The 72,089-nt window shown below is 35.9% G+C and overlaps 1 non-coding gene across 1 annotated transcript; it reads left to right on the top strand.

Annotated features, from left to right (window-relative positions):
• Nucleotides 1-27,546: 27,546 nt before the first annotated feature.
• Nucleotides 27,547-27,650, top strand: LOC147524457 (small nucleolar RNA R71). Its single transcript, XR_015206642.1, has one exon. It is a non-coding gene; the product is annotated as a small nucleolar RNA R71 (small nucleolar RNA).
• The last annotated feature ends 44,439 nt before the right edge of the window (nucleotides 27,651-72,089 follow it).

Raw genomic sequence — 72,089 nt, 5'->3', positions numbered from 1 at the left:
AGATTTTTGTGCTTATTAGTCTTAGGTAAGATATATACTTTCCAGGTGGGGTCCTTTAAATCTTTGAAAATGACACCAAAATTAAAACCCAGATTCTTAAATTGAAATTATTTATATTGTCCAGGGCACATGCCGAAACCAGGTTTTGTTTGAAGGCATATCAATATATGTAAAATTTGTTTGTGTAAATTTAATTAGGATTGCCTTCAACACACAGCCTATTGGATTTCCGCTATCATAATATTTGTTTGTATGAATGTAAATGTGTTCATTTGTGTTCCATTTAATTTTATGTAATTGCATTTATGCATGCATGTGTTAACTGTATTATATGTGTACAAGTGTATTCACTCAAAGGTCTATTGCTAATTTTCTGTTTTTACTGTTTATTTGTTTTTTCTTTGTAGCCCACAGACTTTGGTCTGTGTTTTGAGGTGTGAGCTACTAGGGTATGCCCGTGCTGTATGACACTGATATAGAGTCGCTTGCGGCACTAACTATGTAGAAGCAACCTAAACTTGACACCCCCTTTTGATTGTATTATACTGGCTATTGTTCCATTCATATATGGTCAAGAATGATTATTAGGTTGAGAAACTCGACATGACACTAACTTGAACCACCTGAGGGGTAATTTGGACAGAACCTTCCCATTATTTGACAACTTTTCAATGTTTTTTATCCTGTTAAAAGGCTAACTGTCATTCAATAAATCCGATAGTGATTTGCACAGAACCTCTAGACTCATTAATCTAAATGGACTTAAACATAGAAAAACACCAATTAAAGCAAATGAAATAATAACAATATGAGAAACAGATACATAATCAGACTTCCACTAGTGGTTTGAATGAGGACATCAAAACAGTACCAAAAAGAGCACCACAAAAGTATGCTAAGTACAAAAAAAAAGTAGCGAAAGTACAAATAACATTGTTGACAATCATAACTCTTCCATAAACCCCATCCTCATTCTCTAATGTCAAGGTCATTATCGTAAATCCTGAGCCTTGAGGAAACTTCATCAAAGAAGTATGTAATTGTCTGTTTCAATTTCATTAAATAGAGTGAGTAGGAAAGACTATATACTGAAGGGAAGAAGAAATTGACAATTTAGAAGTGAAACAATGAATGATTGTATTCACCTCTAGACTCTCCTCATTGAAATCTTATTCTCGTGGGTCCAAATGTGCAGCAATGTCTTCTAATAGAGACGAACGCAATACATAGAAGATGTGAAGTAAAAAATATTCATTGCACTCTTGCAAGATGTATCACAAAAGTTTTAACGAAGTGGCAACCAAATGTTTTGTGGACTGAGTCCAAGATGATGACTATGGTCATGTCTACAAATACTTAATTTTTCTCAACTGTACCTTTATTAGCAAACTCATATCCTAACTTCCTTTGAGTGTAATGTTGGACAAATAACCACCAAACACAATACAAAATGAGGATAAAACTGAGGATATACAATTGATACAGATGCTGAAAATACCTTACTGCCAAAATAGGTCATTGGGGTAGTTCCATAAACGCGACTTTCTGTAACAACACTAATAAATCAAAAAACAAACAATAGCCACCAAAATGCTACCTACACTAAAATACTTGTAAAAGCACTGATAAACATAAAAATGATATTTCTACCTACGAATAAATGATGAAATTCAAACGCAAGTAAAACTAAAACTTTACGAAGACTAATTTATCAAAGATTATTATACTCTCGAATCTACCGAAATAGAGTGGAGTAAAAGATTCGTTCCACTCCTAGTTTTTTAGCAGTCAATGTTTTCTAATATTATCAGTCCTAGCCAAAGTTAATGAGAGTATTACGAAGGGAATTTATACTACGATGTGAATTCAACTAACAATATACGAATAATGAAATGACGGAAAATATTAAGGTTTGAATCTAGATAAAGAATTAGGGGGGATTGAATTCACCTTGAATCCAACTTAATAAACTAGCATAGATTGTTGTAATCTAATTCTTAAGTTCTTACGATAAGAATTGGTTGTTCTAATCCCTAATCATTCATGACAATCTCTACCAACTAATGACTAGCATGTGAGAAAGTTCTACCCATTTTCATGGCGAATCAACTACCTTCTAGAGTGGAATAGACTCTTACAACGATTCTATACTACACAATCAAGTTTTCATCAAGGCTTCATCAAACCCCTCTAATGGAGATTTAGCCTTGATTTATTAAACTATCATTTCCATATGAATTTAAACTAGACATCATATAAAGATTCTAACTTTACTAATATAAACTTTCAATTCAATAATTCAAAACTAAACTAATAACTATAAAATGATTAACAACTAAAATTGAAATTAATTCTAATGAATTTAATAATTAAACTAGATTATGATTAACTAATTATTAAATAAAGACAACTAATTTATGAATTTAACAATACTAAAACTAAACAAGAATTTAGTTGATAAACTAAATTAAGATGAAAATGAATACTTTATTATGAAACTAAATATGATTCTCAAATTAATAATCTACTTGTTTTAACACTAATTAATTGAAAGGTAAACTAGATCTAAAACAATAATTGAAAACTAATTAATGGAAAAAAAACTCAAAACTAGATCTAGATTATCCTCTAATGGCTACCTTTTACCCTCGCTAATTCCTGCTTAAGAGTTACGTTTTGTGTGTGGAAATGGAGGAAACCAGATCCACATTTTTGTGCATGGGCAGAGGAGCCATGTTTTGGACCGGAAAATCGAGCCCAAAGCCCAATTTCTTTAGTCCACAGAGCCCTTTTCAGCTGGATTTGACTTCAGTAGACTTTTTGTTCACTTCTGCTCCTCTAATTGGGCCAAGGCTTAGACCATTGGAAAGCTCTTTCCAAGCCAGTCATTTTGACATAAGGTAGGCCCAATTCTGAGATCTGAGTCCAAAGATATGGCTTTTGGAAGTTTTGCTGACTTTTGTGCGCTGTTTCTGCCCGCGTTGACTTTGACTTTTCACCTTTGACCGGGCTTTTTAAAGGCTTTTTCTCCTTGAATCTTGGCCTTTAATCACAGAACTTCTTAGCAACCAACCCTTGCTCCTTTATCTCGCCAAAGTGACACATTTCTGCACATAATTGACTTCAATGCCTGAAATACATAAAAGCACGTAGTCAGCATTAACTCTTATTTTTACTCGCATAATTGGTCTAAAAGTATTATTATTAAGGGTTTAAAACTACAGTTTTGGGCTCTTATCAAACCACCCCCAAACAGTATTTTGCTTGTCCTCAAGCAAATATGAGAAATTAGAATAAGTGACCAAAAATAGAGTGCTAACTACTCTCGTTTTGCCGAGTGCGATTGCATTGACCATATGCAACAAGGTCTTAAACCACTAGGAATTCCCTAGTGGACGAGTTATAGCCTCGTGAGAGTTTTCTAGTGAAGTTACTCACAAACTTCATCTATACTACAACGACTAAGAAATAAAACTATTGTTTCCTTATTTATGTCTCAATTATCTATACATCTCACTAGCAATGAATACAGAATAATCAAGTCAAAACCTAAACTAATATATACATAATAATCAATCCTCTATGAATAAACATATATACAATGAGTAATACTATGAAATGCACTAGCAGGTCCGTTTCTGAAAACCGGAATAGCGTCCTAAGTAGGTTCTCACAAGGAATATGTCAAAACACATAACACTCTGATTTTTCCACTCAAGTTTGCTAACTTCAGTGTGCAGTGGGCACACGTTTCCTCACAATCTTAATGACAATCCAAGGAAGCCGAGGTCAAACAAACACATCTACCACTTACTATCACACCAACCTATTCCTAATTGAGCTAGAGGTCTTTATTAGGTGCTACGGGGCGTAGGTATTGGTTAAAGAATGAAGGAAATGGATATTCAAAAAGAAAAGTATGAGAAAATAGGGTCTTCATATTATGTAACTAGAGAAAACCTTGTTCTTTTGCTTCTACGCTTTGTTTCCATCCTTAGCCTTTTTATTTTGGCTTTTTGACTCATTTTATTCTATTTTTGGAGTTTTTATTCTATTTCTATTTTTCTTTTTCTTTTTCTTTTCTTTTCTTTGGATGGAAACTTCTTTTTTGAAGCAACTAACTAATTTTTGTTTACACAAGTTTTTCTCTTTTCTTTTCTTCACTCATCCTATTTCTCATACTTATCTAGATAGGCAGGCTGATTTTATTTTTTATTTTGTTTTATTGGGTAAAGGATTTGTGGTTTGTGAAAAAGGCTAATAAAAGGCTCAGAGGGGCGACTAGCGGAAAATAATTTCATAAGGTTTGAATTTCTAGCTATATCGATCCAAAGAGGGCCTAAATTCTCGCTTAGGATATAGTATAGTGATCAAACAAGTGGACGTGTGATTTCTCTATCCGGATTTTACTTCTCCCTTGTGTCATTTCTCAAATGTTTCACTCATATAAGGCTTTAGGCTATATTCTCACAGGATTTGTAGAATAAGTACTCTAGCCTAGATTTTAGAAACTTAGTGCCAAACAATCAAAGATACTCATGTAATATATTTATAGATAGATGCAAAGATTATTACCTACATATTAACCTAAGTTTCTAAAAATTATTCTAATGCAAAAGCTACATGAGACTTCTAAATTATTTAGAGCATGGAGAAAGAAAACAATACCAATATTCCTAAGTGTATAACATAACTCTTTATTTATATTTTTGAAATTTTTGAATTTTTACTAGAAAACAAGTGCATATTATACATATCTAATCCTAACAGATGCTTTAATTACACGTGTTTCTATGCCCCCCCCCCCCCAAACAAGAAGCATGCTTTGTCCTCAAAGTATTTAAATAAAAAGGGTAGAAAAATACCATAGAAACACGTGAAATTCTAGAACATTTGCAAAACAAGGTTAAAACATACTAATATAGAAAAAGAAAAATAGATGCAACTCTATATGAGTTTCACCCGTTATGGGGTTAACAAGAATCAAATTGCTTGGGACATAAGCACACACTAACTGAAACTAAAACTTACCTCCTCTCCCGCGTTTACTCGCCATCCTCCTCCTCATCCTCTTTAAAGAGATGAGGTTCCTTCGTGTCCTGCCATGCCATGATAACTTGCCAAGCCCGTCGCCGGGTGTCATCAACTGTAGCTCACCAAACTACTCTCCAAAACAGCTGCACCCCGCGCCCTGACCTCCTTAGGTACGAAAAATTCCGATTTTTTATGGGTTATTCCAGGCTCGTTATTTGATAACCGTAAAAACTCAATTAGATTACTCTAACCTCATTCTTACGGTATCAATTATTTTATTTCCTATTCTCACATATAGATTTATGCAATATATAGAGTACGGAATCGTTCCACTCTTAACTCTCTAGACTTAAACGAATTCAACTAATCAAACACAAAGAACAATGGTGAGAGTAATGTGTAAAGTGATTTATTTAAACTAAAACTAATTATAAATTAAACTAATTTAACTAAGCAATTAAAAGGTGAATTTAATGAATTGGAAGAACATAGAGGGGGGAATTTTCACCATGCAATTCGATTGGCTATTAGTTAGTCATCGAATCGAATATTGATCCCTAGTGAATACCAAGTCCTTTCGAATCAAGGCTCTACTAGCATGGGAGTTTAACTCCACCACAAATCTCTTTGATGGTGGCTCTAAACTCTAGTTCATCATTATGAGGTTTATCTCTAAACCCTCATAATAATGAACTTGACATTCTATTCTAAATAACAACTAATCTAACTAGTAATCATCTTCACATGGCTTCTTTAACCTCCTCTAATGGAGTTTTTAGCCTAGTTTCATTGGGTGAACAATATCAAAACAATAAGATGAAGACATTAAATTAAAGAGACAAGAATTGAATATTAAACTAAGGGTTTTTATTGAAGGATTTAATAGAGGCTACAAACTAAATTATTCTAACCTAAACTAAACTACAAAAGGAGAGAGAGAGAGAGAGAACCCTAAACTATATTAAACTAAAGTGGGAGTAGCCTCACTTTGTTTTAGCTTTAACCCTCTTTATATAGGAGAGGGTTAGGTTACAATTTCGTGCATGGGCTTTTAGGTTAGGTTATGGACCCATAAATTAACTCCATAACCCAATTGGTTAAATCTAAGACTTTCAATTTTGGTCGTATTACTGTAGCACGTGATTTCACCAATTTATACTGCTTTTATCGAGTCAAGGCCTAGAACATTGGAAAGAGCTTTTTGAACTAGTCATTTTGATATAAAATGGGCCTAATTCCGAGGCCTGAGTCCGAAGATATGGCCTTTTGAAGTTCTGTTGACGTTTCTTCAACTCTCTAATCTGGTTTGACTTTCACTTAACAATGTTGACTTGGGCTTTTTAAGGGCTTTTTCTCCATGAAACTTGGGCTTTCTTCATAGAACTTTCATACCAATCACTTTAGCTCATTTTAGCGCCTAGTTAGTAACGAATTGACATTTATTCAACTTTAAAGCCTGAAATATACAAAAACACGATAACAATACTAACTCTTACTTATTAATCACATAATTGGTCTAAAACAATATTGTTAAAGGGGTTAAAACTACAGTTTTGGGCTCTTATCAAGTACTATAACCAAATGAAAGCTCAAATCAATCAAAATTGATACTTTTCAATAAACCCAAAATTAAAATATAGAACCCTTAATAAATAAGCAAATAAATACCTATAACAACACCAGAAGAAGCTCAGACTAAACCTTTACATAGAAGAAAACAAATAATTCATGTTTAAGATAATGCAAATAATTCATATCAGGTGACCACCCAAGCTCTCCATAAGGAAACATTAGCACATAATGCAAAGGCAAGTAAGCTAGATGACATTCACTGATCTGCATGAATAATTCTTACCCTCCTTTAAGATAAATAACAATATCCCTCATACTATCCCGCTCGCTGCCATCTTACATGAGAACCGGATGGCGCGAGAAGTTCTTGATGATTGTTAGCTTGAAGTGGAGTTTGTAGAAGTGAAGGAGAGCCATTCAATGTTGAACCCATCAGTTGGTGGTTAATGACATGATGTGTGAGTACTTGTGCACCTTGGATAGGGAAGTTTGAGCTGCCAATTAGTTTAGTGCTCCTTTCTTTTTCCCTTCGAGCACGCTATCCTAGCATTCTATTTGTTATCTCCACCTAATTATAAGTATAATCAACTGAATATATTGGGAGAAAGAGGAATACATGGATAGAAAATATGACAATTAGTATTAAAATTAGAAAATATGGAATGTAAAGAAAACATGGGTAAATATTATACATATAAGCAGGCATTAAATGGCAGTGAATTTACTACAATTATAGTGTACAAAAACACCTTTTGGACAATGCATGAGCAATTATAGTATTATATTTTAATTAAAGCTCATCTTACATGAGAACCGGATGGCAGGAGATGAGATAGAGGAACACTATCCGATGGGAGCTGTACATTTATAAAGCAAAAGAAGAAATAAGACAATGCAATATACATAAGCAACAATGTAGAAAAATAATTCTCAAGTGGGGAAATGGCAGTGAAACACCTTATGGACACGATACATTAGGCCATTACAATTTTTTTTTTAATTAAACCTCATCTAACATGGGAACCGGATGGCGGGAGATTAGATAGAGGAACCCTATCTGATGGGCGCTGCACATTTATAAAGCAAAAGAATAAATAAGGCAATGCAACTTAGCATGAGACAATGCAAGCAAGAAATACTTGGAATTCAAGAGGTGGTTGAAGATTGAGCCTATCTTGGGGGGCAACAAAGACATGTTTGTTTTGGTTTGAAGGTTCCTTAGAGGAGTCCATAGGGCGTTTTCCTTTGTCAAGAATTGGTCGCGTAGGAAGCTATAAATATTTGAAAGAGAGTTCAAAAATTATTGGTCGCGTAGGAAGCTATAAATATTTGAAAGAGAGTTCAAAAATTATTGGTCGCATAGGAAGCTATAAATATTTGAAAGAGAGTTCAAAAACGTGATGTGAAACCAATAAGAGTGTTAGGACAATTTGGCATGGGTAACTCAAAGTATGTTAATAGAAGTTATCAGTAACTTATATTGATGATAGTAATACCTGGGAGCGAGCAGGTCATTGAGGAGTAGGTGGCTGAAGGAAGAGTCCATCTTGGACCGGAACATAAATATTGTTTTTCTTGTTCGAAGGATCCTTATAAGGGTCCATTGGACGTTTACCCTTATCTATTGGATCCTGTAGAAATAAATAGAAATAGATACAAATAAAACATGTAGAAACAAACATAAAAAGATAGGTGGGGATAAAGAAACGTTTCCTTCTTGCACGTACCATTGAAAGTCATATCTGCAACGAAAAAGAGCACCTAAAAAAAGACAAAGTAGCTGTGATTATTTCGCATGTAAAGGTTGTAGTAATTTGGCGTAAAACACAAATAAAAATTAGGTGGTAGTAAATAAAACAAAGGGGATTAAAAAATTTAGACGGTAGTAAACCACGCTGAAGCAAAAAAAAAACAAATGGGAAATAAAAATTAGACGATAGCAAGCGGAAGTAAATCAGACGGTAGCCGTAAATAAAAATCAGATGGAAGTAGTGGCAGGCGGAAAGGACCATCCTTTTTCGCAGTAAATAAAAATGAAGATAGTGGGGGTAGTGGAGCACATATATATAATAGTAAAAGAAAGGAAAAAAAAGCAAGTTATTTTTTGGAGTTAGGTAGACATTGACTTCGATTAGTGAAGGATTAGTAACATCTTACTACCTCTTCTTTTAAGTATATACTCACGCATTTGAATAAATTGAATGCAGAATATCTTACAATACCTAGGTGTTAACCATAACCATTTCTGAGTCTTTACTTGCAGCACTATGACCAATCTTATTCATCTTTTGCCCAAAGGGCACATGACTTCGTGAATGTTAAAAATAAGAGTCAGAAGTATTCTCTAGCTTCTACTATCACAATACATCAAGACTAAAGATATGAAATACAAAAATGCTCGAGACAGTCTCTGCTGCATTATTATGACATTTAGATTTTGCATCCAATATTGAAGCAATGACAGGAATATGAATAATAGCAAATAAATTATAGTGATAAACATTGAGAATGGCACTAACAGTAGGAAGATACATGCTAATTTAACGTAAGGGCACCGTGAGAGTAAATGCATGCAGAGGATGACATAAAATGAGAAATAAAACTTACCAGAAGCAGCAACACCACACGCCACTCCCCAAATTAAAGATACAGAACACGTTTAATCTTTATGCCATGTAAATGATATAAAACACGAATAAAAATATGAATGCTTATAGGGATCAAAATCTTTGACTACCGAGTGGGGATTTTTATTCACCTCAGGACATCATCTTAGTTCTTAATATGCTGCCCCGACCAGCCAACACACAAAGTATTGGGAATGACTATTGTGAAAAGTCAGTGACATAGTGCCTAGATGGTGAACTTGTTCAAATAAATAATTTCTTATGTTTATGCAGGATGAATTTTGTTAAACTTGTTGATGAATTTGATGAAGGGAAGATCACTTGGAAAAAATTTAGTTTGAAAGTGAAGAAACTTCATGAAGACAGAACTGGAGGTCCTGCTCCAAGGGAGCCTGGAGAGTTTCCAAAGTTGGAGGAGAGTTTCTACGCTAATCCGTATCCAGGATGTATATGTGAAACAACACAAGAAATTAAATAAAGACTGCAATTACACGATCTCTAATTTTTAGTGATGGCTTAGACCTTGTTAAAAGTCGAGGATTACACCAGTTCTCACGTTGCTGCAAAGCTCGTCTGACGATATACTTCAAGATTAATAGCCAAAGAAACATCAATCATTTCCATCCGATAATACCCTCAAGCAAGAATAAAATTATAGGTTCTAGTCGAGAAACGGTATTTCGAGATTCTTGTGATCACGCTGCTGCGTTCCTGGTTGGACTGTAGCTTTGTAAAGTTCACAAACGATTTGCAGTTGCAACATACTTTGTCATTAACCTTCCATAATGATGTCTAACTCTTAAAAAATGTGGGAGTGACGGCGGCAGGAAGAATAGGGCATAGATGTTTTGTTTGAAGATATAAGGAAATAAGATCCAGTAGATTTGAGTGTTAGGGCGTAAGGAAGCATACTCTTTGGGATTGGCTTATTTTGCCATGTCACAACTTGCCAAAAGATATATGAGCCGCAGGATGGAGGCCCTACGGGCCCCACACCATTGCTTTTTATTAGATAGATTCTCCATTTTCCTTTTGTCTACTATACTCGCAAACGCACGAGGTCTATTGTGGTAGACAGGCAAGAACGAGGTCAATCCCACAGAGATTGCTTTTTAGGGATAATGAAGATGTAAATTCTATTTAACCTAATCTGAATAATTATGTTTTTGGTTTGAAGGTTGTTTTAATACTAATTAAAACAATTTAATTTAACTATACTATGAAGACAATCAAACTTGAATTAACTATTACGGATGGAAACACTAAGGCACTCGAATCAACCCTAAACCGTTGTAGGTTATTTTAGTTTATGAATTTAAAGTTCTCGTTTGAATTAAGAGTAGCATGAGGGAAATGTAACCCTAACTTGGTCAAAAATGTGATTGTTAAGCCCTAATATGCATTTATGTATGAGATTCATTGTATTTTAAGCATGCAAATGTATAAACTCCTAGCAAAACCTGTCTTCTTACACTACAACTTCTCATAAACTTATGTTAACAATAGAACCGATGTTTTGACAATAATGGAAATCTAATCTAACTATTGACTAGTCAAGACATGAAATCACATGCAAGATATAATCTAGTGAAAGTAATTCTACTAAAATCAGTGTGAAATCAATCAATTAATCATTATATAATTTGAGAACAATAAACAGTAAACATAGAAAATCCTACGCAAGTCTAGGGCTTCATCTAAGCTTTAACTTGGTGTTTGACTCATGAATATGGTGATAAAAGAAAAAGAGTAAAGAAGAGAAGTCATGGACAAAACCTGTCGTCATATGTGGCTTCTTCTTCTCCAATAGCTCACAGGTATTGGTTTTATGATTTTATGTGGTAGGGTGAGAGAGCTCTCTCTCTAGCTCCTGTTTAGTTTATATAGGGTTCCCTTAGGGTGTGTCCCAGAGTTGGAATGGATGTGGAGATGTCCTGTCGGTGTTCTACTGGAATCCGGATTATGATTTTGGACTGCACGCGAAATCTGGAAAAAGAAATGTTTCTCGGATATAAAGAAGAGGGGGTGCGCCCTCCAACTTTGACTGCAAGAATCCAAACTTTCAGCAGTGCTTCAAGAAGTCCTTATCATGTCAATTCCAGACTTGTATCGAGCATTCTTCCTGTAATCAAACCATGAGGAGTTTACAATCCTTTTAAAACCTCAGGTCTCAGCCCGTTTCGTTGCGTTCGTATTGATTCCCGTAAAACCAATGAAATAAACTAATCAAAGGAACTTATATCAATTAACTAGACAACTTAATATAAATATGGGCCTAAATGTGTAGCAATTATGTGCTTATCAAACTCCCAAACTTACATTTTGCTAGTCCTCGAGCAAAACTAAATCTAAACTAAAAACAAAAAAATCCTAACTTAATTTCATAGGAATCATGATTACACTTAGCATGTGTAACAAGCCTTTTAAACCCCTAGGTTTACCCTAGTGGATGAGTTAAGTCTCGTGAGAGTTTTCAGAGAAGTTACTCACAAACTTCATTTATAATACAACGACTAAGTAATAACAATAATGTTTCCTTAATTTAATCTTAGATATATATACATCTCACTAGTAATAAATAAAGAATAGTGAGTTCAAAACCTAAGTTAATATATGCATAATAATCAAATCCTCTAAAAATAAACATACATGCAATGAACAATACAATGAAATGCAATGGCAGGTCTATTTCTAAACTTTTGGAATAACGTCCTTAAGTAGGTTTTCACAAGGAATGTGTCAAGACACAAGTCACTTTGATTTTTCCACTCAAGTTTCGCTCACTCCAATATGTAGTGGGCACACTTTTCCTCACAATCTCAATGACATCCAAAGGAGCTGAGGTTTATCATACACAACTACCATTTACTATCACACAAACCTATTCCTAATTGAGCTAGAGGTCTTTATTAGGTGTTATGGAGCTTAGGCGATAATTTAAGAATAAATGGAATGGATAAACTAAATAGACAAGTTTGAGAAAATAGGGTCTTCAAATTGCATTACTAGAGAATACCTTTGTTCTTGCTTTGCTTCTAGACTTTTGTTTTATACTTAGCCTTTTTGTTTTGGCTTTTGACTCCTTTTGATTCTATTTTTGGGGTTCTAACTTTGATTTTATTATTTTGGAAACTTTATTTTCTTTTATATTTCTTTTGAAGCAACTAACCAATATATGTTTCTGCACATGTTTTTCTCTTCTCTTTTCTTCACTTCATCCTATTTCTCAAACTTGTCAAGATGGGTAGGCTATTTTTATTCTTTTATTTTTATTTTATATAGGGTATGAAATTTGTTGTTTATGAAAATGCTAAAGAAAGGCTCAGTGTGGAAACTAGCAGAAAAACTATTCTTTAGGTTGAAATTTCTGGCTATTTCGATCCAAAGAGGGCCTAAATTCTCGCTTAGGATATGGTCTGGTGATGAAGCAAGTGGATGTGTGATTTCTCTACTCGGAGTTTACTACTCCCTTGTATCATCACTCAGATATTTCACTCAGATGAGGCTTTTGGCTAGATTCTCACAAGATATATAAAATTAAGTAGTCTAACCTAGGTCTCAGAAAAATACTACCAAATACAATCATGAAGTTCATGTAAGACATTTATGAAAGGATGCAATGACTATTACCTACATATTAACCTAATTTTATAAAAACTACTCTTAATTCTAATGCTAAAGTAATACTTCTAGACTATTATCATCACAGAAAAGGAAACAATACCATTATCACTAAGTGCTTAGTATAAATAAATTTTATATTTCGCTAAACAAAACATTTTGTTCTCACCCCTAAACTTATCATAAACATTGTCCTCAATGTCGACATATATGCTCAATTTAAAAAGATAACAACATGGACAAGTCAAGAAGAAGGAAAGAGATTACCAATGGCTCCATGAAAGAAAAATAAAGCTCGATCACTTGTAGAAATTAGTACCTTAGAAAAGATATCAGAGTAACAATATATATAAGGAACCAAATTACTACACGACTAAAATATGTCACGTATCTCAATCCATAGAGTTATACATCTCCAAAAAGGCAGAGAAAAGGTGCGAGAATGAAATGCATGAGATATGTGCACAAAAGACTCAACAAAACTAAAAACATGGGTTGCCTCCCATAAGCGCTACAATTAACCTCTAGCAAATGTTTGCTTCTCACACCTAATCCTTCGATTAGCGCTATGTCTAGCTAGTACATATTAGGGCTGGGATGGAATATATGGGAACAATGCAAAGCGACTCTAACAAAAGAAAACTCAAAACCTAAAAAGAAACGAAAAACAACAAAACATAAACTACTAAAGTATAACAAGCATAATCAGTCAGTCATGATAAACAGGGTTAATAACATCCACTTCCTCCATCACCTGATCAACCAAACCTTCAAGGTATGGTTTCAAGTGCTGGCCATTGACTTTAAACATACGACCATCCCTAGGATCTGCTATCTCAACAACACCGCGAGGAAAAACAATTTTAACAATGAAAGGACCAGTCCACCTAGAACGTAACTTACAAGGAAAAAGACGCAAATGAGAATTAAACAATAAGACTTTTTGATTAAGGTTAAAGGACTTCCGAAGAATAGACTTTTCATGAAAAATCTTAGTTCGCTCTTTGTAAATCTTGGCATTCTCCTATGCTTCATTCCTTAACTCAGCTAACTCATTCAACTGAAATTTACAATGTGAACCTGCCATACGCACATCAAATTTAAAAGTTTTACTGGCCCAAAAGGCATGATGTTCCAATTCCACAAGTAAATGACATGCCTTCCCAAACACAAGCCGATAAGGGGACATACCAATGGGAGTCTTATAAGCAATTTTGTAAGCCCAAAGAGAAACATTATGACATTGAGACCAATCTTTATGGTCAGGTCGTACCGTCTTTTCTAAAATCCGCTTAATTTCCCTATTAGATACTTCAACTTGGCCACTAGTTTGGGGATGGTAAGGGGTAGCAAGTTTATGCGTATTGGATTACTTTTTCATTAAAGTCTCGAATGCTCGATGTATAAAATGAGTACCATTATCACTTATAATTGCACGAGGAGTACCAAAACGAGAAAATATACTATATTTCAAAAATTTAACAACAACCTTATGATCATTCATTTTACACAGCACCGCCTCAACTTACTTGGAAACATAATCCCTGGGAACGACACCAAAAACTTGATAGGTATTTAGTCAGCCTAAATAATTAAGCTAATTAAATCCTAAATTTATTATACTCGCAAGCGCATGAGGTCTACTGTGGTAGACAGGCAAGAACGAGGTCGATCCCACAAAGATTGTTTTTTAGGGATAATTAAGATGTAAATTCTATTTAACCTAATCCGAATAATTATGTTTTTGGTTTGAAAGTTGTTTTAATACTAATTAAAACTATTTAATTTAACTATACTATGAAGACAATACAACTTGAATTAACTATTAAGGATGGAAACACTAAGGCACTCGAATCCACCCTAGACCGTTGTAGGTTATTTTAGGTTACTAATTCAAAGTTCTCGTTTGAATTACGAGTAGCATGAGGGAAAAGTAACCCTAGCTTGCTTGAATATGTGATTCTTAAGTCCTAATATGCATCTATGTATGAGGTTGATTGTATTTTCAGCATGCAAGTGTCTAAACTCCTAGCAAAAGCTGTCTTCTTACATCACAACTTCTCACAAACTTATATTAACATTAGAACTGATGTTTTGACAATAATAGAAATCTAATCTAACTATTGACTAGTCAAGACATGAAATCACATGCAAGATATAATCAGTGAAAGTTGTTCTACTCAAATCAGTGTGAAATCAAACAATTAATCATTATATAATTTGAGAATAATAAGCAGTAAACATAGAAAATCCTATGCAAGTCTAGGGCTTCATCTAAGCCTTAGCTTGGAGTTTAGCTACTCATGAACATGGTGATAGAAGCAAAAGAGTAAGGAAGAGAAGTCATGGACAAACCCCGTCGTCTTGTGTGGCTTCTTTTTCTCTTGCAACTTTTGCTTCTTCTTCTCCAGCAACTCTCGGGTACTGGTTTTATGATTTTCTGTGATAGGGTGAGGGCTCTCTCTCTAGTTGGAATGGATTCCCTTAGGGCGTACCCAATAGTTGAAATGGATATTAATTATAGAACATTGGAATCCAAATTCTGATTTTGGACAGTGCGCGAAATCTGGAAAAAGAACTGTTTCTCGGATATTAATTATAGAGCGTGCGCCCTCCAACTTTGATTGCAGGAATCCAAACTTTCAGCAGTGTTTCAGGAAGTCTTTATCATGTTATTTCCAGACTCGTATCGAGCATTCTTCCTGTAATCAAGCCATGAGGAGTTTACAATCCTTTTAAAACCTCATGTCTCAGCTCATTTCGTTGCGTTCGTGTTGATTCCTGTAAAACCAATGAAATAAACTAATCAAATGAACTTATATAAATTAACTCGGCAACTTAATATAAATATGGGCATAAATGTGTAGCAATTATGTGCTTATCAGTACCCAATCTTAAGTAAACCCAATGATACTTAATTTCAACCTCCAAATACTCAATTTCTCTGACTATTAGTCCAAAATAAATTGGATAGAGTGAGTTTTGATTAAAAATTAAAATCTTCCGTTCTAAGAGAGCTCACATCTATTTTTGTTCATTAAAGCTTTCCCACCAACTTTTTGAATAGATTCTCCATTTAAATACTTAAATTCAATAATCACATATTTTGAATTCCTCCTCACCCCACCAATTATTCTTTCTCACTCTTAACCCCATTTCCAACTTCTTTAAACCCATTTCTATCAAAATTGGCCTTCTTAATGGCTTTAAAGGCTAATATTAGTACATATATATATTCTCATATTTTTTTTTAATTATATAAGTTAAATTTAAGTCCTAACGATGTGGAGTTGTTTTGAATTGGAAGAGAGATAATGCAAGAAGTTTTAAATGTTGTATTTAGAGAGAAAAACATGCTATAATGCCTGCTAAAAATGATGGTCATTTACCACAATCAATTGAATTGTAGCATAAAGAGAATACTGAGTAGAAGGGGTTACACTATAGTTTGAACAATTTACCAAGTGGGTATAGTTTTAAATTCTTGGTACTTGGGTTATAAATTTGTATAGATATGGTGCTAATGTTAACAAAAATAGAGTAGGATAGTGATTGAGGAAAAATATAATAGGGACAATTATGGAATTAAGTGAAACATTAACCAGAATAGGTATTTAAGTGTAATGATTTAAACAATAGGGGGTTTAATCTAAACTGGTACATATATACCTTGGGGGTTAGTCTAATTAACCCATTTCTACTTTTGAAACCTGTAAAATAGTCAAAAATAGGTTTGGCAACATGCCACCTTAAAAATAAAATTAAAAAAACTTGTTTGCAATGTAGTTGGGAAAAAGTCGATTACCAAAATGGTAACACAAGGATCATCAAGGAAATATGTTGTGGTTATGTGTGGCAGGGATTATCTCCTTTGAGTTTTTTGTAATTTAAGTATGCTGTAAGGTTAATTTCAGTATTTTGAAATATAGTTGAAAGAGCATGAGGAATGTTGTTAAATTTCTTAAAACTGCATGACTGGTATAGTAGTTTCCCAACTTTTGTACTGTGCTTATGAATGACAGTCTGCCATTTCTAGATGGTTGTGTGAGGAAATCATATTTTAGATATTATACCTAGGAGTCTAGGAAAATATTGCTTATGTATCAAAGATAGTTAGCTACTATATTTTTGTCCCTCATATGTGGATGCATAATTTGATAATGGGATCTCGTAGGATTCAGTAAGGGTTTGAGATGTTATTTGGAGGCTTACCACAAAAGCATGTGCAATGTAGGACAAGCTTTTCCTACTGCAACCAAAATAGGTTAGAAGAAAATTTTACATATAGGCCACATTATAAGACATTATATGGAGAGATCTCATCAGAATCGGTTGCTAGTCTTTTTGAGCGTTCTTAGATGGCCTAGGGAGCCATTTGAATAATTCACGATTTTGGTCTTATAATTTTTAGAAATAATTACTAGGATATTTTTTGATTTTATGATATGGTAGGATCGGATTAGGACCTCAGTGAACGCCTAAACCTCAAGTTCTAATTGTCAATGTCAGTATGGGTAGGAGAAATGGTGTAAAGGTCCAACTGGATCATAGTCCACTTCCAAAAAAGAGTCGGAACGAAGGACAATGCAATGTGCTTAGATTCGTAGGTCTATTAGAGGCTATGGACTTTAGCTTTGAAATTTTAGTAGAAGATGGTGGAAAATTTTAGGAATTCAGTATAAACTTTAATCCCTCGATTTCAAAAGCACGTTGTCGGTGTTGGAAGGAGATGATAATGATAGCATAAAAGGCCCATTTTAGACTCTTGGCAATCGACGTGTTATTTCATTCTTACAATTTGAAAGAAATGACATTTGTTTTTAATTGAGATTAATGGAACTATTAGGTAACACTCAAGTGAGAGAGTGACCCTTTATATATTAGGTCTAAGAGACTACAATTTACAAAGATGCCCTTGGGCTATACATGTGCATAACATGTGCTCTTAAGACTAGTACGTACTGTGCACAACATGTGCTACTAAGACTAGTAATATGATTGATGCAAAAATTCATGCTTACCCTCAATAATGCTAAAAACACTAGAAAGAAGTAAACTATATTGTTCTTACGATTGATCAAAGTTCTACTCTCCATTAATCATGCAATATAACTAGAGTAAAGAATTCGTCCCACTCCTAATTGCTTAGATGTTTAACTTAATTCCACATGTGACAAACAATTTAATAGCGTGAGAGTAATGATTTGAATATAACTAATATGGTGCAAGTTGATTTAAATCTATACTAAATTAAACTAAAGCAATTAACTATGAACTTTCGAATATGAAGAAGAAATTAGAAAGAGTTGAATCCACTTTGATTTATACCTAACATGCAAGCATAGAGTTTGTTGCAAAACCCTAATATTTTCGTTTAAACACGAGGTTCAAACATAAAGGTTAGGTCTTTATGATCCCTAATTACTTATGGTATCTCTAGTCATATAATAATTAGCATGAGAGGAAGTTTAAACCCATTCTCATGGCGGATTAACTATCCTCTAGCCTAGGTTAATTTTACTTATGTCTAAATAGAGAAACCTAGGCTTGAAACTCTTTTAGCAACTACTCTACACTAATATATCAAATCTTCATCAAAGCCTCTAGTGGAGGTTTAGCTATGATTCATTAGACTATTTTGGAATAAATAATAAGAAGAAGACATAATAATGAAAAGAATACTTTTATTAAATTAAGAACTTGAAGTGATTTAATGGTGGCTTAGGCTAATAACATAAACCCTAAAAGCTATATTAAACTATAGGGGAAGAGGTAGGAAAGAGAGCATTTGTTTTTCCTTAAATCTCTTTATAAATCAAAGCTTTAGGTTAAAATTTCGTTCATGTGCTTTGGAGCTGTGTTTTGGGCTACAAAATCAAGCCCAAAACCTAATTGCTAAAGTCCAAAAAGGGTGTTGGAATTTACTGAAACACCTTTTTTGTCCACTTTTACTACTTTTATTGGGTTTTGGCCTAAACCATTATAAAACTCTTTCCAAGACGGTCGTTTTGACATATAATAGACCTAATTTCAAGGCCTGAGTCCAAAGATACGACTTGCTGAAGTTCTGTTGACTTTTCTGTTTTTTTCTACCCGAGTTGATTTTGACTTTTTAGCTTTGGCTAAGCTTTAAAAGGTTTTTTCTCCTTGAAACTTGGGCTTTAACCATAGAACTTCTTTAGCAAGCAATTTGATTTTTTTCTCTCGCAAAAGTGATTTATTTCTTCACATAATTGATTAGAAGACCTGAAATACACAAAAACACGTAAACAGTACTAACTCTTATTTATTATAAACATAATTAGCCTAAATGTAATACTATTAAGGGGTTGAAACTATAGTTTTGGGCTCTTATCAAACCACCCCAAAAAACATTTTGCTTGTCCTCAAACAAATATGAGATATTAAAATAAGTGGCCAAAAATTTATTTTTAACTAGTCTCGTTTCGCTGAATGCGATTGCATTGACCATATGCAATAATGTCTTAAACCACTAGGAATTCTCTAGTAGACGAGTTATAGCCTCATGAGAGTTTTCCAGAGAAGGTACTCACATACTTTATTTATATTACAACGACTAAGAAATAAAAGTAATGTTCCTTTATTTAATCTCAGATATATATACATCTCAACAACAATGAATAAAGAATAATAATTTCGAAACCTAAGCTAATACATGCATAATAACAAAATCATCTAAAAATAAGCATACATACAATGAACTATGCTATAAAATGCAATGACATGTTCGTTTATGAAACTTTTGGAATATCGTCCTTAGGTAGGTTCTCACAAGGAATGTGTCAAGACACAAATTGCTTTGGATTTTCCACTCAAGTTTCACTCGCTCCAGTGTGCAGTGGGCACACTCTTGCTCATAATCTCAATGACGTCCAAGGGAGCCGAGGTCGATCAAACACATCTGCCATTTACTATCACACCAACCTATTCCTAATTGAGCTAGAGGTTTTTATTGGGTGTTGTGGGGATTAGGTGATGGTTTAAAAAGGAAGGAAATGGATATTCAAATTGACAAGTCTGAGATAATAGGGTCTTCCACAATATATAACTAGAGAAAGCCTTGTTCTTACCTTGCTTCTACACTTTGTTTCCATCCTTAGCTCTTTTGTTTTGGCTTTTGACTTCTTTTGATTCTATTTTTGGAGTTCTAACTTTTATTTTATTTTATTCTATATATATATATATATATATATATATATATATATATATATATATATATATATTTTTTTTTTTTTTTTCTTTGGATGGAGAATTTCTTTTCTCTTTCTCATTTTTCTATTGAAGCAACTAACAAATATTGGTTTTCCACAGGTCTTTCTCTTTTCTTTTCTTCATTTCATCCTATTTCTCAGACATATCAAGATGGGTAGGTCAATTTTTATTTTTATTTTGTTTTTATATAAAAGGGTAAAGGAATTGTGGTTATAAAAAGGCTAAAGAAAGGTTAAGAGGGGTAACTAGCTAGCGGATAATAATTTCATATAGGTTTGAATTTCTGGCTATGTCGACCCAAAGAGGGCCTAAATTCTCGCTTAGGATATGGTGTGGTGATCAAGCAAGTGGACGTGTGATTTCTCTATTCGGAATTAACTTCTCCTTTGTGTCATCACTCATACATTTCACTCATATGAGGCTTATGGCTAGATTTTCATAGGATTTGTAACATAAGAAGTCTAACCTAGATTTCAAAAACTTACTACCAAATACAATCATGGATGCTCATGCAAGATATTTATGGAAAGATGCAATGATTATTACCTACATATTAACCTAAGTTTCTAAAAACTATTCTAATTCAAATGTTAAAGTGACACTTCTAGACTAATATCATCACAGAAAACGAATCTAAACCAATATTCCTAAGTGCATAGTATAACTATTTTTTTTTCTTTTTTTTAATAGAAAGCAAGGTGCATATTATATATATATAACCTAATATGTGCCTAAAATTTAGCGTGTTTCTATGCTACCCAAACAAAAATATGCTTTCACTACTAAAAAAAGGGCTTATAAGCTCAGCTAAAAGGTGAGATGTTAGAGTTTTTATCTCGGTTTTCTAGGGAACTACAACTGAGGTAAAATCCACAGAGGTAACAGAGTTCTATAAAACCAAGATAATAAGCTACTAAATTATCTCAGAAGTCTGACATCTTATCTAAATATATTATCTCGGTTTTCTAAATAAAACTGATATTATATAGAATAAAATCGAGATAAATTGTTGATTGAAACCAATTAGTATAGAAGAAAACTGAGATATTTTTTTATTGAAATCGAGATAATATCAAAAAATAACCATGATAAATTCTTTTGGAAAGGGAGATTGTTGGACAACCTTTTATCTCACCCTTTGTCATTTTTTGTTGGTATTGCTCATAACAATTAACTAGCAAATAAAAACCTGTCCCAAACCACCACATTCCCTTTCATATTTATAAACATCAACACCAATTAACAAAAGCAACCTAACATAAATAAATTCTTTGAAGAACTTATTCCATTAAGATAAGAAAGAACAATGTCGAACATGAACTTAACTTTCAAAAAGTACTAGTGATCAGTCAATTATTTATAGAAACTCAAATATTGAATCAACTACTATTCTTTGAACTATAATAAGACATTTTTTAACCTTTCTCTATATATTCAGGAAAGGAGACAGATGGTTCCTGCTGAATTTCTTACTCAAAAAAAATTTGAGAATCCACAACTCCCAAGGTATTCATGTCGGTCATCAGCTGTGAAAAGTTATAGGCTCCAAGACTCTCTTCATCAACTTTAGTAAGTGGAGACGAATATCCAAGATGGTCCTGATCCATAAGAGAAACATCATTTCTAACAAACTCATCTTGTACTAACTTATGAAAGAATGACCAATGTTTATGCTCAATCCAGTTCCATCATTGTACAACAGACTTATGCTAGAGGAGTCTTCAGTCAATCTTTCCTTTGAAAATATATCTGACAGGAAATCCCGAGGGAATCGGTCATTGATGTCAATAAGAATATCTCCACGTTTGGCAACCGAGGACTCAACTTGAGGTGCATCTTTAGTGGAGGCCCCTGCCTGAACAGAATTATTTGATTGCTCAAGAATCATTACTATGTGTGTCACTGGAAGCTATCTCACCCCAATGAAGCTCTGGTAGGATAGATGTAGGAACCACACAATAAGAGAGAATATAAACAAAAGAAAAAGGGCAGAAAAATGAAGGGTTGAACAACTATAAAAATGTTGCAACAGTGACCTTACCAGAAACTTTGGCAAACTGTGTCCCGTTACTTACAGAATCTCCATCTTTCTTAAACCAATTGACCTAAGAGCGAAAAACGTTGTTAATAAATAGACGCTTTTGTGCATTTAAAATAATATAATAGAGATAAGAATTGCAGAAATAACATTTGTCTTCACGTAGACGATGAGGCACCATTGACTCTCAGCTTGACTTTAAGTCATAGTTCAAAGTCAACAATATAGTTCACTAATTGCAATTCATGATAATTTAATTGTCTACACTTTATATAAGAGCCTGATCGTATTCGAAGAAAAAGATGAGAGCTGATCAGACATTCAGCTTACTTGTTGTTGGTGGTTACCATACACTGGATAAGTCCCATATGCTCCGCCAGACGTGTTGGAGTCTGGAAGTGGGTTGCAGCATACCCATATCCTTATGAAATCTGACTTCCATAATCCACTGATTTCCACGATTCACCCTCAACTGGCAAACAAACATAAAAGAATCATCGCAAAAACTGATAACAGAGTGAAGATAAAAAACAGTGAAGAAAAATAGCTTTGTAACCATTTTGTCAGTTTCATTTTAGTTTCCTTCTCTCTTTTTGTAAACAAGAAAATCACCTTGGGGAACCTTTTGCATTTCAGTCGCAAATGCCATGCTTAGTTGACCTTTCTTCACCATGCTAAAACAATACATAACAATTATTATAAGTTAAAAACTGAGGAATATACGGAAATAAACCAATTACTTGATGACTACAGGATGAGATGACCTTTTTAAAACACCTGCAGGCTTTATACTGGATACAATAAGTTAATAACAGTGCATACAATGATTTTCAAGTAGGATTGAACTTGAAAGTTGAATAATTGTCTATAACATGTCAAAAGTGCAGACACTGTAATCAATGTGCACAACTCATGTAGGAAGCTTTCGAACTTTCAAGAGCTCAAAACACTTTGTACAAAATTTCAAACCAAATTGTTGTTGCTGATATGAAAAACGTCTAACCAGCCCCCTCATCCTTCAAAGGAACCATTTCACATCCAAAAGTGAACAATTCTAAATTTCCAACAGAACCACCGATATCCGACACAGCTATGAATAATGTTCAAAGCCTTCACCATCTAACTATCCCCAAATGATCCCAATACCACCATTCAACGGTGGTCACCTTAAAAGGAATATCACTTCTACCCATTCAACTTTTTCCAGAATTGTATCCTTTACCAAATCATTCCCCATAATTTATATTTTAGTGTTCCCTCTCTTATCCAAATACCAAACCAATCAACTAAAAAAACCATTGGAAAGGTAAAATAAAAGTCTGCGAGTGGGTATTTCAGAAAAGGGACAATAGTAGCAGGCAAAATAATCAATTGTTAGACATTGTATCCAGTTCAATTATGATGTTCACTGAAGGCTGATAAAACTTCACCTTTATTCATTTAAATTGATAAAGTTTGAAAGAAGAGGTAAATGACACAATAAAAAAAGAAAATACATGAACACAAAACCTTACTTTGTCGGTCAAATCAACGACCATGGCCTCTCCAGATCTTTGAATGAGATCATTAAAATGGCGTTGAGCGATTTTTAGGCTTGAAAGAAAAGATTACTGCATATCATTATAGAAGCACTATGTTGGAAATACTACAACATTCATATAACAAAAAAAAATAAATAGTCACATACTGTTTCTTCATGATTGACGATTTTGATCCGTGGCTTGTAGCTCAAATCCACGATTTGCTCCCAAAGAAGTGGAATTGATCCTCGAACCCTGAAACACGATTCTCAAAGATCCGTTATGAAGAGAGGAACTTATCTATCCAGGAAAAAACACAATGGAAATCTAGTATATCTTCTGTTGCAAATGACCCGCATATGTAAAGAAAGTTTGGATAAATTTCTCATGTGTGAGGTATGGACAACTTTATCCCAAAAAAATTCTGAAGTCATCGATGCTTAAGGTGAAATTGTTAGATACAATATACATGTAGTTACCGAGAACCATTTCCCAATCAACTAGCGGTTTCCTAGGAAACCCCCTCCGGTTTCCCAGAAGATCTCATATCACAAATAGTTAGGAAACCCCCTCCGATTTCCTAGAACCTCCTTAGATCCAATTTGTTTTAACAAGGAATGAATAGCTGATGGAAAAACTGCAAATTAGTTTATAAAGGTTAGGCACTAACTTATTTATACATGAATTTTCAAAAATCTGACTAGTTTTAAACACTATATAATCTCCTAGCTTAATCTAAGATCATTTTAGTACCTGAAAACCCAGAAGAGTTGTTGAACTGCTGTGGAGTTGAAATGGGTAATGGAAATTGTTTCTGAGTCGTTTGTGCGAGAGGTGAAGAGAGGGCAAAATACACGGATAGTGGAGAGCGAGATAGCTGGGATTAAAAATACACAAAGAGATATATAGTGGAGAGCGAGATAGTTATAGAGATAGTTGGGATTAGAACGGCAGTTGCCATTATCGTGAGATCGTGATATTCCTGAGAAGGTACTGTAGAGCGGGACTTCAATTTTTTTTGGACTTCTATTTTTTTTGGGATTTCTGTTTTCTTTAATTTATTCCGAGATATTTGGCATAATAGCTATTATATCATTTGAGTGCCGAGATATTTGGTTTAATATCAATTATATCAGTTCAATGTGAAATAAATTAAATTTCCTATTATATCAGTTCTACAATGGTGAGATAAATGAAATTTCCTATTATATTCGTTCCACAATGGTGAGATAAATGAAATTTCCTATTATATCAGTTCCTATCCACTAGTGGTAAAATCCATATATTTTATCTCGGTTAAGTAAAAGGCGAGATAACAGATTTATACTCAGAGTTAGTACCTAAATTACATGACATATCTCATTTACAGGACATATTATCTCTCTTATCAGCAGAATCGAGATAAGGCTAATTTTAGAATGGAGATAAAAACCCTTTTTTTTAGTAGTGTTTGTCCTCAAACTATAGAAAGAAATAATGATAGAAAGTACCATGGAAACGTGTAAGAATTGTAGAGCACCTACAAAACAAATTGAAAACATACTAATATAGGAAAAGAAAAACAGACGCAACTCCTATATGAGTTCCACCCGTTATGGGAATAATAAGAGAATAAATCGCTTGGGACATAAGTGGACTCTAACAGAAAGTAAAACTTACCGTATATCCAAATAGTTAGATATTATCCTCCCCTTGAATCTCATCGTATGAGATGTGAGGTTCCTTTGCGTCCCGCCAAGCTATGATAATCTGCCATGCCTTATGCCATGTATTATCATCTGCCTTCTATAACCTATTAAGTGTTACTAAGTCTGTTGGGGTATAAGGGGCAACCAAATGAGGTTGTAGACGATGGCCAGGCCAAACTATAACACGTAGAGAGCGTACAATGCAATTGGTTGGCCTCATAGTGTCTACCCTAATCCAATCTGTTAAGCGGCTAGAGAAATCAGGGAAGTAAAATAGCATTATGCGGCAAACCATGATGGGCAGAAGAAAAAACTTATGCCTTAAGCTATGAGCTTGTTCTAAACTAGACACTATGGTCTGGGGAAGGTCATAAAGATTACGTTATTTAGCTAAAGCAAGGAAAACGTTACAAGTGGCGTTATTCACAAAAGAAAAACACTCTTCCTCTAAAATATTTAGCATAATGAAGAACATAGTAGTGCCTATGTTAAGGGATAGGTTGCCAAGGGCAACATTATATTGCCCTTGGTCCTCTACACAAAAAATCCCCACCACATAGGCATCATGGAAATATTCATAATTGTAAATATTTATATTATCAAACATATAGCCCCAAGTGTCTTGGGTAGCAGGCATGGAAAGTTATATAGTATATGTTAACAAATATTTGCTTAATTTAACTGATTCATTGTTTATTGTGACAGAGAACTCTTGTTCCCTGTTTGGTTGATAGAAAAACCTACAATTATCATAGAAATAAGCAACAAGTTTAGGTGAATAAGATGCGTCAGTGTGGGTATCGTCCAAGGTGCATTGTATAGTAGGACGACTAGGGTCTTTGTACTTAACGATTCCATTATGTTCAGATAGGGTAGGAAATTGTTCAGTTAAGAAAACTTCTTTTGGTATGTTGGTTTTCCTCCTAGTAGTGCACAATTCTTTTCGAAACTTAGCGTGTTGTGGTAACTTTTTAATAGCATCAAGAAAAGGTAGGTTGATAGTTAGATTTTAAAAAACTTCCCTAATCTCATCAAAATTAGTGTCCTTTTTCAACATGGCTAGTCTCTGAGGAAATAGTGGTTTATCTCTATATTTAGCATATGGGTTAAGAGCATTATTAACCTTATGTTTACCTTTGGCCACCTTCCTCTTAGGTTGCGGTTTAACTGGTACCTCTACTAGTGTAAGATCTTTAGTTTCTTTTTCGGTATCTAGTAAAGTTTCATTGTTAATTACCACTTGTGGTGGGTCAACTGGCATAGTGACGACGTTATCAACCACTCTACCTGAACGAAGGGTGGTGATGACATTTAACTCACCTATGTTTAAATTTTCGTTATTAGGATTACCGGTTACTTCAAAGGCTATGTTTGGCATTTTAGGATTAGGTATAGCTTGACCTGGAAACACACCTTTTGGTTGGGCTTTATCTTGGGATAACAGTTGTATGGATTGTTAAATGGATTGTAATATCTGTTGTTGAGCTTGCATGTAGGCATCAAAGTGATCCGGTTATGAAGGTTTAGTGGCCATAGGTGGTGTGACAGGAACTATCTCACGTTGATTATTAACTGGTGGGTTGTGATAGTTGTTATTAAATGGAACGATACCTCTATTATTATTATTATAATTACCTGGCCTTTTTACTCGTCTAGGTGGATATTGGTGGTAGTTGTTTTCTAGCCTAACATTTTGATTACCAAAACCTGGAGGTGTGACTTATTGTTGATTATTATGCCAATTGAAGTTGGGATGTTGTCTCCAAGGTGCGTTAGGAATGTTATTAAAAGCGCAGACATTTTCTGGTTGTGTGGGTGGTTGTTCATAAACAAGAGGACAATAGGAGTCGGTATGCTCAAGACTAAAAAAAAATATACATGGAGTAGAGTTAATGTTCATGACAAGAGTAGGCTTAGGGTGAACAGAAAGGGCTTCTACATTTTTGGTGAGGGATTCGATTAGAGTTCTGAGCTCGGGATCATGTTTAACCTTAAACATACTGGCAACCTTTGTTGTTGAAGAAGAAGAAGGAGTGGATCGGGGAATATCGTTACCTCCCCAGTTATTGTTACGCTTGGATTGATCTTCTAAGAATTTGTAAGCCTCTGAGGCTCCTTTACTAAGAAAGCTACCCCCATTCATTATATCAAGAACCTTTTTATGGTGATGTGAAAGCCCCTTGAAGAAGGCATGAACAAGTGTGTCTTTTGCAAGGTTATGATGTGGACATTCTATGAGAAGATCAGTGAACCGATTCCAGGCCTCTAAAAAGGATTCATGAGGATTTTGGCAGAAGAAATAAATCTTTTGAAGCATTTCATCTGTCTTCAATGGTGGGTAAAACTGCTCCATGAACAATTGAACAAGTTTAGCCCATGAGTCCACAGAGTTTGGCGTTTGGGCAGTTAACCAAGACGTTGCCTTGTTGGCTAGGGTGAAAGGAAACACCCTAAGTTTAATATGCTTCGAACCTACCCTAGGATGATGAAATGTGGTAAGAACGTGTTCTATCCTACGCATATGCTGATAAGGCTTCTCGTGGTCTAAACCGTGAAAAACCAGTAACAAATTAAAGTTATTCAGGGGAATTCAAAAATCCCCCAGTGGGTAAGCAAGAATGATGCATGACTTAGGTTCATCGTTCAAGGCTTTGTAATAATCAGAGATAGGAGTCTCTGCTTCTTTAGCCATTGATGCAGGTGTAGTGTATGAAATTCTAAATAGGCGTGTGGTTGATGTTTACGATATATAATGTTAGATGGTTTCTTCTTACCAAACCTTAATCTTATGCAAGGTTAAGTCTAATATAAAAGAAACAATTCAGTAGTCAAACAAGCCTAATTATACTAGAATGAAACTTCTCTGATAGAAGAAACGAGGAGTGAAGAAGGAGAACCTGAATGCCTCCTTGCTACACTTACTAGAACCTTCAAGCACGGATTTCAGTGTCCTATAGCAGCCTGGAGCACCAAACTAGTAAGTATTTGGATCCAAGATGCGACCTGTAACCAACCTGTAAAAGGGCAGAGCGATCATACCAACTTCAATGGGCGCGCACACTCGAATATAGGGTAACTAGGCGGCGGTCGGGCTCTGAACTAAGAAAAGGGAAAAACAGGTTTTCTCCCGTGGGCTTGGATAGGTCCTAATGGGCTAGGCCTTAGGTTGTTTTAGTGGTTATGGATCTGGGCTTCAAATTATGGCTAGGATTTTGGAAAAAGAAATGGGTTGTTTTTCGGGTAGGCTTTGCGGACTGGAATTCTGGACTGGGTTGGGTTTAAACCTAATAACAACTGGGTTTTGTAAGGACTGGGCTTTTTAGAATGGTATAGAGCCTAAATGAATATTGGAGAGTGCTCGAGAGGCTAAACTATAGACTATGTAAAAAACTTAAGGTATGGTTACAGGAGGTCAGGGCACGCGCGCTCGGATATAGGCTAACTAGGGGATGGACGCCCTTTGAAAACACACTTCAGTACTCCAAACATTTCCAGGAAGTTCTTTGTGTGTACAGGAACTGTTTTGAGACCTTGTTTTGATAAACCTGTTGTAACAAACAAAAACACAGTCACGAGTCCAATAATAGTGTACGAAAATAAAGCAAAACAGGTGCGAAAAATAGCAGGGTGGGTTGGTGAATTTGGGTTGTTTAAAATTGAAAAACTAGTGGAATTTACAACTAAAGACAACTAAGATGGTAGCAGCGCCATTTGATTACTGTAAATTTTCATGCTTACCCTAAATAATGCTAAAAACACTAGAAAGATGTAAACTATATTGTTCTTACGATTGATCAAAGTTCTACTCTTAATTAATCATGCAATATAACTAGAGTAAAGAATTCGTTCCACTCCTAATTGCTTAGACGTTTAACTTAATTCCACATGTGACAAACAATTTAACAACGTGAGAGTAATGTTTTGAATATAACTAATATCGTGCAAGTTGATTTAAATCTATACTAAATTAAACTAAAGCAATTAAATATGAACTTATGAATATGAAAAAGAAATTGGAGAGAGTTGAAACCACTTTGATTTATACCTAACATGCTAGCATAGAGTTTGTTGCAAAACCCTAATCTTTACGTTTAAACACGAGGTTCAAACATAAATGTTAGGTCTTTATGATCCCTAATTACTTATGGTATCTCTAGTCATATAATAATTAGCATGAGAGGAAGTTTAAACCCATTCTCATGGAGGATGAACTATCCTCTAGCTTAGGCTAATTCTATTTATGTCTAAATAGAGAAACCTAGGCTTGAAACTCTTTTAGCAACTACTCTACACTAATATATCAAGTCTAGCCCTAGAGCTTACTTGAGATATTTTAGAATATGATCAACTACATCCATATGAGTAGTATGAGGAGAATGCATGAATTGGCTAACCATACTAACAGCAAATGCAAGATATGGCCTTGTGTTAGTTGGTAAGTGTTTATTTTCATAATTCTCTAACTCACACTTAAGTCAAGTTCCTTACTCTCGATTCATCTTGAAATTTAGTTCGAGTAAGGGAATCGTCTCATGCCTAAACACTAGAGCACTTGTTCACACCTTTGCTAGACTACTTAAATGAGAGAAGGATTTTGTTTGGAACTTTTACACTACACTATTCTTAATCTTACTTTAAATTCACGCACAAATAACAATTTAATTCTAAAATTACTAGAGAAGATAGAAGAGAGAGAAAAGGTGTGGAGGATTAAATCCACTCATGCAAGGATTAACTACCATTTCTAAGGACTTCATCTTTACATATCTACTCTTTCTTGGGTTTATAGACAAACCCGAAGACGGATTCGAGTTTGATCTATCCCTAACACGATGAACTCATTTATGAGAACACCTTGTTAGCATGAGGAATTGAAGTGATATTTCATCTCTGAAATATCCATTCAACGCCTAGCTTTACTCTACACCAGTCATCCAAAATTCAAGGTATATGTTACTACTATTGAGTAGAGCACGCGACTAGCCCCAATGTCACCTGGGTCACGTATGCTACTCTATCTTGCATTCTAGACTCCAAACTTGGTTGTTCACTGTCATTTTGTGAGAGGATGTAAATTAAAACTGGTTTTACCTAAGCAAATGAGTAAGGTCCCCAGAAATGGAACCTGTTCCTCACATGAGCATCATCAACCCTTCACAAGGGAGGGTTTAACTCATGATCCTAGGAAATCAAAGGGCTAAAAACTAAAAGAGAAGAAGAAGAAGAAGAAGAAGAAGAAGAAGAAATTTATATCTAAAACTATGGAGAGGACTCCATTAATGAGTTACAAACTATCCAAAACTAAAACAAAAGCCAAAAAAACTATGTATGAAAAAAAACTAACTTATGAATAAAAAAATGGAAATAGCACAAATCATAAGTGCTCCACTTTGGTATTGCACCACTTGGTAGTGCTCAAATAATAGAGAAACCACTAAGTGATGGGCCCACGTGCTTTGAACAATGGTGGGTCCATGTGGGCCCTGGTGATTTTTAGAACTTCACGTCTTTGTGTAGAGCTCGCAGCACTGATCATTTTGACAATTCACGTGCCGAATTTATAGTCCAGAATCAGAAGATATGATCATCAAATGTTCCACGACTTTTCTACATCGTTGTCTTTATTTGACCCGAAAATGGTCGGTGTTGAGTATACGGGCTTTATTTTGGCCTTTTTGAGCTTAAAATGGGTAGAGAGAGAAGACTTCAAGTTCAAGCACTATTCCGTACAACGTTTTCATCCTAAAACGCAGGTTCTGCTACAATTTTGTCATTAATTGTTGAAACCTGTGAAAACATGAAAATAGAATTAATTTATATTTATTTAATAACACATAATCAATCAATATGTAGTGTGTCTCTACGAGGTTTATAACACAGCTTTAGGTGCTTATCACACCACCACCAAACAACACTTTGCTTGTCCTCAAGCAAAGAAGAGACACTAAAATAGATAAGTAGCCAAAATATGTAGTCAAAGCTAATTCTCGTGTCACAAAGTGCGATTGCAGTGACCATGTGCAACAAGGCCTTAAACCACTAGGAGTTCCCTAGCAGACGAGTTATAGCCTCGTAAGAGTTTTCCAGAGAAGATACTCACAAAGTTCATCTATACTACAACGACTTAGTAACAAATGTTTGTTCCCTTAATTAATCTCAGATATCTATACATCTCATTAGCGGGGAACAATAACTAATTCCTTTGAAACTTAAGTTAATAAATACACAATAATTAAAACATCTACATATGATCATGCATGTAGTGAATTTTCACAATAAACTGTACAAGCAGGGCTATTTTTGGATCCTTTAAAGAATGTCCGGCCTTAAGTGGGTTCTCACAGATATGTGTCGAAACATAATTTCTCTCATAATTTTCACTCAGGGTTTGCTTACTTTAGTGTGCAGTACGCATACGTTTCCTCACATACTCAATGACATTCAAAAGAGCTGAGGTCGATAGATCACAACTACTACTTATTTTCACACCACCCTACTCCTAGTTGAGCTAGATATATTTATTAGGTATTATGGAGTTTAGGTGGCAGTGTAGAAGAAAATGGAATTGAAAATAAAAAATATGATAAGTATGAGAGAACATGGTCTTCAAAATTTTAACACTAGAGAAATCTTTTTGTTCGTTCCTGCTTCTAAAATGTGTTTCCATACTTAACCTTTTTTGGATTTTTGACTCATTTTGATTTGACTTTGGGAGTTCTACTTTTATTTTTCTTTTCTTTCTGGAAACTTATTTCTAATTTTCTTTTCTAAACAAATACATAATTATTGTTTTGGACAAATCTTTCTCTTCACTTTTCTGCATTCATCCTATTTCTCATACTCATCAAATAGGTGGGTTTATTTTATTTTAGATAAGGAAATGTTTGTGAAAAATAAAAATAACTAATGAAAGGTTCAATGGGGCGACTAGCGGTAAAATTTGTAAATGTATGTATTTATAGCTATATCGATCCAAAGAAAGCATAAATTCTTTTTTAGAATTTGGATGGTGATCAAGTAAGTAGATGTGTGATTTCTCTACTCGGAATAACTACTCTTCTGTGCCATTACTCATAAATCACTTATGTTGAGATATTTAGGCTAGATTCTCACTCGATAAGGAAATTAAGTAGTCTAACCATGGGTCCCAGAAACATACTGCTAAGTACAGTCAATGATAGTCATTGCAGTAGGGTGGTGGTTATCGAAAAAAAAAATGATAGTCATTGCATTAATATTCATGAAAAGATTTAAAAACTATTGCCTATGTATTAACATAAATTTCTATGGACAATTTCTCATCATATTGCTAAGGTGAGATTTCTAAGACGTACTCTGTGGCATTGTCAGAGCGCACACATTTAACAATAACTCCAAATTATATTTGGATCATTTTCATAAAATTGATAAAAGTGGGCAGAACTTCGGTATGAGATTTTAGCAAATATATCTAAGTACCCTTAGAAAAATCATCAATAAAGGTAGCATAGTAGCAATAATTGATAAACACAAAAACAATAGAATACTTAATATCAATGTAAAAGAGAACACTAATATGTAATCCTACCGTTCTGACGTTTAAATCAATACTTCTTACGCTCTAAACATAATCATGCAATATAAAGAGCAAGGATCATCCTATTAGGTAAACTCTCAAATAAATATTACTCACAACATTGTTAGAATTGAGAGTAATATTTGATTTCAACTTATACTAAATTAACTAGAGAAATTAAATATGAATTGAGGAATAGAGAAAGTACGAAAAGAGTTTAAAATCCACTTTTCGATTCTTTTATATTGTAGAATAGATTGTTGAGAAACCCTAGTATTTATATTCACACACAATATTCAAATATAAAGACTAGACTTTTAATGATCCATAATTACTTTATACTATCTATAGTCATGAACTAATTAGCATGAGAGAAAGTTTGTTTTCCATTCTCATGACAAAACTTACAATTCTCTAGTTTAAATTAAACTCTCTTTATCTTTAAGTCAAGAAAAACCTAAACTTGAAGTTCTAAACAACCATTCTACACTAACAAATCAAGTCCTCTTAAAGCTTCATTCAAACTCCCTCTAATGGGAGTTTAGCTTTGATTCATTGGACTATCATAAAGAAAATAATGAAAGGAAGACATAATAATAATAAAACTTTAATTAAAATAAGAACTTGAAGGTGTTTAATGGAGGTTGGAGGCTACAATAAGAACCCTAAAATATACTAAACTAATTGGGGGAAGATCCCTATTGTTTTTGCCCTAATCCTCTTTATAATAGAGGTTTAGGTTACAATTTCATGCATGGGCTTGGGAGATGTATTTTAGGCTACTAAACCAAGCCCAAAACCTAAGTACTTAAATCTAAAAAGGTCCAAACTGCTGGAGTTTACTGCACTGCCCTTTTCATTCACTTTTACTACTATGATTCAGTCAATGCCTAAACCATTAGAAAACTCCTTTTGAGCCGGTCATTTTGACATAAACTAGGCCCAATTTTGAGGTATGAATCCAAAGATACAGCCTGTTGAAGTTCTATTGATTTTCTATTCTTTTTTTGCCAAGTTGACTTTGACTTTCCAGCTTTGATTATGCTTTAAAAAGGTTTTTTCCCTTTGAAACTTGGGCTTTAACCGTAGAACTTCTTTAGCAATCATCTTAGCTCTTTTTCCATGTAAGATGTCTTTATATACAAATTCAGCTCTAAGACCTGTAATACACAAAATCAAGTAGATGGTGATAAACTCACATTATTATAAACATAATTGGCCTAAGTAGACTACTATTAAGGGGTTTAAACTATAGTTTTGGGTGCTTATCACACAACCCCCAAACAACATTATGATTGTCCTCAAGCAAAGATGAGAAATTAAAACATATAAGTAGTCAAAAATATAATCCTAATTAGTCTCATTTTGCGGAGTGTGATTTTGTGTTTACCATATGTAATAAGGCCTTAAACCATTAGGAATTCCCTAGTGGATGAGTTATAGCCTTGTGAGAGTTTTCCATAGAAGATACTCACAAACTTCATTTATACTACAACGACTAAGTAACAAAAGCTTTTGTTCAATTATTTAATCTCAGATATCTATACATCTCATTAGCAATGAATAAAGAATAATTCTTTTGAAACCTAAGCTAATACATGCATAATAATCAAATCATCTAAAGATTAACATGCATGCAATGAACTATACTATGAAATGCAATGACATGTCCGTTTATGAAACTTTTGGAATAGCGTCCTTAAGTAGGTTCTCGCAAGGAATGTGTCAAGACACAAATCACTCTGATTTTTCCACTCAAGTTTAGTCACTCCAGTGTGTAGTGGGTGCACGCTTCCTTACAATCTATCTTAATAACAATCCAAAGGAGGCGAGGTTGATCAAACACACTACCACTTACTATCACACCAACCTATTGCCAATTGAGCTAGAGGTCTTTATTAGGTGTTATGTAAGGCTTAGTTGGTGGTTTAAGAAGTAAGGAAATGGATATTCAAATAAACAAGTCTGAGAAAATAGGGTTTTTAAAATATGTAACTAGAGAAAGCCTTGTTCTTACTTTGTTTATACACTTTGTTCCATACTTAGCCCTTTTGTTTTTGGCTTTTGACTCCTTTTGATTCTATTTTTGGAGTTATAACTTTAATTTTTCTTTTCTTTTGAAAATTTTATTCTCTTTTCTTTTTGAAGCACCTAACTAATTTTTGTTTTGCACAGGTCTTTCTCTTCACTTTTCTGCTCTTCATCCTATTCCTTAGACTTATAAAATGGGTAGGCTATTTATTTTTATTCGGTTTTTATAATTGGGTAAGAGATTTATGTTTAATGAAAAGGCTAAAGAAAAGCTTAGTGGGGCGACTAGCGAATAAATTTCATATATGTGTGAATTTCTGGCTATATCAATCTAGAGAGGGTATAAATTCTCGCTCAGGATATGGTGTGGTGATCAAGTAAGTGGATGTGTGATTTTTTAACTCAGATTTGACTTCTCCCTTCTGTCATCACTCAGATATTTCACTCATATGAGGCTTTTAGCTAGATTCTCATAGGATTTGTAAAATTAAGTAGTCTAACCTAGGTCTCAAAAAAATACTACTAAATACAACCAGCATAGATGCTCATGCAAGACGTTTATGAAAAAATGCAATGACTATTACCTACATTTTAGCCTAAGTTCCTAAAAAAAACTATTAATTCTAATACTAAAGTGAGACTTCTAGACTAGTATTATCACAAAAAAGAATACTAAACCATTATCACTAAGTGCATAGTATAAATAATTTTTTAAATCTTTTTATAAAGAAAACTGCGTAATATACATCCTAACTATGTCTAATTTGTGCAAATGTTTCTATCCAACCCCAAACAAATGGACGCTTTGTCCTCAAAGTGTAAAAAGGGAAGGAAAGAGATTACCATAGAAACGTGGCAAAAATTGGTAGTAACTGTAACATGAATATTAGAAAGATAATATGATAACATGAAGCAAAATCAAACTATTACGTATGAACGAACATGGATTATACTAGAATAAACATGGTAGCCAAAGGTTGGCAAATTTTTTTGAAATGAAAGACCAAAAGACTCCACCCACAAACAAAATTTGAAAACTCTTTTTAAGTTTGAAATTTTTGTTTGGCTTATACTCTAGAAAGGTGGTATTGTACAAAAACTTAAGGTCTTTTAGAATCAGATTCCCTAAACTTACTAATATATATTAATGGTTTAATTTTTTAATTTTTATATGTTTGATTTTTGGAAAAACAAAATTACGAGGAAGAAATAAAAATGAAACTCACTCCATAGAGAAACATTACTCAAAAAATGAGAAAAAATGCAATAGAGGAATGTGTTAGTTACATGAAACCTGGACTAAAGATCTAGCACTTACAACCACACACTCCAAAAGGAGGGTTCAGTTACCTTAATGGTGCACTCCCATAAAATAAGATTGGAATGGAGTACACCGAAAAATAAAATGAGTCTTTTATAGTCAGATACTTGAGACTTTATCTAATATATTTGTACATGCCACTTACCATATATTAACAACTGAAAGAGTTGTGGGTCTTTCCATAAGCAACTATCACAAAATGCACCCCCAAATAGAATCAGGCACAAACATTTCCTATGACGTAACTTAGTGGAATGAGAGCGAGATCTGATTGACCGAGAACCTAATCAAGCATGTACTTTCTACTTCTTAGGACGAAAGGGTCCCCAAGTGAATGACCGTGAGGAAAGGAATGATTGTGGAAAATACCTAGAATGTGGAGAAGTTGTAGAAGGAAAGGGCGAAGAAAATGAGAAAGTGGGTTTAACAAAAAACTCATTAATGGTGCGGGTCTGTACTGTCTCACATCTAAAAATGAAGGGGTCGGGTGGCTCGTCCTTGGGTATTACTACCACACCAGGACGGTTGAGAAAGTCATGAAACACAGGAGAAACAATAAGGTCAAGTGCGATCTCAAGGTTCCTTTGAAAAGGTGGAGGGTGACTAGTTGGGAATAGTGGTGTTGATGGTACGTCATGTTCAGCTTAGATTCTTTGTTTAGAGGATGCGTTTGATGGATGGAAACTACTCTCTCTACTATATTCTAATCTTTCTTATGGTTATTAAGTTCTAATGGTGGAAACACTAGTTCTTATCTTAAACTTGTTGAAATCTTAATACATCAATAGAGAAATATGGAATGAACTTGGATTGGATGGTTAAATTACTCACAAAGTTATACTTATTTGAACTTGTCAAATGAGTATAACTTGTGTTTGTGGTTGAATCAATAAGAGATAAGTAGAGAAAACTTATAAATAAGAGAGGATGAAAACTTGTATTGAAAACACTAAGAACTTGTATTGAAAACACTAAAGCTTGAAGAACATAGAAATGGAAAACAAGTAAATAACAATTAAATTAAAACATTTATTCTACTCCTAATGACCAAAGTTTAACGCTAAGGTAATGGTCTTTCTCTACAACTTTGGTTTATATAGGACACCATTTACATTTATGCCCTTCCTTCTAGAAACAACCTTGTGGGCTTTTGACCTAAGCCCATTCAATATAGTTATTGATATTGGTTGTAAGTTCCTGAGTCCATAACTTTTTTCTTTAAGTCCTTTAGTCCATAGCTTTTAGCTTTAAGTCCTTTAGTCTTGAAGAGTTGACTTTGACAGTTGACTTTGACTTTTTGGCACTTTTGCTCTTAAGCTGGAATCTTCCTAAGTTACATCAATAGCAAGACTTTTTACGCTAAAAATGCACGTATTAAGAATATACGTCTTAAATGGCCTGTATCCTGCAAACGGTAACAAAAGTTATAAGTTGTCTGTTCGTTAAGCATAAGAAGGGCATATTTGAAGCATTGTAATGGTAATAAAACAAACATTTGGGGACTGATCAACTACCCCCAAACAACATTTTGCTTGTCCTTAAGCAAAAGATGAGAGAGAAAAAACTAAGATCACAAATGTGTGATTTATTATACTAGTTTCGTTTCGCAGAGTGTGATTGCATTGACCATATGCAACAATGCCTTAAACCACTAGGAATTCCCTAGTGGACGAGCTTTAACCTCGTGAGAGTTTTCCAAAGAAGGTACTCACAAACTTCCTTTATTTAGTACAAATGGCCTTGTTTTCTTATTTATTCTCAGAGGTTTATACATCTGTTTAGCGGGGGAATAAAGAAAAGCTCCTTTGAACTCAGAATAATATATATATAGTAGTTTAATCATCTAAAGATAAACATGTAAAATATAAGCGGTGAAATGCAAAAGCAATCGTTTCCCAAACTTTTGGAGATCGTCCTTAAGTTGGGTTCTCACAGGGGTGCGTTACAATCACAACTCTCTGATAGATTCACTCAAGTTTCATTTTATCAAGTGCAGAGGGCACTTATATTCCTCACATACTCGAATGACGTCCAAAGAAACCGGGGTTGATTAATCACAATATCTACTTACTATCACACCATCATATTCCTAGTTGAGCTAGAGGTCTTTTATTAGGAATTATGAGGCTAAGGTAGTGGTTTAGAAATAAGTGAAGGGAAAACAAACTCTAATAAGTTGAGAAATTGGGTCTTCATGATATTTGTAACTAGAGAAGAACATCATTTTGTCCTTTGCTTTCGAAATTATGATTCATTCTTTTAGCCCTTTGGCTTTGTGGCTTCATATAATTTTGAATTTTGGGAGTTCTAAATTTGCTTTTGTTATTTTTGTAATTGGCTCCTTTCGATTTTGAACCTTTGGGAGATTTCGATCTTTGAATATTTTCATTTCTTTTCTTTCTTTTCTTTTTGAAGCTTCTAACTATTCTGTTTTTGTACAAGGCCTTCTCTTCTCTTTTTACTGTTCTTCCAATTCGTAACTTATCAGCAGGGTAAGCTTTTTATTGTGTGTAGTAACGGTTCAAGGATTGATGGTGAAGAAATACAAAGGCTTTTAGAAATTGATGAAGGCTCAAGGGGGGGTTAACTAGAGGAAAAACTATCTTTTTGGATTTTTAACATTTATTTGGCTATATCGATCCAAAAATGGCCTAAATGCTCTCCTAGGATATGGCGTGGTAAACAAGCAAGTGAACGTGTTATCTTTCTATCCGGACATCCTTGTGTCATCACTCAATAAACATTCAGATGAGGCTTTTGGCTAGATTCTCATAGGATATGGAACTTAACTATTCTAACCGTGGTCTCAAAAACTTACTGCTATATACAATCAAATGCTGATACATGCCATTCATGAAAAGATGCAGAAACTATTGTATGTATATTAGTCTGAGCTCGAAGAACGAATCTTTACTCTATTGTTATAATGAGACTTCTAAAACTTTTATTCATCATTGAAAAAGGAAAACAAAACTTTTAGTACTAAATAGAAAAATATTTTTGGTCTTTTTGAAATATTTTAAGAAAGAAAGAAATATAGAAATATACTTAATATATCTAATATAAGAATAAATGCCTAGTTTTTGCAGAATGTTACTATACCACCCCCAAACAGAAATATATTGTGTCCTCAAAGTATGAAGAAAAAGGAAAAAGATTACCATAGGAACATGAGCAAAAATGGCTATGACCTGTACTCTGTTCTTCGTTATAAAAAATATACCACCCCCAAACAAGTTTGGAGCGTGAGTTGATAGATATAAAACGAGAAATACATGATTTATCTAAAAGGTAAAAAATGTAATTATTCTAACATGAAAATTTTGGCTTTTTTGAATTTTATTTGGAAAAACATGTATAGTGTAGAAAATAAGAAATTTTGGGCATGATGTATTTGTATGTCTTCTACTCATATATCCAACCCTAAACAATGAATACATGATTATTATTAAACAAACAGGTTAAGAAATATAAAGTGTGAAATGTAAATTATGTAAACAACTATCTATACAGACACATATGGAATGTGTGGGGGTGTGATGATTATGTGTGTGTGTGTGTGTGTGTGTGTGTGTGTGTGTTATTTTATTATTTTTATTTATTTATTTATTTATTTTTGACGATTGTTTTTCTCAAAACATATCTCTAACCATATAGAGGGTTTCTACAAGAGAATAAAATCAAACGTTTATCCAGTATCATTTTGGTTACTCTGGGACGTAAGATTTTCATTATTTTTATCCTCAAGTTTTTTTTTGAAAAAACTATGTAGAGATGTTAAAAAGATAACTCGTACAAAAGTTGTGATTTCTAAAGCTAAGTTTGGAAAGCAAACCATAACAGGTGATCTTAGGTAATGATAAGAGCCCAAAACTGTAGTTTTAACCCCTTAACAATAATACTTTTAGACCAATTATGCGAGTAATAAATAAGAGTTAATGCTAATTACGTGCTTTTATGTATTTCAAGCATTGAAGTCAATTATGTGCAGAAATGTGCCACTTTGGAAAGATAAATAAGCAAGGGTTGGTTGCTAAGAAGTTCTGTGATTAAAGGCCAAGATTCAAGGAGAAAAAACCTTTGTAAAGCCCGGTCAACAGTTGAAAAGTCAGAGTTAACGCGGGCAGAAACAACACACAAAAGTCAGCAAAACTTCCGAAGACCGTATCTTCGGACTCAGGCATCGGAATTGGGCGTACCTTATGTCAAAAAGACCGGCTCGGAAAGAGCTTTCTTATGGTCTAAATCCTGACCTAATCAGAGGAGCAAAATGGATGAAAAGCCTATTAAAGTCAAACCCAGTTGAAAAGGGCCCTGTGGACTGAAGAAATTGGGCTTTAGGCTCGATTTTCCGGCCCAAAACATGGACCCTCAGCCCATGCACGAAAATGTGGATCTAGTCTCCTCCATTTCCACACACAAGACTTAGCTCTTAAGGATCAATTAGCTTAGGATAGAAAGTGGCCATTAGAGAATAATCTAGATCTAGTTTTGAGAATTTTCATTAGTTAATTAATTAGTTTTTTTTTCATACTTTGTTTTAGATTAGTTATTTGAATCATTGTTTATCATTCATTAGATAAATAAAATAGTTAGTTCTTGATAATTTTGATTTTTCTATTTAAAATTGCTTAGATCTAATTTAAATTCTTGTTTGTTATTCATTTCTTAGTTGTTTACTTTCGAATTGAATTCTTGAGTAGATTGATATAGTAAAGTTATAATCTTTATATTATGTTTTATTCAATTTCATATGGAAATGATAGTTTGATGAATCAAGGCTAAACCTCCATTAGAGGGGTTTGATGAAGCCTTGATGAAAACTTGATTGTGTAGTGTAGAATCATTGTAAGAGTCTATTCCACTCTAGAAGGTCGTTGATTCGCCATGAGAATAGGTTGGACTTCCTCACATGCTAGTCATTATTTGTTAGAGATTGACATAATTGATTAGGGATTAGAACGACCAATTCTTACTGTAAGAACGTAAGAATTAGATTACAACAATCTATGCTAGTTTATTAAGTTGGATTCAATCCCCCCTAATTCTTTATCTAGATTCAAACCTTAGTATTCCGTAGCATTCCGTAGTTTGAATTAGCCTATCTTGTTCTTAGAATTCCCTTCGTAAAACTCTCATTGACTTTGGATAGACCGATAGTCGTAGAAAACATTCAATACTAACGAACTAGGAGTAGAACGAATCTTTTACTCCACTCTATTTTGATAGAATCGAGAGTAGAAATCTTTGATAAACCCCAAGTAGAAAATAGTTTAGTTTTACTTGCGTTAAGACTTCATCGTTTATTCGTGATTAGAATTATATTCAAATTATATGGTCTTATCAAATGGTGCCGCTGCAATCTTAGTTCCCTTCAGTTTTGTTTTCTTTAGAATTGTTAGTTTTCCAAAGTCCCATAACCCACCCACCCTTGTTTGATTCTCACTGTGGTTGTCCATTTCAGCACTAAAAATTTTCCTCACAGAATTACACGGAGCATGACCCGTGCCCTGGGCAAGCTAAATTGGAACGCCACCGCACCCAAACGCATGGAACTCCACTTTTTAGCTGAGCGCGACCCGCGCCTTGCCAAGGCAAAACACGAGCGCCCCATGCGCTGAAGCGCCCGGAACTTGAGTTTTTCCCTGAGCACGACCCGTGCCCTGGGCAAGCTAAGTTTTTCCCTGAGCACGACCAGCTTGACCTGAGCACTACCCGCGCCCTACTGAGGCCTATCTTGAGCGCGACCTGCGCCCTCTGCTGAAACTGCCCGATTTCCACAGGTTTGTTTCAAACTTCCATTTCTTTCAAGGTTTTCAGTGTTCTAACTTGTTATACACACTGAGCATGGGTAAACAAGACGCTATTCATAAATGAAGCAAGGAGGCATTCAGGTACTCTTTTCTTCCACACCTCGCATCTCCTATTAGAGGTTCATACTAGCATATCAGGATTGTTTGGAGTGTTGTTGTGTTTCATTAAGATTAGTCTTAGCCTTGCATGAGATTAAGGTTAAGCCGAAGAAAAATGCCTAACGTAATCAACCGACAATGTCAACAAACACGCCTTTCTAGTATACCACTAAATACACCTCTAGCTAGCATACCACACACACCACCTGAAATAATGGCCGAAGAAAGAGAGTCTCCTCTCTCTGACTTTTACAAAGCCTTGAACGATAGCCCTAAATCTTGCATCCTTCTATCTGACCCAGTGGGGGATTTCCGAATCCCCCCAAATATATTTAATTTGTTACCCGTTTTTCATGGATTAGACCATGAAAAGCCTTCTCAGCACATGCGTAGGATTGACCAAGTCCTTACTACATTCCACATCCTACGGTGGGTGCTGAACAAATTAAACTGAGGATATTTCCTTTCACTTTAGCCGATAAGGCGACATCTTGGTTAATTGCCCAAGCGCCTAATTGTGTGGACTCGTGGGCTAAACTTGTTCACTTATTTATGGAACACTTTTACCTACCACTGAAGACTGATGAAATGCTTTCCAAGATTCATTTTTTTCGATAGAATCCTTATGAATCATTTTCAGAGGCATGGAATCGTTTCACCGATCTACTTATAGAGTGTCCACACCATAACCTCGCGAAAAACACGCTAGTTTGTGCCTTTTTCAAAGGACTTCTACACCACCATAAAGAAGTTCTTGACATAATGAATGGGGGTAGTTTCCTAAGTAAAGGAGCCTCAGAGGCTTATAAATTTTTAGAAGATCACACTAAGCGTAATAATAACTGGGGGGGGGGGGGGGGTAGTGACGATTTCTCCCGTTCCCCACCGCTAGTTCTTCTACAACAGTTAAAGCCGCTGGTATGTTTGAGATTAAACCCGATCCGGAACTTAAAAATTTAATCGAATCTCTAACTAAAAAGGTAGAGGCTATTTCTGTTCAACAAACCCCTAACCCCGTCATGAATGTCAACACCAATCCATGTAATTTCTATTTGAGTCCAGAGCATCCCGACTCCTGTTATCTTCTCGTTTATGAATAACAAACATTACAACAAGATAACGTTTGCTTAATTAATTGTTATCCTATTCCTAATGCCCCTTGGAGACAACACCCCAACTTGAGTTGGAGAAATAATCAACAAGTAACACCTCCAGGGTTTAATAATCAAAATGTTAGGTAAGCAAACAATTATAACCAAGCTCCACCATGACAAGGACAAGGTCAGGGTAATTATAATAATTATAATAACCAAGTGTAACCACGACAAGGTCAAGCACAAGGTCAGGGTAATTATAATAATTATAACAATAATTATTATAATGCTAATAGAGGTATCATTTCGGTAAATAATTATCAAAATACACCAATTAATAATCAACGTGACATAGTTCCTATCACACAACCTATAGCTAACACTCCTCCACAACCAGATCATTTCGATACCTTTATGCAATCTCAACAATAGATTTTACAAGCCATCCAACTTTCCTTACAACAGTTAGCTCAAGAGAAAGTACAACCCAAAGGTGTGTTTCCAGGTCAAGCGATAGCTAATCCTAAAACAACAAACACAGCCTTTGAGGTGAATGGTAATACTAGTACGGAAAATGCAAACGTAGGTGAGCTAAATGCCATCACCACTCTCCGTTCTGGGAGAGTGGTTGAGAACAAAGTAACTATGCCTATAGTTACCCTACCAGTTATCCCTACACTGGAGATTGAACTAGATACCGTAATAGAAACTGAAGAGCCTACCCCTGTAGAGGTACCAGTTAAACCACAACCTAAGAAACATAAAGCAAAGGTTAGACATCCAGTTGATCCATACGCTAAATATAAAGAGAAACCACCGTTTCCCCAGAAATTAGCTATGTTAAATAGGGATACAAACTTTGACGAGATTAGGGAGGTTTTTAAAAATCTAACGATAAACTTACCTTTTCTGGAAGCAATTAAAAAATTACCTCACCATGCTAAGTTTCTCAAAGAGTTGTGCACTAAAAGGCGTAAGACAAATATTTCTAAAGACACCTTTTTAACGGAACAATTTCCAACTTTAACGGAACACAATGGAATCGTTAAGTAGAAGGACCCTGGTCGTCCTACTGTACAATGCACCTTAGGAGATTCCCACACGACGACCGCTTTACTAGACCTGGGGGCGAGTGTTAACTTACTCCCGTATTATCTATACAAACAAATAGGTCTATAAGAGATGCAACCTACTAAAATGACGTTGAAATTAGTGGATCGATCTATTAAGTACCCTAAGGGCGTGGTTGAAAATGTGCTTGTTAAGGTCCAGGATTTCTACTATCCTATTGATTTTGTTATCCTCGATACAGAAGTCTCTAACGACTCTGTTCCAATCATTTTAGGGCGTCCTTTCTTGGCAACTGCCAATGCACTCATAAACTGCTGCGATGGTTCGATGTCCTTGTCTTTTGGCCATCTTTCTGTTGAGGTAAATGTTTTTAAAATGATGAAACAGTTACCAAATTCGTCTGTAGATGGGGATGTTAGCATGATTGAGAGCTTAGCTGAAGACTATTTTAATAACACGTTTCCAGAAAACCAAATGCATAAATTCCTGTCTTTTGGAAGTTCAGATTTCGCCGATGACTCCTACTTAGAGGAAGTCAACACCATCTTTGAGTCTACACCTATCGTAGACCCTTCTGTTGCTCCATCTACAGAGTTTGAAGACCTACTGCCTAAGCAAGTATTCATTACTCAAGATGAGGACCCCTCAGAAGCATTTATCAATATTTTTTCACCCTAGTGCTTAAACCTCTTCCTCCTGAGTTAAAGTATATTCAACTTGATCTGGATGGTAGTCATCTGATAATAATATCTTCTCTATTATCTAAGGAGGAAGAGACATGTTTGATTAGGGTGATTAGGGAACATCGTTCTGCGATTGGTTGGACCCTAGCTGACATTAAGGGAATTGACCCTAATGTATGCACTCATCGTATCCATTTGGAGGATAACGAAAAGACTTCTCGCGAACTTCAGCGTCGCTTGAACCCTGCCATGAATGAAGTGGTCAGGGAAGAAGTCTTACGGTTACTCGATGCGGGTATCATATACCCAATCTCTGATAGCGAATGGGTCAGTCCTATTCATGTAGTTCCTAAGAAATCAGGGATTACCATAGTACATAATGCCAAGGGTGAATATGTTGCCATGCATGGTCCTATAAAATGGAGGATCTGTATTGATTACAGAAGTTTAAATGCCATGACACCAAAGGATTATTTTCCTTTACCCTTTATAGATCAGATGCTTGAACGCCTAGCTGGTCATGTTTTTTATTGTTTTTTGGATGGCTACTCTGGCTATTTACAAATTATTATTGATATTGATGACCAAGAAAAGACTACCTTCACATGTCCTTTTGGGACATACGCCTATAAACGAATGCCTTTTGACCTTTGTAATGCTCCTGGTACCTTCCAGCGGTATATGCTTCATATATTTAGTGACATGGTAGAGCGTTTCATGGAAGTATTCATGGATGATTTTTCTATCTATGGAGACTCTTTCACGGACTGCCTGTCTAACCTATCTAAGGTTTTGACACGGTGTGAAGAGAAAAGTCTGGTTTTAAATTGGGAAAAATGTCATTTCATGGTGAAAAAAGGCATAGTACTAGGTCACATAGTATCTATTGATGGCAGCGAAGTAGATAAGATAACGACTCTACCTATACCACGGACTGTCCGTGATATTAGAGCCTTTCTAGGCCATGCAGGTTTTTATAGGCGCTTTATCAAAGATTTTTTGAAAATTGCTAGGCCGTTAACTAATCTGCTTTTAAAGGATGCCATCTTTGATTTTAATTTTAACTGTGAATAGGCTTTTGAAACTTTAAAAGCCACCTTAACTTCTGTACCCATTATACAGCCTCCCGATTGGTCTAAACCTTTCGAACTCATGTGTGATGCTAGTGATTATGCAGTTGGTGCTGTCTTGGGACAGAAACTAGATAATAAATCTACTGTTATTTATTATGCTAGTAAAACTATAAACGATGCTCAAAGGAATTATACAACTACTGAAAAAAATTCTTAGCTATACTACTGGGATGAGCCCTACCTTTTCAAGGATTGTGCGGATCAGATTATTCGTTGTTGTATTCCCCAATGGGAATATAATGAGGTTCTCTCATTCTGCCATGACAAAGAGTGTGGTGGGCATTTTAGTGATATGAAAATAGCTACTAAAATTCTTCAATGTGGGTTTTATTGGCCTACTCTTGAAAGATGCCCAAGTGCATTGCAAAACGTGCATTCGTTGCCAACAACTTGGGCAAATCACGAAGCGTAATATGATGCCATTAAATCCAATCATGGTGGTAGAAATTTTTGACATATGGGGCATTGATTTCATGGGTCTCTTTACAGTTTCCCACGGTTTCATTTATATTCTAGTTGTCGTGGACTACGTCTCTAAATGGATAGAGGCCATGGCTTGCCGTAACAATGACCATAAGGCAGTTGTGTTTTTTCTTAAAGAGTATATTTTCTGTCGATTTGGCATTCCCAAAGCCATCATTAGTGATGGTGGAGCACATTTTGCTTGCAACAGAGTTGTTGCATCTCTGGTGAAAAAGTATGGAGTTACACATAAGGTAGCAACTCCATATCATCCACAAACTAGCGGACAAGTAGAAGTTTCTAATAGGGAAATTAAAATGATATTAGAAACAACTGTAAATCCTGATAGGAAAGACTGGTCAAAGCGTCTATCTGATGCCTTATAGGCATATAGGACTGCTTTCAAAACTCCTATAAGTATGTCTCCCTTTAGACTTGTATTTGGGAAACCTTGTCATTTGCCCGTTGAATTGGAGCACCGCGCTATGTGGGCTATAAAAAGCCTTAACTTCAATTTTGATGAGGCGGGTGTCAAGTGCAAGTTGCAATTTAATGAGCTTGAAGAAATCCATAGCGATTCTTATGATCTCGCAAAGGATTATAAAGCTAACATGAAACGTGTTCATGATAAGCAAATCTTGCACAAAGAGTTTGTGGTAGGTCAAAAGGTCTTACTTTACAACTCCCGTCTACATGTTTTTCCAGGGAAATTAAAAACCCGTTGGTCTAGTCCTTTTCTGGTTACTGAAGTCACCCCTCACGGGGCAATCACCTTGGTAAATCCCAAGGACAACAGTACCTTTCAAGTCAATGGCCAACGGTTGAAACATTTCCATAAGTTTTTGTCCCCTGATGTAGAGGAAGTCCTTTTACAGGACCCTATCTGTGCGGACTGACCTTTTCGTTGGTGTACTTCCTTTCATTTCCATATATTGGTAAGTGCACCATACAGGTAACCGGGCCCTCCTTATGGAGTGTGTGGCTGTAAGTACCGAATCCTAAGTCCATGGTTAACATAATTCACGTTTTCCACTCTTGCATGTTTTCTCGGTTTTTGAGTCATGTTCTTCTATGGTGTGAATTATGCATTTATTGCTTTCTTGTTTTTCTTATATTAAATCTTTTTCATAGAAAAATAAAAATTATTAAAATCATAAACATAGTAATTTAGAAAGTCTCAAGAATCTGACTTTAAAAGACCCACTTTTAAAATAAATTTTCTAAACTCTGTGTCTAAAATTTGTTTGGGGGTGGGGTGTTCGTTTCTTTCCTGGATTGTTCAACTTTCCAGTTGTGTTGTTTAGGGTGTTTAATTGTATTTCGATTCGGGTTGACATTATCTATGAAATTAGAGTTCATTCGTTCACATAACTTACATCATGCACGCACTTTGAGGTATTTTCCATCTTTTTATATGTCATCTACGGTCGGAATAGAGTGTTTTATGGATCATTGGATTGGAAATTCTCTCCTGATCAATTTCATATCTCATTTGCAAAAATTGGACTGGTAATGAAGTAGCAATTTTAGTTTGAAGTTGCACTAAAAATAGAAATTTTTTGGGATTTGAATTGGGCTTGGGCCCAAGCCCATAGTACAACCCAAGAATGCATCGCGTTATTCTTCTTCACCTTCACCACCGCCATTAACATGTTTTCAACCCTAGAACCAAAATAAAAAAAGAAAAAGAAAAAGAAAAACCTAACTTAACCCACGCCCAAGTTCATTCCCAAAACATATTTTCTTCTCCAAATCATTCCCCCACCAATTTCCACCACCAAAAACATTAGAAAAATTTGAAAAATTTAAACTGCCGCGCCACCCACGCGCCACCACCATCATTTTTTTTTGTAAGGTTGTTTCACCTTGTTTCCTACACCTTCTACAAACCCTCAAATCCTTTCAACACTTAAAATGGCTCAAAGACATAGGATTTTGCCAGAGCACGCGTTTACTGTCGACCATTTCGCACCGTTTTACGGTGACGAGATGGTTAGGAGAGATTGGAGTGGTTTGTGGTACTCGACAGACGATTTTTACCACGAAGATTTGGTCTGACAGTTTTATAGGACGATAGAGTTGGATAGGAATAGAATTTTTGTTAAGGTGGCTGGGAGGAGGAGAGAAGTATCTACTGGGTTGTTGGCTGAGATTTTAGGCATTCCGCCTAGACGCCATCTCGATGCCACATTACAGGATTCCCAATTTACTGGGGTCGAGCCTTTGATGAACATGACTGTTTCGGAAGGGAACTACAATGCGAGCTCGCATTGTGTTTGCCAGTCGTCTCTCAGAACCAACCAGCTGGCTGTAGCTCAGTGGATTGGTAAGAATGTCATAGGGAAAGAGAAAGTCAGTGACATCTGTCTGAATTGCCTTCATGTTTTATGGATACTCTAGGAGCAAAAGTATGAATTATGTATTTTGGAGTTTTTGAGTAACATGATTAAGGGAGTTGGGAAAAGTATTGCACCTCTCCCTGTTTTGATAACGAAGATCATGATGACCTTGAGAGTGACTCCGACGTCTGATAGGATTTGCCTGAAAGAGCACTGAAATCTTCATATTTATACGGAGTGTATCTAAAAAGTTTAAAGGTTGCCTGAAGAGAGGGTAGTTGAAGATGATGACTCGGAGGATGAGGAGAACATGACATGTTTTGATGTCGATGCCTTGGAGAGGTGTAGGTCGGATGCAGAACACATGACTGTGATTCTTCGTGGCATGCGTTCTCTCAATACTATTTGCAAAGACCTCCGAACTCGACAGGCTACCATGCATCATAACTTCGAGACTCGTGCCCAGCGCGAGGATGAGCGTTGGGAACAGATGAGGGCCGAGATAGAAGCTCAGCGCAAGTTCCGAGACGATATGTTTGCACGCTTTCCACCCAGGCCGGTTCTTCTTCTGAGGAGCAGTCTGTGAGGCACGAGCATCGTCGCCCCAGGACTGATGGCTCTAGCCCATCAGGAGCTCAGGAGCCATCACCTTCCCATGTGCCTTCCCCTACCAGCAGTGAGTGGTTTAGGAATATTATGAGTTGATGTTGTTTTGTATTTGCTTTTTATTTAGTTCGGATGTTAATTTATGAATTCCGTAGTTAAATTTGAATTTAGTTGTTAAATGTTGTTTGAATTTCAATTTTAATATAATATGGTTCTTTTCAAATTGTGCATTGTTTTTATCGTTAATCCCACCTTCCCGAATTGTTTGGGGGTGGTATTATTTACTCTAGCGTGATTTGTGATATGATCCTCCAGTTTAGAATTTGTTTTGGAGTGAGGGTTGAGAATATTGCCAATATGGGCATGGCTATGAATAGATATTGTGGTAGGATGAAATCTCAATGAGTTAGGCAGTTTCTATCCTAAATTCAATCTAAAAGATATTAGGGTTGTTTTAGAATCAAGAATATGAGTTGTTTCCGTTTTTGGTTTTGGAATTTTTTTGTTTCTGGCAATTGCCTTAAAGCTTTTTGGCGACTTCCCGATTCGTTTTAGCAACTTAAAACCTATAAAAAATTCATTCATTCTACACTCACAACCTACACTACACCTCACTTTCATCTCTCACTTTTCACTCCCATGTTTCCCATTTTTCTTCTCCATTTTAACAACTCAGCATCTCGGAGCGCGCCTGCGCCCCAGTGGAGTGACCTGCGCCCTAGGCACTGTCAACCAGAATTTCATCAGAGCGCGACCCGTGCCCTACCAAACCAAGAGCTGAGCGCGACTTGCACCCAAAACACTAGAATTCTAATTTTCATCCTGAGCGTGACCCATGCCCATCCCCGGAAAAAAGTGAGAGTGCCCTGCGCCCAAGTGCCTGGAACTCGAAATTCACCAAGGCGCACCCCGCGCCCTACCCAGGCATAGGTTGAGCACACCCCGCGCCCTGAACCCCGAGGGCAAGAAAAATTCCAATTTTTTGTGGGTTGTTCCACGATCGTTGCAGTTGTTCTAGAGAGTAGTTTTGTGATGACTTCTCCTATAGTAATACCGAGCAGTCTTTCGAACACTTGTTGGGGAGCGAGACTTATGGACATTGGTTCCGCGAAAGGATCATGCAGTTCGGATGGAGGCATCTTCTGGTAAGTGAAGACGACTTGTATTCACCTAAGCTTACTGAATTTTTTTACAATAATGTTAAGTTCTATTGTAACCAGGATGGAGAACAAGAATTATCCGTCACGGTTGATGACACACCACTAGAATTCAATAAGTATGTGGTAGCATTAGTTTCGGGAATACCAATACTTGATCCTATTCACACGTGGGGATATATGACCGATAATGCATACCTCTATGACTATACATATTTCCATGAGTATTATGGGGGAGGGGTATTTTGTATAATGGACCAAGGGCGTTACAACATAGCCTTTGGTAGCCTGTCCCTAAATGTAGGCACCATTATGTTATTCATCTTGATGAACATTTTAGGGGATTGACAGTTTACCTCTGCAAATAGTACCGTTGGTGACATTTTCCTTGCTTTAGCTGAGGGACGTCGCCGATATGACATTCCCCGAGTATTAGTTGCTAGTCTTAAGAGAGCCCAAAGCATGCGACATAAGTATCTACTTATGTCTGTTTTGGTTTGCCGCATCATGCTCAGTTGTCTACCTGAATTCTGTACCCAGTTCACGGATTGGAAAAGGGTTGAAGTCATGAGACCCACCAATTGGGTGGTTCGCTCATTTCGAGTAATGACTTGGCCGGGATGGCAGGTGCAACCTCATTTGGTTGCTCCTTACACCCCATCAGACATAGTAACACTAGACAGGTTGGCACAAGTTGACGACACATGGTGGCGGGCTTGGCAAGTTATCATGGCATGGCAGGATGCGAAGGAACCTCCTCTCTTTGGAGAGGGAAATGAAAATGACTTTTAAATGGGAGTTCAGGTTAGTTTTAGTTTCAGTTAGTGTCTGCTTATGTCCCAAGCAATTTGATTCTCATTAACCCCATAACGGGTGGAACTCTTATAGAATTGCGTCAGTTTTTATTTTCTATATTAGTATGTTTTAACCTTGTTTTGTAGATGTTCCAAAATTTCACGCGTTTCCATGGTATTTCTCTAACCTATTTATTTAAATACTTTGAAGACAAAGCATGCTTCTTGTTTGGGGGGGGGGGCATAGAAACACGTGTAATTAAGGCATCTGTTAGGATATAGATATATATATAATATGCACTTGTTTTTATAGTTAAAAATTCAAAAAAAATTAAAAATATTAATAAAAAGTTTATGCTGTACACTTAGGAATATTGGTATTGTTTTCCTTCTTTAGGCCCTTGATAATCTAGAAATCTCACGTAGCTTTTGTATTAGAATAGTTTTTAGAAACTTAGGTTAATATGTAGGTAATAATCCTTGCATCTATCTATAAATATGTTACATGAGTATCTATGATTGTTGGCAGTAAGTTTCTGAAATCTAGGCTAGAGTACTTATTCTACAAATCCTGTGAGAATATAGCCTAAAGCCTTATATGAGTGAAACATGTGAGAAATGACACAAGGGAGAATTTAAATCCGGATAGAGAAATCACACGACCACTTGCTTGATTACTATATCTATCCTATGTGAGATTTTAGGCCCTCTTTGGATCGATATAGCCAGAAATTCAAACCTATGAATTATTTTCCGCTAGTCGCCCCTCTGAGCCTTTCTTTAGCCTTTCATAAACCGCAAATCCTTTACCCTGTTACAAAACAAAACAAAATAAAAAATCAACCTACCCATTCATTGAATAAGTCTGAGAATAGAGATGAAGAATAGAAAAGAGAAAGACCTTTGAAATCAAGAATTTGATTGTCGCTTCATATAAGAAAAGGAAGTTTCCATCCAAATAAATAAATAAAAGAAAATAAAGAGTTAGAACTCCAAAAATAGAATAAAAGGAGTCAAAAGCCAAAGAAAAAGAAAAATATGGCTAAGGATGGAAACAAAGTGTAGAAGAAAAAGTAAAGAACAATGTTTTCTCTAGTTACATAATATGAAGACTCTATTATCTCAAACTTGTCCTTTTTGAATATCCATTTCCTTCCTTCTTAAACCATCTCCTAATCCCCGCAACACCTAATAAAGACCTCTAGCTCAATTAGGAATAGGTTAGTGTGATAGTAAGTAGAAGATGTGTTTGATCGACTCCGGCTTCCTTGTGTGTCATTGAGTTTGTAAGGTAAAGTGTGCCCACCGCATTAATCGGAGTAGTAAACTTGAGCGGAAAAATCAGAGTGGTTTTTGTCTTGACATTTATGTGAGGACCTACTTAAGGACGCTATTTCGAGTTTTCAAAAACGGACCTGCTAGTATTACTCATTGTGTATATGTTTATTTGTAGATGATTGATTATTATGCATATATTAGCTTAGGTTTCGACTTCATTATTTTGTATTCATTGTTAGTGAGATGTATAGATAATTGAGACATAGATAAGGAAACGATAGTTTTATTTATGAGTTGTTGTAGTATAGATGAAGTTTGTGAGTACCTTCACTGGAAAACTCTCACGAGGCTATAACTCGTCCACTAGGGAATTCCTAGTGGTTTAAGGCCTTGTTGCATATGGTCAATGCAATCGCACTCGGCGAAACGAGATTAGTTAGAACTCCATTTTTGGTCACTTATGCTAATTTCTCATATTTGCTTGAGGACAAGCAAAATGCTGTTTGGGGGTGGTTTGATAAGAGCCCAAAACTGTAGTTTTAACCCCTTAACAATAATAATTTTAGACCAATTATGCGAGTAATAAATAAGAGTTGATGCTAATTACGTGCTTTTATGTATTTCAAGCATTGAAGTCAATTATGTGTAAAAATGTGTCACTTTGGCGAGATAAATGAGTAAGGGTTGGTTGCTAAGAAGTTCTGTGATTAAAGGCCAAGGTTCAAGGAGAAAAAGCCTTTGTAAAGCCCAGTCAAATGCTGAAAAGTCAGAGTCAACGCGGGCAGAAACAGCACACAAAAGTCAGCAGAACTTCTGAAGACCGTATCTTTGGACTCAGACCTCAGAATTGGGCGTACCTTATGTCAAAACGACCGGGTCGGAAAGAGTTTTCCAATGGTCCAAACCTTGACCCAATCAAAGGAGCAAAATGGACGAAAAGCCTATTAAAGCCAAAGTTAGCTGAAAAGGGCTCTTTGGACTAAAGAAATTGGGCTTTGGGCTCGATTTTCCGGCTCAAAATATGGACCCTCAGCCCATGCATGAAAATCTGGATCTGGTCTCCTCCATTTACACACACAAGAGTTAGCTCTTAAGGATCAATTAGCTTAGGATAGAAAGTGGCCATTAGAGAATAATCTAGATCTAGTTTTGAGAATTTTCATTAGTTAATTAATTAGGTTTTTTTTTCATACCTTGTTTTCGATTAGTTATTTGAATCATTGTTTATCATTCTTTAGATAAATAAAATAGTTAGTTCTTGATAATTTCGATTTCGCTATTTAAAATTGCTTAGATCTAATTTAAATTCTTGTTTGTTATTCATTTCTTAGTTGTTTACTTTCGAATTGAATTCTTAAGTAGATTGATATAGTAAAGTTATAATCTTTATATTATATTTTATTCAATTTCATATGGAAATGATAGTTTGATGAATCAAGGCTAAACCTCCATTAGAGGGGTTTGATGAAGCCTTGATGAAAACTTGATTGTATAGTGTAGAATTGTTGTAAGAGTCTATTCCACTCTAGAAGGTCGTTGATTCGCCATGAGAATGGGTTGGACTTTCTCACATGCTAGTCATTATTTGGTAGACATTGTCATGATTGATTAGGAATTAGAACGACCAATTATTACTGTAAGAACGTAAGAATTGGATTACAACAATCTATGCTAGTTTATTAAGTTGGATTCAAGGTGGATTCAATCCCCCCTAATTATTTATCTAGATTCAAACCTTAGTATTTTGTAGCATTCCTTAATTTGAATTAGCGTATCTTGTTTTTAGAATTCCCTTCGTAAAACTCTCATTGACTTTGGATAGACCGATAGTCTTAGAAAACATTCAATACTAACGAACTAGGAGTGGAATGAATCTTTTACTCCACTCTATTTCGATATAATCTAGAGTAAAAATCTTTGATAAACCCCAAGTAGAAAATAGTTTAGTTTTACTTGCATTAAGACTTCATTGTTTATTCGTGAGTAGAATTATATTCAAATTATATCGTCTTATCAGGTAACTTTCGTGTCGGCTCTTTATCGAACCCAATCCAGTTAGACTGTGGCTTCAGTTATGTGTGTTGGGGGATTTACTGTGCAAGACATAAAATGTCTCGTACGAATATCATGGCGATATGGGCAACCCTTAGTAACATATAACTGATTCTCAAACCACCCTTAGAAGAATGGAGATTGTGTACTTCTAAGGGTTGGTCTATGTGGAATCCATTGCCTGTGTTTTAGAAAATCACATGACTATTGTTGTATCAAGAATCATCTATTATAAGCACTGGAAAAACAAACAATTTTATTAAAGAAAGAAAGACACATTTGTTTTTGGTTTTTTTGTTCCTAAATTACTATGACAGAAAAATATAACTATAAACTAAGAATAATCACTATGACGAAAGTCATCTTCCCAATAGAAAATGCTTGAAATTCAGTGATTCTAATTGAGATCCATCCCATGGTTTGGCCTCCATAGATCTTCCACCTCTTGTTTTGCAAGTAGGCAAATCTAGTAAAGAGGACTAGCTCTATTTCTAGATAATCTAGTCTCTCCTCTCCTACTCTCTAGTTTGCCCTAGTTAAAGCCATTCCAACTAGAATGTAAGACGAAACTCAGAACATATAGAAATCACCCATAGAAGGAATTTTTTTTCAAAATCAAGGGCTCCAGCTGTCAACCATCCCACGGTATGGCATGCTTATGGAAGATGAGACAAGCTAACCAACCATGAGAGACAACCGTCAAACACCTTCACTCAATCCCCATCGCCCTCTGCTTTGTTTCACATCTCTTCTTTATAGAGGAAAGACTACTCAGTGTCAAAGGTGAGAAAAGAACTTATGTAAGACAGAAAACATAAAAACAGAAAGTAGGGAAATGAAAGTAAATGATAACAATTGTAAATGACGGAAAAGGAAAAACTATTATAAAAAAGAAATGTAAAATAAAGAAAGGAAAAAGTGTCTACTTGTTCCATGGGGTACACTACTCAAACGACAAGTAAAAGTGCTAACGTGGAATATGCAAGATATACGTGAACTCAAGGCTCCGGCACTTACAACCACACACTCCAAGTGGAGTGGTCCAGTTACCTTGGTGATGCACTCCTATGGAATGTATCGAGAAAACATAACAATTATCTTTTATAGTCAGATATTCAAGACTATTTGTGGGGTCATTTTAAGTCAGATTCCCCAAGGCTATGCATATGAGATGGATGATATGCTATTAATTATATACTAATAATCTAAATAGTTGGGGATCTTTATAGAAAAACATATGTAAGCGTTTACCCCCAAACAGAATGAAATGATGTAGTTGGAGTGTAAGATGCAGAATGATAAAAGAAAGCTTATGTAAACTATCATGGAACTTATGTAGTAACCCGTTATTGAATTGTCCAAGAGAGTGTGAGTGTGGTAGTGGTTGTTCTTCCTGAAGCTCAGATGATGCGAAATATGACAAACTGGGTTTTTTAATCACTTGAATAAAGGGATCATCGTATGCTCTGAAGAACTCATATTCCACCTTAGATTCTATTTTCTCTTTTTATGGCACTTCAATCAATGCGGGGCTCTTCTTAACTGGAATGATAGTTTGGGGAGTTTGTATGTTGGGCAAATTCTATTTACTGGGAAGGTTTAGAAAATTATGAAGGATTACAAAGGCAATTGGCTTAAGTGCGAGTTTGAGGTTTCTTTGAAATGGTTTAGTGGTGCAATCTTCAGCGTTTGGTGGATTTTTGATGAATGGAGGTTGGCTTTCGAGAGGTGTTAACTTAGGGGAAAGATGGTCAGGTGATAGTTCTTCATATGATCTCAAAGACTCAGGGAACTCTTCATCTAGCTTTGGCACTTCCACAAATGTGTGGTTCATATCATCAATATTAAGGATGTCACAAATTTGTTCCATTGATAAGTCTTTAACGACCAAACTAAAATTAGATCCACTTTTCACTATAGAATTTATATCCTCTTCTCCAGGCACAAACACTTCTTTGTCATCTCTACCTAGAACTTCATAAATTTTCTCAATATCATTGTCTAAGTTTGTCGAGTTAATATCCAACACAGGTTCTAGAGTTTCTTCTATCAGAGTGTTCTCATCCATGGGTGTACTAAGACAAATGGAAGAAACTGTAACTTTAGGCATGTAATCATCATAATCAGATCTGGAATTCACACGATAGTCAGGTTTGATGGTGATGGTGTTTTAATTGGTCATAAATATCAAGATGGGCTTTAGTAATTGGTTATGTTATAGCAACACATTATTCCTCTTGTTGGTTGGTTTTTAGACTAGTGGGAAGAACATTAGTCTCAGATGTGGTATTGATTGAAATGGATTGGAGAGAACAGAAGGTCTTTACTATTTGTTGTATTTGAATTGTTTGCTCGACCATTACCTGATAAAGTTGAGCTGTGATAGATGGTGGAGTGGGAAATAAATTAGATATGGATGGTGATGTGAATGGTAATGGCCTTTGGGTAAAATCGCACTCTGACTGACCAGGTGTAGTTATGAATGATGGTTGACTATTTGTGCCTGAACTCCATGAATTTTTTGCATGATTAGAAAACTCTTGCGTGTATTAGGTAGTAGGGATATTTGAAAATTGAGGTTCATAATTGTAAGAATATTCCATAAGGGGCTCGAACTCAGTATATGATGTGTATTGAAACGCCCAATGATACAGACTACCACAGCAAGAACAAGGTTCTAGGTTTGCATTGTTATTCCATGATGGTTACGATGCATATTGATAAGCCATGTATGCTCAAACGAGAATTATGCACAATCTGCAGAAAGTCATTTGTGACCTTGAAGTTTTTTAAAAGTTTGCAAGCAATGTCTGTAGATTAGATACTATGCCCTGTTAGAATCTAACAGTGGGCGCAAAACTGAATTTTGGGAACTACACACATTGAGGGAGAAGATCGTTACTTCACCAAATGGTGTGCCACCAAGAATCTCACCCATAGTATTTATGAGGGAGGGGAGTGAGGAAGGTGATTAGTCCACTGGAATCTGGTAGTTTACTACTCTCTTTGTTCATGCTAGATGTTTGTCCTGATGGACGTGACTAAATTGGCTCTGCTTGATTGATTTTATTTTTTTAATTTGGTCTATGTAACAAACATTTCATGAAACGTCCGTTCTAAAGTGGGTCTTAATCCCACTTTTTGTTCTTTAAGGCTTGGGTTTGCCTTAGCGTTAATGTAAAGACAAGATTGAAATGTAAATCACATAATCATCCAAGCATGCTCAGTAACACACAAGTATACTCTTACACTTTGTAGCGAGGGAGTTTAGAAATTACTGCCCAAGGTGTGCGTACACGACCCTTGGGGTGAAGGCGACGTGGTGAGGTTGACGAAGTGTTTGGTGTCTTGCGTGTCAACCCACCATTCGAGCTTTTCCTTACGGTTACAAATTTAATCTAACAAAGACCCATAAGTTGGGTTGAAATATTGGCAAAGCCAATAAGTTACAATTGGTTGCCTTCGTGGGCTTAAACTATGAAAGCAGTAAACACAAAAATTAACTATGTTTAACTAATTAACTATTCTCTAATGATTAATTAAACAAAATACGTAAAAGTTTGGAAAGTGTTCACCAAAGATTGGAACTTCAACCCCCAAGTTGGGTTGAGATGCGCTAGCGTGATGTTACACTATTCGCCTCAAACATCCAACCGGTCCAAGTTGGTTAAATCCCCAACTCTTGGTAAGTAAACAATAACCAAAAGACTAAACTTCCAAAACTTTAACTATCTTGGATTTATCCTAATTAATATATATATATTTTTTGGACTTAACTATATGATATTATCTTAATTTAATCATGCATAAACAACAATTAATAGAAAACTAAGACCTAAACATGCTTCTAAACTAATTTTAATGTTTAACTTTGCTGATGGATTACTAATTTTAATAAAAAAAAACTTTTAATTTTTAAATTGTTTTTTTTATTGAATTTTTGGTTTTGAAAACTCAAAACTGTGTAAATCTATCTACTTTTTATCTACTAACAATTAAATTAAAAAAACAATGGAATATTAAAGTGGACTTACATACGAAGATTCTGAGCCAACGGAATCTTCGTCTGAGAAAATCAAGGCGCGGCGCTGGTCAAAGGAGATGCAGCGCGGGTCAAATACGGATGCGGGAAAATGGTTTACGGGTGCGTGTCGTACGTGGACGCGTGTCTGACATACGCGTGTGCATTCCATGCACGGGCGGGCGTGTCACAGGCGTGATGCGAGTTCTTTTTCTCCGTTTGCGGTTTGTTTTCTATTGCAAGTTTCGGTGATTTGTCTCGTGCTATTGTCGGGCTCTGTTTGCGCATAAATGTACTAGAAACATACGAAAATGAAACACCAGTAACAAAATCAAGAAAAAAAAACTAAAAAATTGGAATGACGATTGAGAAGAAGGGTTCAATGAGTGTTGTTTTTCTCCATCTTCCTCTTCCCATTTGAATCCCCGGCAGCGGCGCTATTTGCCTAGTTGGGAATAGTGGTGTTGAGGGTTATCATGTTCATCTTAGATTCTTTGTTTAGAGACTGGGTTTGAGGATGGAAACTACTCTCTCTACTATATTCTAATCTTTCTTATGGTTCTTAAGTTCTAATGGTGGAAACACAAGTTCTTATCTTAAACTTGTTGAAATCTTAACACATCAATAGAGAAACATGGAATGAACTTGGATTGGATGGTTAAATTACTCACAAAGTTATACTCATCTGAACTTGTCAAATGAGTATAACTTGTGTTTGTGGTTGAATCAATAAGAGATAAGTAGAGAAAACTTGTAAATAAGAGAGGACGAAAACTTGTATTGAAAACACTAAGAATTTGTATTGAAAAATTAAGAACTTGTATTGAAAACACTAAGCTTGAATAACATAAAAATGGAAAACAAGTAAATAAAAATTAAATTAAAACTTTATTCTGCTCCTAATGACCAAAGATTAACTCTAGGGTAATGGTCTTTCTCTACTACTTTGGTTTATATTGGACACCATTTACATTTATGCCCATCCTTATAGAAACAACCTTGTGGGCTTTTGACCTAAGCCCATTCAATATAGTTCTTGATTTTGGTTTTAAGTCCCTCAGTCCATAGCTTTTAGCTTTAAGTCTTTGAGTCTTGGAGAGTTAACTTTGACTTTCCAACACTTTTGCTCCTAAGCTGGAATCTTCCCAAGCAGTGTCAATAGCAAGCCTTTGTTCGCTAAAATGCACGTATTAAGAATATACGTCCTAAATGGCCCCTACAAACAGTAACAAAAGCTATAAGTTGTTTGTTCGATAAGCATAAGAAGGGCATATTTGAAGCATTGTAATGGTAATGAAATGCACATTTAGGGACTGATAAGAGGGCGGGGAACATTCATGATGGAAGGTGAATGTGTGGCAGGATGATATGAGGTGGGTGAATGGTGCTCATCTAGTGATCATAGTTCTAGATCATCAGAAGCTTTGAGATATGAAATGCATTCCTAAATATATGGGTCAGAAGAATCACTGGGATAGAGGGTGAAAAATTATTCTTCCGTCTTGGCGTCAAGGGATGAATAGGTGTCAAGAGGATGGGACTCGAGAGGTGGCATAGAAGAGTTACAAAAGAATCAAAGGAAATCTTCCTTGATTTCATCTATGTCCAGGGAGTTGAAATTGTGATCTTTGTCTCCTTCCATAAGAGGGGTATCTACTAGTGTGGGGACTAAGTCATCGGCCGCATTAATGTGAGATACAAAACTCTCAATAGACTTCACTACCCGTTCAGTAGGTGAATCTAGTTGTCCATGCTTGAGTCGAAAAATGTTAACCTCCACAGAAAGATTTCCAAAGGAAAGAGTCATCGATCCATCTCGACAATTGATTTGGGCATTGGCGGTTTCCAAGAAAGGATGCCCTATGATTATAGGAACAGAGTCATGAGCAACTTCTGTGTCAAGAACAATGAAGTCGGCTGGTAGTAAACATTGAACTTTGACAAGAATGTTTTCTACGACCCCTTTAGGGTACTTAATAGAATGATCGGCTAACTACAAAGTCATTTTAGTGTATAAGATCATGTAGACCGAGTTGTTTATATAGGTAAAAAGGGAGTAAGTTAACACTCGCCCCCAGGTCTAATAGAGCAGTTGTTGTAAAAGTATCACCCAAGGTATATTGTACAGTAGGACGACCAAGGTCCTTGTACTTAACAATTTCGTTATGTTCAGATAAAGAGAGAAATTATTTAGTTAAGAAGGCTTCTTTAGGTATGTTTGTTTTCCTCTTAGTGGTACACAACTCTTTCAAAAACATAGCGTGACTAGGTAGATGTTTTATATCATCGAGAAAAGGTAGCTTGATAGTCAGATTCTTAAAAACTTCCCTAATCTCATCAAAATTCTCATCCTTTTTAGGCATAACTAGTCTATGGGGATACAATGGTTTATATCTATACTTAGCATATGGGTCAACATTAGTATTAACCTTGTATTTATCTTTTCCCACTTTCCTTTTAGGTTATGGTTGGACTAGAACTTCTACAGTTGTAGGGGCTTCAGTTCCTATGACAGTATTTGGTATGGTTTCGTTCTCAACTTCCATTTGCGGGTGATCTTTAGGCATAGTCACTTTGTTATCAACTACTCTACCCAAACGAAAGATAGTGACTACATGTAATTCCCCTTGGTTTATATTATTAATACACTGACTGTTCACTTTGAAAGTGGTGTTTGTTGACTTAGGATTAAGCATTGCCTGACCTAGAAACACGCATATTTGGTTATTATTTTGGTTAGGAGACATGTCAAATACCTTTTAGCACAAAGAAGTATGCAATCTCCATTCTTCTAAGGGCGGTTTGAGGATAAGTTATGTGTTACTAAGAGCATTTGCAATGCAGGTGATAGTTTTCCCCCCCTCTATCACCGCCACCTCACCACTTATTCACCCTCTTTTCACTAACCTGGTGAAAAACAAGGTGAAGCTGTGCAATGCAAAGGTGATAAAAAATATCTCGGATGGGATGTTGGATTCCGTCTGGACGTAAAAATTGAAAAAACACTTTGGACGGAATGAAACATCCCGTCTGAAATTTAAAAAAAACCGAAAAAAAGCAAAAAAATCATGCGAGACGGAATCTAATATCCCGTCCGAAAAAAAACCCATTTTAAAAAAAAAAAAAACACACGAGACGGAATCCAACATCCCGTCCGAAGTTAACAAGTCAGTGAAAAACTCGGTGGAAGGTTCCACCTTGTTTTGAACTGGGGAAAACTATCACCGAGTTTATCACCCTGCATTGCACAGCGCTTTTGGACCCAACTAGGTGATAGTTTTCACAAACCCCCCTCTATCACCTGCATTGCAAATGCTCTAAGGGCCGCCTATATCACCTTGCTATTTGTACAAGACATCTGACGTCTTGCGCAGTAAATCCTCCAACCCACATAACTGAAGCCAGTCTGACTGGATTGGGATCAATAAAAAGCCGACATGAAAGTTCCCTACGATCACCTGTTATGGCTTCTTTTCAAACTTAGCTTTAGAAATCACAACTTTTGTATGAGTTATCTTTCTAACATCTCTAAATAGTTGTTCAAAAACTTGAGGATATACAAAAATGAAAATCTGGCGTCCCAAAGTAACTAAAATGATACTAGATAAACAGATGATTTTATTCTCTTGTAGAAACCCTCTAAATGGTTAGAGATACATTTCAATTGAGAAAAACAAATTTTGTTAAAAAAAAAAAAAAAAAAAAAATCCCCCCGACCTTCTTCTTCACCCAAAACTTGCAGCACCATTCGTGCTACCTACACCCTCGCCACCACCTCCCACCACCACCCTAAACCCCCCAACCTTGTACCTGCACTGCTACTACCACCACTGCCACCCTTAAACCTAAGATCTAAAAACAACCCGACCACCATCTGTATTCACCACCTACAGCCACCGCCTTTTTCTCAATCCACCGCCTCTCCCCCTAAACCCAACCATCATCTCCCCCTCATTAAACCCGGCCAATATCTCCTTCAACCACTAACCACCGTCCTTCAACCACCGACCCTCATAAAACCTGACCACAAACTTCAAGAAAACAGACCCCCCCGGTGCCAAAACCAAAACCCACCACCCGAGACCCTTTAAGTTTTAATCACCACACTTGTGTGATTAAAAAAAAATTCAGTTTGGGTGGTGTTCGATGGGTTTTGGAATTTGGTGAACTGTCGATGAGATTTGGTTTTGGATGGGTACGGATTTGTTTTGATGAGTTTTGAGATTTGTTTGTATTGGGTTTTGTGTTTTGTTTGATGGGTTTTGGGGTTTTGGATTTGTACGTTTGGGGATTTGTTTGTTTTGGGATTTGTTGAGCAGCCGACGGGATTTGGCTATGAGAGGGAATAAAGGTCTTGCCCTTTCAAATACTTCTTCAGGGTTATGTGCCCCACCCCCTAAGAAGCGTGTTCATTTTCCTTTCTGGGATAGTCATGGATGCATCAATGGGGTGAACGGTAATGGGTTTACTGTTCCCTACATTTTCACACATTTTGATAAACAATACTTGGATTGCCAGTTGAGTATCGAAAGGGTACTAGATGAAATTAAGGATGATCGTGAACTGTATTTGTCACTAGAGAACTCCTTAAAGTCCTTAGACAAATAGATTTATGGCATTTGTCTTTGCATCCATGCACTTGGTATACCGTGTCGTCATCCAGATGATACCATAGAATCACCTTCTTTGATGGAGAGTGGGAAACTTGCATGTGTCATTGTGGGCATACCATAGCTGCCCACTACAGTTCTTACACTCATGACACACAGGGTTGATGGTGATACCCTTAATCTGTTTGGTGTTGTTTCACATCTTGATGAGACGTTACTTGATAGTGTATTCCGTATACCTTTTTGTACTGTGAAAAGTATACCACGTACTTGTCGTTTGACTTTTTCTGGTGCACTGAAATCTTCTCTCTGGGATATTAAGGGCTGATTCTGGCTCAATTATGCCTTGGGTTAGTCTCCTTCTTCTGTCGCGCTGTACTCTGCAAGTTTTTCAACCACAAAATTGTCAGGAACGTCGTTCTGGTACTAGAAAAAATCTTCAGCGGAAACAGAATCTCCATGTTTTAACAAGATGGAATGAGCCTGGTGGGATGTTTTGTCTTTTAACGTATGTAATAGAGCCTCCTTCAATCCAGCCACCCCAGAGATCAGTCCCCACTCAGAATGTGCGTCGATGCTTGCAGAAAGTTATTGATGGACATTTTGCTGCATCGGTAAAAGTGTTGTCATCATCAAGAATTGCCCCCAATACTATGGAGACCATATGTGCATTAGAGGAGAAGTACCTAATGCGACAACCACCTGTAAGACCAACTGTTCCTTTTGTTGAGCCCCCTTTAGTGGTAGAGAGAGACACCCTATTGTAATGTATTAGGTCGTTTCTGGAAGGTACTTCTTGTGGTAGTGATGGTCTTTGAGCTTAACATTTCTTAGATTCCATGAGTGGTGTTGTAGCAGCTATATCGTCTGATTTGCTAGATGCATTGACCCCTGGGGTGAATCTTTGGTTATAGGGAAGATGCCCACATCCGTTAGCAGAATTCATTGTGAGTGCTCTGCTTACTCCATTTCTCAAGCCGGATAATAGTATTCATCTTATAGCTGTGGGGATGGTTTGTCGTTGTCTGGTCTCCAAGATTGTAATGAAAGGAGTTTCCAAAGATATGGTAGGATACTTACAAGATTTTCAATATGGGGTTGGTTTTTCTGGTGGAGCAGAAGCAATTTTTCATGTTGTCAACCGTATAATGTATGTTGCCTGTAGATTTTCATAATGCTTTTAACATGGTTGATCGGACTACTGTGTTGAGCGAGGTTCATATCCATTGCCCAGCTATTTCCCCTTGGGTCGAGTACTTGTATTGTCAACCTGCGAGGTTATATTTGGGGGATGGCTACATATGGTCTGCTATTGGGGTCCAACAAGGTGACCCTTTGGGTCCCCTTCTATTAGCACTGGTGTTGTTTCCCCTGATTCTGCGGATCCGGTTCAGTTGTTAGTTATTGATATAGTCTTGGTACATAGATGATGGGACTCTTATCAGAGATACTGAATAGGTGGCGATAGCTTTGGGTGTGATTCAAGATGAAGGACCTTCTTACGGGCTGGTTCTTAATGTGGCTAAAACTGATATATTTTAGCCATCACTAGATCCACGTTGCTCCACTCTTGGTCCCTTTCTTTTAGATTTGTCCAGTCCTCAGCAGGGGGTCAGGTTGCTTGGAGGTGCGGTTAACACTGATTCACCCCTTGTCATAGGCCTTGCTCCCAAGCGTGTTGAAAAGGTTGTGACTTTGATGGACCGTTTAGCTGTATTCGAAGATCCACAATGTGAGTTAGCTCTCTTACGTGCTTGTGATGGGCTCTTTAAGTTGGTCTTCGCGATTCGTACTTGTCTACCATCCCTTTTTAGAGAGGCAGCTAAGACTTTTGATCAGCATCTCCGCAGTGTTCTCTAGGGTATTGTGGCTTTTGATAGTCCTGGCTTCGGTGATTTGCAGTGGTGTTTATCAACACTCCCATTACATCTTGGTGGGTTAGGTATTTATTGTGCCACTGATGTCTTTACTTTTGCTTTTGTGGCCTCCCGTTGTCAGACTTCTAAGCTTCGTAAGCACATTCTTAGGAGTTGTGGCCTAGTGTCTTTGGATGAGATTCTTGATGTTGCTAGCAGTGCATTGAGTGTCTATCTACCTAATTTCGACCTCAGTTTTATTGCTGTGAATACTACCATCTCCTCAAAACCACAAAAAGTTTTGGTGGAAGCGTTCTATGGTAAGATTGTTGCTGGTCTTGATAGCGAGTTTGTGTTATCGCTTCGTCAGAAAGTAGTCATTGGATGCTTGCAGTCAGAACACGCAAAGGATTTTCTACTTGGTATTCCAATGGAGGGACTTGGATAGCGTATGTCGCCAGTAGAGTATCGTTCTATTCTCCAGTACAGTCTCATGATTCCTTTGTACTTTGATGCCCTGTTTCCAAAAATAGTAGACTAGATGCTTTTAGGGACCATGCAGCACATTGTAGACATTTTTTTGGTTTCAAATACGGACATGATCATGTTAGAGATATTTTATATGATGCATTTTGGAGGGCTAGGGTACAAGTGAAGAAGGAGGCTCCTGTGAATTTTCTCATTGATCCGAATGAGGGAAGATCGATACTTTGGCCTACGGATGTATTAATCTACAGTTGGTCGGAAGGGAGGCATGCATGTGTTGATGTAACTAGAGCCTCTCCATTGGTAGGGCTTGGGAATGGAGTCTTTGAGGTGGGAGAAACAACTAATAGAGCAGCGGCAGGGAAAATTGAGAAACACGTGGAAGCTTGTAGAGCTAATAAGCATTATTTCATTTTGTTCAATTTTGACACTTTTGGTTTCTTGGCATAACAGTTTGTTGAGCTCCTTAAGAGATTGTAGAAAGTTATGGACTGCAACGTAATGATAACTGGTTCTAACGAGTTTGTATTTAAGAGAATAGGATTTGCCATTTAGAAAGGATTTGCGGCGCAACTTATTGCACGCTTGTGCTAATTATTTGTGAAACTCGTTATCATTATCAATAAAATTTCCTCTTCATAAAAAAAAAAAAAACACACACACACACACACATGCTTCATATGTGTCTGTATAAATAGTTGTTTACATACTTTACATTTCGCACTTTTTATTTCTTCAATTGTTAGTGTAATAATATTCATATATGCATGTTAGATTTTCTTATGTGGAATTTGGTATATGAGTAAAAGATAATACATATACATCATGCCAAAATTTCAAGTTTCTGCACTATGTATGTTTTCAAAAATAAATACAAAAATCCAAAAATTTCATAGTAGATTAATTACGTAACTTACTATTTAGATAAGAAATGTATTGCTTGTTATACATCTAGCAACCCGCCCTCCAAACTTGTTTGGGGGTGATATATTTTCATCACGAAGAACAAAGTACTGGTGTACTGCCGTTTTTGCTCATGTTCTTATGGTAATCTCTTTCCTTATCTCTTCATACTTTGAGAACAAAACATATTTATGTTTTGGGGTGGTATAATAACATTCTACCAAAAACTAGGCATTTCTTATATTAGATATATTAGTATATTTCTTTCTTTCTTAAAACTAAAACTATGCATTTCTTATATTAGATATATTAGTATATTTCTTTCTTTCTTAAAATATTTTCGAAAAAACCAAAAATAGTTTTTTTGGTTAGTACTACAAGTCTTAGTTCCTTTTTCTATGATGAATACATGATCTAGAAATCTCATTATAGCAATAGAGTAAGGATTTGTTTTTCGAACTTAGACTAATATACATACAATAGTTTCTGCATCTTTTCATGAATGGCATGTTTACTCATTATTGATTGTATATAGCAGTAAGTTTCTAAGACCAAGGTTAGAACAGTTAAGTTCTATATTTTGTAAGAATCTAGCCAAAAACCTCATATGAATGATTATTGAGTGATGACATAAAGGATGTCCGGATAGAAAGACCACACGTCCACTTGCTTGATCACCACGCCTTATCCTAGGAGAGAATTTAGGCCATTTTTGGATATATATAGCCAACTAAACATTAAAACCCCTAAAAAAAAAAAAAATTCCTCCAGTTTCCCCCTTTTTGAGCCTTCAAAAAAATTCAATAAACCTTTTTATTCTTCGCCATCAAATCCTTCACCCATTGTTACACTCAATAAAAGCTTACCCAACTGACGACTTAAGAATTGGATGAATAGTAAAAAGAGAAGAGAAGACCTTGTACAAAAACATAACAGTTAGTTGCTTCGAAAAGAAAAGAAAAGAAAAGAAAAGAAAGATTCATATAAAAAATCGAAACTCCCAAAAGTTCAAAATCAAATGGAGTCAATTTCAAAAGAAACAAAAGCAAAGTTAGAACTCCCAAAAATCAACGTCATATGGAGTTACAGAGCCAAAGGGCTAAAACATGAATCACAATTCGGAAGCAAAGAACAAAATGAGGTTCTTCTCTAGTTACAAGTATCTTGAAAACCCGATTTCTCAACTTATCAGATTTTGTTTTCCCTTCCATTTTTATTTCTAAACCACCACCTTAGTCCCGTAACTCCTAATAAACCTCTGGCTCGATTAGGAATAGGATGGTGTGATAGTAATTGGCAATTGTGATCAATCGACCCCGGTTTTCTTTAGATGTCATTCGTGTATGTGAGGAAATTAAGTGCCTTTTGCATTTGAGAGAACAAAACTTGAGTGAATCTGTCAAACAATTTGTGTTTAACGCATCCCTCCTTAAGGACGCTCTCCAAAAGTTTCAGAAACAACTCTGCTTTGCATTTCGTTGCTCATGTTTGCGCATTTATCTTTAGATGATTAAATTATTGTGCATATGTTATCCTAAGTTCAAAGGAGCTTGTCCTTCTTCCCCCGATAATGAGATGTAATGATTTCTGAGAATAAATAAGGAGACAAGACCCTTCGTGCTAGATAGAGGAAGTTTGTGAGTACCTTCTCTGGAAAACTCTCACGAGGCTTAAGCTCGTTAACTAGGGAATTCCTAATGGTTTAAGGCCTTGTTGCATACGGTTAATGCAGTCGCACTCTGCGAAACGAGATTAGTATAATAAACACATATTTGACTTCTTATGTTCTTATCTCTCATCTTTGCTTGGGGACAAGCAAAATGTTATTTGGGGGGGTAGTTGATCATACCTTAAATATGCGTTTTTATCCCCTTACAATACTTCACTCTAGTCAATAATGTAGAATAATCACTTTCTTATTGCTTTTCAGGATACAGGCCTACTCTGAACAAAATATCTCAAAAGACATGTTCTAGAGCCAAAAGGGACCTCGTGGAACAACTGAGAAAAAGTGTCAAAAAGTCAATGGTCATGGTCAAAGTCAACTCAAGGGCCTAAAAATTCAAACACTCAAAAAACACTCCAAGGCTTCAAAGGCCAAGGGCTCAACCCTTTCCAAGACAAGGGCTAAATACCTAAAGCTTCAAAAGACCAAAGGCTCAACTTCCAAAGACATGGGCTTAGGCCCAGAGGCTTGGTCCTATCCACTCAACTCTAGAAGGCACAAGAAAGTTCTATATTAGGTTGCTTGAGAGAGAAGAAATAGGAGAGGTACACTTATACATCTCTACACAAGTATATAAATGTAGAGATGCCGACAAAATAAGAAGGTTACTTAGGTAGTAACTAGACTCTAGTTAGGAGTAGGATATCATTAAATAGATAATAGTTTTTATTACTGTTTTCCATTTTCATTGTTTTCAAGCTCAAGCTTTTATGAATCAAAGTTAGTTTTCTTCAATTCAAAGTTGTTTTAATCTTGTTTTTCATCAACTAGTTCTTCAAAACACTTTTCTTTTCATTCATCAACACCAAAAAGCTAGTTATACTCATTTGAATTAATCAAATGAGCATAACTTGTTAACCAAGTTATCTTAATCACACCATTTCCTTACATGTGTTTGAATCAAACCAACCTAATATCCATGTTTTAAATCATTGCTAAGATAAGTTTCCTACATCTTTCATACATTAAAAACGAAGAACAATGATAAAAGAGTTTAGGAAAATGGTTTGGTTTTTATTCATTAACACTTCTTCTCTTCATAAGGTCTAAGATGAACAACTTCAACCCACTACTCACCACTATACATACACCTTCAGGTGCTTATCAATAACCATCAAAAGAAGTAATAAGAGCATGCCCCCAAACATCAGTATGAATCAAATAAAAAAGAGAGAAACATCTACTCATACGAGGAATATAAAAAGTACGTGTGTGCTTGGCAAGCTCACAAATAACACAATTAAAGTTGTTCGATCTACAAAAGGCTTTTAAAGCAGGAAACAACTGATATAGATGCTAAAAATTAGAGTGTCCCATAAGGGCATGCCATAAGTGTAAAGTTTTGGAGTCAAAATGATGGTGACTAGAATTAGGAGATACAAGAGTAATAATAGTCAAAGCTGATGGAACTTCCCCAAACATATAAAGTCCATCTTTCTCATATTTCCTACCAAAAATCCTCCTCGTACTCAACTCCTGAGAAACACAATGATTTGGAAAAAACATAGCTGAGCACCGAGGGATTTGGTTAAACGACTAACGGACAACAAATTCAAAGCAAGTTTTGGAACATGGAAGACAGAGGATAAAGAGATAGATGATGATAATGGAATACATCTTGCATTCTGAATTGGGGTATAAGAACCATCAGCAAGATGAACAGATGAAGTAGTAGAAAAAGGAGGTGATACATCAAAAAACATGGTGGGACTCGCAAGTCATGTGCTCTGAGATTCCAGAGTCAATAACCCAAGTAGATAGGGAGGCAAAAAATGCAGATGGGAGACCCGAGTGAACAACATAAGATATAGGCGGTCTTGGAAAAGAGGATGAGGTAGTGCATTCACGTATCATGGCCTCAAGATGTCCTTGCATCAGTTGAAGTTGACATGAGAGTTAATTAACAACATTAGAAAACGGTATACTTGTAGTGTCATTCTGAGCGTGTGGAGCTGCAAAATCAACAACTGTGACTGTAGGGTGGTTCCCATATCCTCTACAAGAATTAGAATGTTGTGACCTCTCAAAATAACTAGGAGGAAAACCATTCAACTTATAACATCCAGACCTCTCATAGTCTCATGTCCAGGTTTCCCACAATGGGAATAAACAACAGAGCCATAAGCTCGACCACCATGGCTGGGACCATGACCACGTTGTCTAGGAGATCTATAGTGGCAAGAGTCGATAGCAAGTGTTGAATGGTCAACAAAACCTTGAACCCGTACCACATGAGTTGGTGAATTGCTATGTCGAAGCATTCGTCGTCTGTCCTCATCATTAATAATAGAAAAGGCAGTCATTAAAGATGGGAAAGGACGAGTACCAAGGACTTGTGAGCATAATAGCTCAAACCCAGGTCGTAAACCCATCAAAAAAGCATATACTTTTTGTCTATCAGTTCGCTCAGCAACAAGTTTTGCAACTTCACCAGTGAGCTTTACAATGGCATCATGATGACCAATTTCTTCCTAACGGGTTTGTAAATACCCAAAATACTCAACAACAGATTTGTTATCCTGAGAGTATCTATGGATATCGCAATAAAACTGAAGCACATGTGAATCATTCCTCTTGTGTGCATATGTCTCTGCTAGGGAAGCCCATAAATCAAGTACTATATCATGATATAGAAACATTTGGATAACCTTGGAGTCCATAGAGTTAATTAACCATCCAATAACCACTATTGTGTTTCTTCCATTCAGTGTATTTTTTTCCCCTCTGTCTCACTCGGACGAATATAAGTGTCGTCCACCAATCCTTTAACTCCTTTACTAGTCAAATAATGGACAATTGCCCTAGACCATGTCTGGAAGTTATTTCCATTTAACTTCTTTCTTGGATGTGATAGATTGGGCATTAACATTAGTGTTGGTATTAACACCATGCACAACAACATCAATAGGGGTATCCATAGACATCGTCTAGGAACCAAGACCCAAAAGGAATGTAACAAAGAACACACAACACAAAAAAAACTTAACAAGTTTTGGAACGATAATGAGCTGCAAGCTTAAACAATAATATCAAGATTTACAGGTGTTGCAAAGCAAACACTTCACATCAACATATAATATAGAGCTAGAAAACTTAACATTGAATTTATGCAAACTGGAGAGCTAAAATACTTGTGACGGATTTACTAAGCAATTTTATCAAACACAAGGGAGGCTTACATTTTATTACTATTGAGAGAGAAATGGACAACTACAGATCCAAAAATAAAGAGATGTTGTGGTTGAAATCAAGAATCAACCTTTATCAACTGAAGAACAATCAACATCATTCATAGTACTGCTGTTGCAGTCAGGGTATATAACATACCTAACCCATGGAAGAGAATGAAGGTGGTGGTGGTAGTAAGTGACCTCCTTTTTCTTTCCTTCAAACTCTTCTTGGTGGCTGCTATGATACCAAATTGAGATTGATGGAACTATTAGGTCACACTCATGTGAGAGAGTGGCCCCTTTATATATTAGGTCTAAGATACTACAGTTTACAAAGATGCACTTGGGCTATACATGTGCTTTTAAGACTAGTATGTACTGTGCACAACATGTGTTATTAAGATTAGTAATAATAACTCCCATATTTTTCATTCAGATGGAAGGAGATAAAGGTTCTTAGCAGTGTTGGACTAAAAGTCTTTCATTTTTTTGGTTT

Source organism: Coptis chinensis, chromosome 1 (genome assembly GCF_015680905.1).
Source record: "Coptis chinensis isolate HL-2020 chromosome 1, ASM1568090v1, whole genome shotgun sequence".
NCBI classification, from domain to species: domain Eukaryota; kingdom Viridiplantae; phylum Streptophyta; class Magnoliopsida; order Ranunculales; family Ranunculaceae; genus Coptis; species Coptis chinensis.
Note: the sequence above shows the minus strand (reverse complement) of the source record. Positions and strands in the feature narration are given on the sequence as shown.